This window comes from Talpa occidentalis, unplaced genomic scaffold, assembly GCF_014898055.3.
Source record: "Talpa occidentalis isolate TD23 unplaced genomic scaffold, MPIMG_talOcc4v2.1 talOcc4.2, whole genome shotgun sequence".
In the NCBI taxonomy this organism is placed as follows: Eukaryota; Metazoa; Chordata; class Mammalia; order Eulipotyphla; family Talpidae; genus Talpa; species Talpa occidentalis.
The window spans coordinates 86,061,504-86,133,592 of NW_023602073.1; the positions used below are offsets into that span (position 1 = coordinate 86,061,504).

General features: G+C 35.8%; 2 long non-coding RNA genes across 2 annotated transcripts; one reads left to right on the plus strand and one right to left on the minus strand.

The window, feature by feature from the left end:
- Nucleotides 1-4,532: 4,532 nt before the first annotated feature.
- On the minus strand, nucleotides 4,533-22,859 carry LOC119253367 (uncharacterized). The gene is made up of 6 exons (XR_005127055.2): nucleotides 22,800-22,859; nucleotides 7,519-7,572; nucleotides 7,293-7,328; nucleotides 6,360-6,454; nucleotides 5,647-5,720; nucleotides 4,533-4,768 (listed from the first exon to the last, which is right to left on the minus strand). It is a non-coding gene; the product is annotated as an uncharacterized LOC119253367 (long non-coding RNA).
- Nucleotides 22,860-22,938: 79 nt separating this feature from the next.
- Nucleotides 22,939-52,785, plus strand: LOC129146337 (uncharacterized). Its single transcript, XR_008552905.1, has 3 exons — nucleotides 22,939-23,024; nucleotides 23,996-24,161; nucleotides 52,421-52,785. It is a non-coding gene; the product is annotated as an uncharacterized LOC129146337 (long non-coding RNA).
- The last annotated feature ends 19,304 nt before the right edge of the window (nucleotides 52,786-72,089 follow it).

The following is a 72,089-nucleotide window of genomic DNA, read 5'->3' on the forward strand; positions in this document are numbered from 1 at the left end:
TTGTATAAATAAAAATAAATCTTTAAAAAAAATGCACTTTGACATCTGAGAAGCACTGGTCTAAGCTGCAGTGTTGTTATTCCTTTGTGCATAAGGTGTCTCATTTTTTGGGTTGAAGATGCTATGGGTCTTTTAAAACGTGAGAATCATGTTTTGTCTCCTAAGTGGAGAATCTCCTAAATGAGTGTGGAACCTCCTGGAATGATCTTCTGAGTCTTTATCTTTTCTATTTTCTATATTTTCATTATTTTTCTAGGAAATTAGTTATACTGTCATCTTCCAATAATATTATTGAACTTTGTGTACCTAATCTCATATTTACAATTTCAGTGAACTTTCTTTTTTCCTGATTGTTTCTTTTTTTTTTTTTTAAGATTTATTTATTTATTTGTTTGTTTGTTTGTTTATACAAGCACTGGGTACATTGAAGCGCAGAAGGGTGCGAGAATTCACCAGAGCCAGAGCGGGGACAGAACAGGTAGACTGACGAAATACACTGCTGAGGGGAGCAGCGGACATGGCAGGAGAGGTCTGCGCACCATGTGGGACCCTTGCCAGCGGCTGGGGATCGAACCGGTGCTGCAGAGGCTACCAGCAGCTTTGCAACCCAGCGCTCAACCGCTGTGCCACCAGGGATGCCCTCCTGATTGTTTCTTTACATCTCATTGTTTAGAGTCTAATCATAAGCACTCCTGAGAACTATATATTTTTTTCATTTTAGGAAGAAGTGTAGCCTGCTAAAATCACTAGTCTTTTACTAAAGAAAGGGAGAAAGTATGACATAGTTGGCATTTAGATGCTTTCCCATAAGTTCCAAACACTTACTTATTTCAGATGAAGTAATATTTGTTCTATTTATCTGTTTAGTTTATATCTATCTATAAACTTTCTGTCAAGAAGTAGAATAAATGATGAGTAATAAGCAGTGGAGAAAATTTATTTTAAATAGGTTAGTTTTTGAAAACAAAAACATCTAACCAAATACCATTGAAATTTTAAATTCAGAATAAAGTTTCAATTTAAAGTTAATAAACTCCATACCTCCTAAATATGTAAGATTTGTTAATATAATCAAATTACACGTATAACAAATTGCAGTCAGAGGGCTGATTCTTGTAGAGGTTATACAGAGTGTACCAGTTACTTTTATTCCACTGACATAAGTCTGACTTTATTACTGAAAGAATCATGCCATTTGACTGCTCAGATTTCAAAAGGACACACTTGCAGAGGTGAGGAAGGAAGGAAAAGCTGCGTAGTAAATTCTGTCAACCAAACCAACATCCTTCATGCATAAGGGGAAGGAAACCACAGTCCCTGCCCCCTCACTGTCTATGAAATTGTTCAGATTACAATTCTGTCCTTTCATTTGGTCACAACTGTTGACTAAACTAGCAGAAATTCTAGAATAATTTGTATTTGCATACAAAAATATTCCATGTGGCAGTAAAACAATCTTCTAACTCTAAAAATCAAAGTTTTGATAAAAGAGAATATATTAATAGAAGATGCAAACTTTGAAATCTCTCCTATTACTACTGAAAACAAACCTACATTCACTTTGCTATAGAATATTTTTAAATGTTTACAGAATTAGTTCATTCACATTGAATTAATACTGATATTTCTAGCTATAAAATATTTTAGAAAAAAGTTGTGGTTGGCAAATAAATAATAGACATAAAATAACTTTAAAATTAAAGAAACAGGAAATTGATTAGTGTGTTTTCATTAGTATGTTTATTTTTATCTCACTGTTATATTTGAAACTTTTATTTCTTTACAACAAAATGCATGTAAACTCCAAAAAGTATAGAGATTATATGCATAAAGTTTAGTTTTATTTAAACTTGTTGCATGATATACTTCACTTATATTTATAATATTTATGTGCAATAGACATTTTTTTAAAGATTAATTAATTAATTAATTAATTTATTTTTTAAATAATAAATTTTATTTTTATATTCCCCCATACAATTGCAAACGCCCCATTCTGACCCCAATCCTTCCCCTCCCGCCCCCCACCCCCAAAAAAGTGTCTCTGGTTCATAGTTTTTTGTTGATCTTGATTTTCACTTCCTTATATTCATTTTCCTGGTCCCTTATTTAAGTTTTCTAGATTCCTGCTATGAGTGAGACCATCCGGTATTTTTCTTTTTCTTTTTGGCTTATTTCACTGAGCATGATCCCTTCCAGCGCCATCCATGTTGCTGCAAATTGCATGTGTTTATCTTTTTTGAATGCTGAGTAATATTCCATGGTATATATGTACCACATCTTCTTGATCCAGTCATCTATTTTTGGGCATTTGGGTTGTTTCCAAAGCTTAGCTATTGTAAACAGTGCTGCTATAAACATAGGGGTGCAGGTGCTCTTTGGAATTGATGTTTCTGTGTCCTTTGGGTAAATACCTAGGAGTGGAATTGCTGGATCATATGGAAGCTCTATGTTTAGTAGGTCCAGAAATCTCCACACAGCTCTCCATAGTGGTTGGACCAGTTTGCACTCCCACCAACAGTGCAGAAGAGTTCCTTTTTCTCCACACCCTCGCCAACATTTGTTGTTGCTAGTTTTTTTAATATGTGCCATTCTCACTGGTCTGAGATGGTATCTCATGGTAGTTTTGATTTGCATTTCCCTGATTACAAGTGATGTTGAACATTTTTTCATATGTCTGTTGGCCATTTGCATTTCCTCTTCAGAGAAGTTTCTTTTTAGCTCTTCTGCCCATTTTTTGACTGGGTTATTTTCTTTGTTGTTGCTGAGTCTCATCAGCTCTTTGCAGATTTTTGTGATCAGTCCTTTATCATTAGTGTTGTGTGCAAAAATGTTCTCCCAGTTGGTGGGGTTTCTCTTTGTTTTTGTTATTGTCTCTTTTGCTGTGCAGAAGCTCTTTAATTTGATGTAGTCCCAGCTGTTTATCTTTGCCTTCACTATCACTGCTTTGGGTGATGTGTCTGTAAAGATATCTTTGATGTGCAAATCCTGTAGTGTTTCGCCTATATTTCCTTCTATGTATTTTATGGTTTCAGGTCTTATGTCTAGTTCTTTAATCCGTTTTGAGTTGATTTTTGTGTATGGTGTGAGGTAGTGGTCAAGCTTCATTGAAAGATTTATTAATTTATTTATGCAAGCACCGGGTACAGTCAGAAGCACAGGAGGGTGAGAGAATTCACCAGAGCAAGAGTGGGGAGAAGAACAGGCAGAAAGACCGAAGTACACTGCTGAGGGGAGCAGCGGGCGGCAGGAGAGGTCTGCACGCCCTGTGGGACCCTCGCTGGCGGCCAGGGATCGAACCAGCGCTGCAGAGGCTGTGGGCAGCTTCACAGCCCAGCGCTCAACCGCTGCGCCACCAGGGGAGGCCCTATGTGCAATAGATTTTTATTATATATTCTACCATCTATTTTTGTTACATATTAAATGATGCAAATATGAAAGCGACATTAACATATAGATCTTTGGCCCTGTTTCTTTTTAAGACAGAAAAACAGGGCCTCCCCGGTGGCGCAGCAGGTGAGCGCTGGGTTGCAAAGCTGCCCGCAGCCTCTGCAGCGCCGGTTCGATCCCCGGCTGCTCCCCGGCCACCAGAGGAGGGTCCCGCATGGCGTGCAGACCTCTCCTGCCGCCCGCTGCTCCCCTCAGCAGTGTACTTCAGTCCTTCTGCCTACTCTGCTCCCCGCTCTGGCTCTGGTGAATTCTCTCACCCTCCCGCGCTTCTGACTGTACCCAGTGCTTGTATAAATAATAAATAAAAATAAATCTTTAAAAAAAAAAAAAAAAAAAAAAAAAAAAAGACAAAAACAATTTAAAAACTAAGAGGAGCAGCAAAATTTACCCAGGTTCATCCATATTACTGGAAACTATTGCTTCTGGCATAGCAATTAAAAGTGATGTTGTGACTGCCAGAAATAATGAAGTTTTGGATTTATGATGAGGAAATGAGAATTATATTCCTATTTTATTTTTAAAGGTGGAAGATTTATAGTCGATGAGGCCTGAACTGATGTGGTGCTTTCATTCCAGAAATGTGGGAGTGAAAGAATGTTAATGCAAAAAATGCTGTTGTGTCCAGATGGAAGTGGTACAATAAAAAGGAAGCTGCTAACTGGACAATTCATTTTGAAGTGCTTTGCATAAAATGCATATAACACTTAACTCCTTGGTAATAAAATCAGAAAATTTAAGTTAGAGTTACATATTTATGTCATTATATTCCTCATCCTTATTTTCCCTACAAATAATAGATCTCATAACAAGATGTCCTCCTTCATTAATCTCTAAAATTTCTCATTTCCCTAGGGAAGCCAATTTACGTAAAATACATTGTTCAGAGGAAAAAAAAAATGGCTCCTTGTTCTCTGTTCTTTTTTTATCTGCCTTGTTCTCCTGCCACTCTTCTCCAAATATTTTATTTGCAGGACCATTTCTACCTTAACATATTGTGTCCCAAAAACCTTGTCTCCTCCTATGAGGAAAATAACCAAACAGACAGCTTTAATAGTTATTATTTAGTAATTTTTATTCACAACTTTCCAAACTTTTGCTTTTTGCTTCCTTTATATTAGGGCAAATGTATTTATCTTCCAATTTCCTAAAATATAATCAGGAACTAGTTTCTTCATCTGCCTCAGGTGCTGCCTGGGTCTCGTGAGAAGGTAACAATGACAGCTACTATGCATTTGGAGTCAAGGGACTAGAAAATGCAGCGTTTCTGGAGAAAAATGTTTCTTCTTTATTTTTACCTTTTCAATGTATCCAAATGATGCTAGAAAAAAATTCCTTTTTACATAGGTACAAGATTTATTTATTTAGGAAATACTAATACATTTACAAATGTTAACTTTTAAGACATAGACATATACATATAGATAATGAATTATTGGATAAAAATGTACTGAAAGCTGGCATTTTGATGTAAAAATTCAAAGAAATCCAAAACATTCCAATCATATTGAATAAGATATGTCATGTCATTATGTAATTATTAAAATTTTTCCTGCTACCTTTCATTTTAAAATTTACTTACTTTGTTATTCATAAATGAACTTTAAATTAATATGTAAAGTTAACATGTATGTAGGAAGGCAAAACATGTACACATATAAATATACTAATATGCTTTTCTTTGCACATTTTCTTATTTGTTAGATTTTCATTTTAACTACTTATATCCTTCCTAAAAAGAGTAAGCTGAGTTCCAGAGGAAAGATGAGGCAGATTGCAGATTAAAGGGGCACATACGGGTGCATCCCTCTGCACCAATGATTGGAAGCAACAGAGGACTAATGCTGATCTGTTGCAAGGAAATATTAGAACACCTTTGTAGGACAACCAGGACTCAAGATCTTCTGATGGCTTTGCCAAATTTTCTTTACATTGCACAAAAATCTAAGATCCCTCTACCCACTCTCTGCTGCCTTCCTAAATATGTAAATTTAGCAATATGTAAATATGACTTGGTATCATAATTGCATTTTAGTCTCATATCTTGCCCAGTCTTTTCTGTTTGCTCCCTGTTTCTTTTTACATAAACTTTTCCCCTGATATATATCTGCACATTTAATTAAGTCTTATTGTTTCCTTCTCAGAGGGACCAGAAAAATAAAGATGTCTACATGTATGCAAACACCAGCTGATCCATACCTTGATATTTCAATGAAACAGCTCTGTATGGTCCTAGAATATCAGGACAACACCATATACATTTGTAAAATCTCCTAGAACAATATACACAAAGAGAAAATTTTATTGTATGCAACTAAAAAAAATCATCAATCAGACCATTGTGGGTTCCAGGATGGACTACAGAATGTGATAAAACAATCTGACTGTGTCATAATGTATGGCATTACCGCATTAAAGCCAGTGGGAAAAAAAGGTTACTTTGCGTAAAGGTACTTTGACTGGAAATTAGAAATATAAAGACAAAAGGAGATGATAGATAGATAAGTAGATAGATAGATAGATAGATAGATAGATAGATAGATAGATAGATGTTATTCCCAATTGAACAAATTAGGGCTCCTTGGAGAAATAACTAAGTCTGAGTTCTAAGAGGGGCAGGAATATGCATGATGAGCCTCGATCATCTCATAGGATCTGAGAGTAAAGAAATTCTCAAAAAGCAAAATAATGGGGTCATGACATAGGGATGCAGAAGCTCAAAAGAGCTTACAGGGGACAAAGGTGGAGGAAATTAACCAACCATAATATTATATACTGTATCCCAAAGTATAAATAGATATCTATGATCCATGCTGATATAAGTAAATGATTAAGTAAATAAATAAGAGGGAGGGGAGAAGGGCAAAAGCTTTCTTTTGGAAAAATTGTAAATAATATAAGTATATACTCACTGCTCTTGGAGGTGTATTTCATCTCAAGTGTGTATTAGAATCATGATTCCCGTCCAAGTAATAAGTATAGGAAACTGAGCACCTCTTCTGGGTCACTACATGCAAAAGAATGAAACTAGACTACTACCTCACACAATGCACAAAAACCAACTCAAAACTACAATGAGATACCATCTTCCTTCTGTGGAAGGCACATATTAAAGGCACATATTAAAAAAACTAGCAACAAATGTTGGCTAGGATGTGGAGAAAAAGGAACTCTCCTGCACTGCTGGTGGGAGTGCAAACGGTCCAACCACTATGGAAAGCTGTGTGGAGATTCCTCAACCTACTAAAGATAGAGCTTCCATATGATCCAGCAATTCCACTCCTAGATATTTACCCAAAGGACACAGAAACATTAATTCAAAAGGGCACCTGCACTCCTATGTTTATAGCAGCACTATTTACAATAGCTAAACTTTGGAAACAACCCAAATGCCCAAAAATAGATGACTAGATCAAGAAGATGTGATACATACACACCATGGAATATTACTCAGCAATCAAAAAAGATAAACTCATGCAATTTGCAGCAACATGGATGGAGCTGGAAGGGATCATGCTCAGCGAAATAAGCCAGAAAGAAAAAGAAAAATACCGTATGGTCTCACTCATAGCAGGAATCTAGAAAACTTAAATAAGGGACCAGGAAAAAGAATAACTATAAGAAGAAAAAAATCAAAATCAACAAACAACTATGAACCAGAGGCACACTTTAGGGGAGGGCAGGGAAAGGAGGGATTGGGGTTAAAATCAGGGGGTTGCAATTGTATGGGGAATATAAAGATTAAAAAATAAATAAATAAATAAAAACAAAATTAAAAAAAACTTAAATGTTAAAAAAAAAAAAAAGAAAGAGAAATCAGGTGTGCTAAGACTCATCATAGATACCTCTGAGCCCCTGGAACAGCAGTAGTCATTGGATGCCTACAAATCAGAATGGGAGAAGCCAGCATTAAAAGGAAACAGCAACATTCAAAGTATAATAATGGGCCAAGATTTGTAAACACATATAAATCCAGTTTCACAAGAATATTGTGACTGGAGAAACATTCAGTTTTGATGGGAGTTCCAGGTCCCAGAAGGCTGGTGTCACACCATCCCGTTGTGCTCTTACCTCAGCGAAATGGTGAATCGAAGTTATGCTTTTCTCATGAATGGATATTTTCATCTGCATTAAAGAGACATCAAAGGAAACGCTATCTTCTTACAGATGCTTACAAAATTTTATTTGTGTTTTATGTGTCATCAAAATATTGATGATTAGGGTTAGAAAAGGAATCTGAAAACACCATCTTACTAACATAAAGTTACTTACTAATTGAACTTCAGAGAAAATAGCCTAACCTTAAAGTAAAATCAAGGATTCCCTAAATACCCATATTGAAAACTGACCAAGAAATCATAAAAGTAAGCTAAAAGGAAATTTGAAAATCCTGAAATCTTCAAATTCACAGGACTATGTGATTAGCAGACATGATTTTACCTATTTCAAAGATTTTGACTTGAAATAAATTTATTGACAAAAAATTAAATAATGCCTTTTTGTGTAGGAGAGGAGGGAAAGTGGTAGTGGTGTTAAACAGGCTTCTTTAAGTGGATAAAAAGGGATTCTGATGATCTATGTTTTCCTCCTTTCTCCCCTTTGTTTCTATTAATCAAACTGTGCTGTTAACAAAATCGGTTACAGAATTAATACTATTTTTGAAAGGTCATTACTTTTTCCTGCAGGAAGTTGCTCCAGACTTAATCCTTTTGTTTTCATTCTTTTGTATCTTTCAATATCTACCCATTATCTATATTAAGATATTGTAAATAAATAAACAAGCAAATTATTTAAATTTGCATATAATGTATATAGTAATTTTAGATATTCCTAGAGCAACTATATCTTATTCATTCATTTTCCCTTAAGAAATTAGGACAGTGTTAATTAGAATATACATAAAATACTAACCATGGAAAAAAGCATAGCTATTATTCTGTGTTGGAGCTTTCAGGATATTTTAAATTTCACTGGTCTGTTTTCATATACAACCTTGCTAATTCGAAATTGTTAGAAAAGGTAGTGTATCAACATAGGTTTAGTTATGCATTAACAACAAATAAGGCCCATATCTTACTGATTTAAACTTAGAGTGGTTTATTTCTCATTCATACCACAATATATACAAGTAGGTTTGTTTTCCTTGTTGCTTTTGTCCAAGCAGTAACTCAGGGATTCAGATTCCTTCCATGTTGACACACTGCTATCTTTTTTTTTTTTTTTTTTTTTTTTTTTTTTTAAAGGTTAATAAAAGGTTTATTTACAAGGGAAGGGGAAATGAGGAAATGTACAGCTCAGGGAGAAAAGTGGGAGACGAAGTTTTAAATGAGTCCTACCCTATCAGCCGATCTGGAATCCCAAATGGCACTCTGAGAGCTGGCGCGAGCCAGGAGCCGTGAAGCCAGGAGGCGAGCGATAGTGAGCCCCCCAAGGCCCACATGTTTGGTTTTTATACCCAACCTGGCTACTTAACTCCACCCTCAGGTCCCAGCCACCTTCCCTTTGGTGGTGATGGGATTTGTCTTTCCCAATGTCTTTTTTTTTTTTTTTTTTTTTTTTTTTTTAAATATTAAATTTTATTTTTATATTCCCCCATACAATTGCAAACGCCCCATTCTGACCCCAATCCTTCCCCTCCCGCCCCCACACCCCAAAAAGTGTCTCTGGTTCATAGTTTTTGTTGATTTTGATTTTCACTTTCTTATATTCATTTTCCTGGTCCCTTATTTAAGTTTTCTAGATTCCTGCTATGAGTGAGACCATCCGGTATTTTTCTTTTTCATTTTGGCTTATTTCGCTGAGCATGATCCCTTCCAGCGCCATCCATGTTGCTGCAAATTGCATGTGTTTATCTTTTTTGAATGCTGAGTAATATTCCATGGTATATATGTACCACATCTTCTTGATCCAGTCATCTATTTTGGGGCATTTGGGTTGTTTCCAAAGCTTAGCTATTGTAAACAGTGCTGCTATAAACATAGGAGTGCTAGCCAGAGCAATAAGACAAGAGAAAGACATCCAAGGAATCCAAATAGGAAAAGAAGAAGTCAAACTATCACTATTTGCAGATGATATGATAATATACATAGAGAACCCCAAAATCTCCACAGAAAAACTAATTCAACTCATCAATCAATTCAGTAAAGTGGCAGGATACAAAATCAACACGCAAAAGTCAGTAGCCTTCCTATACACAAACAATAAATCTGAAGAAGAAGAAATCAAAAAAACCACCCCTTTTATTATCGAAACAAAAAAAATCAAATATTTGGGAATAAATCTAACAAAAGAGGTAAAGGACCTATACAAAGAAAACTATAAAACACTGTTAAAAGAAATAGAAGAAGACACAAAGAAATGGAAACACACTGCTATCTTAAACAGTGACCTTAGTCAGTAAGTTTGCCTCGGAAGGAAAAGGATGGGTACATGAAAAAGGCTTATGACAAAGCCCAGGGATATACATCACTTCAACTTATCTCCTATTGGCAGAACTAAGTCAAGGAGGCTTGGAAACAGTCTTTTTCTGTCTCCAAAAGAAGCAAAATGAAATGGTATTTCATGGCTACGTAGTATTACCTCTGCCAATGAGCAGTCTTAGATTAGAACAAGATTTTTGTGTGATTATTGCAAAGTAGACTATCACTACTTGAAGAAGAAATGGAAAAGCAAGCAACATTTAAAATTACTGTTATCATAGCTTCCACCATTTACAAGTTTCTTTTTTTCATTTTTCTTTTTCTTTTTTTTTTTTTTGAGGGGTAAACATCAAATCATTTCTCAGTTACTCAGCAGTGGCATAAAGTTTCCAATTCCAAATAACTGTGTGGTTTTTTCCAATTGGTATATAATGTCAGGCATTATGAGTTTGAGTTATCCTTGCTTCAATCATCTCCATCTGTTTAAGTATATTTCTAAAGACTATATTTTTAAATCATGATTTCCATTTTGTGGAAATATATGAATCACTTGTTTCCTGTTTATTGCTATGCTTTTCCTAGAGTGTGACTGACTATACAAAGAAACTATTAAAAGTTACAGTGCTAGGGGCCTCCCCGGTGGTGCAATGGTTGAGCGCTGGGTTGCGAAGCTGCCCACAGCCTCTGCCTTGCCAGTTCGATCCCTGGCCCCCTGGTGAGGGTCCCACATGGTGTGCAGACCTCTCCTGCTTCCCGCTGCTCCCCTCAGCAGTGTACTTTGGTCCCTCTGCCTGTTTTTTTTTTTTTTTTTTTTTTTTTTAAGATTTATTTTTATACAAGAACCAGAGTACAGGCCAGATGAGTGGGAGGGTGAGAGGATTCACCAGAGACAGAGTGGGGAACAGAACAGGCAGACCGACTGAGGGAAGCATCGGGAGAAACAGGAGAGGTCTGCTGTGCCATATGGGATTCTTGCTGGCCGGCTGGGATCGAAACCATGCTGCAGAGGCTGCAGACAGCTTCACAGTGCGGCACTCAACCGCCTGTGCCACCAGGGAGGCCCTCCTTCTGCCTGTTCTGCTCCCTGTTCCGGCTCTGGTGAATTCTCTCACCCTCCCGCACTTCTGACTGTACCCAGTGCTTGTATAAATAAATAAATAAATCTTAAAAAAAAAAAGAGGTACAGTGTTAAGATGGAGTGTTTAAATGTTTATTCTTTTACCACAAAAGACTTCGAGGTTCAGCTAATGAAGAGACTCTCTTTATGGGCTTCCTATTTAAGAAAACCTCAAGTGATTGCGTGGGAGGCAACAAGATCATGATTACTCTCTTCTTAAAGACTTTCTTCTTACACTCACATTTTAACAGTCTACACATTTTTTTCAAGTTCACTAAAAGAAGTTCCATAAAATTTACATTGAAAACTTAATTTTTTCCAGAATTGAGGTGAAATCTAACTTATGATGTAGTAAACACAAAGAGCCCTAGCACAGTTTTTTCATATTTATAGTTTTTTCCTAAATTTTAAATATGCTCTGTGTCCCAGTATATTTTGTTGAATTGAATGCAGTTCCTTTGCCTTCATATGCCACATGCTTACATCTTTCACAGTGATTGTCACCTCATAGTACAATTGACTTTTGGTGAAATTTCCTCCAGTAGAATTATGGATATGGATCATGTCTTTCATGCTAGTCTCCAGCACCTTATTCACACTGTGCCTGGCTCATGAAGTTCATCTATAAATGTTTATGGATCTGAACAAATTAATAAACAACAAACTTCAAACTTCTTAATGATTGTTTTGTTGTGATGAATTTAGGATCTATTAATGAAAAGTAAATTGGAATTGGAATTGGAATTGAAAAGTTAATTGAATAAATTGGAATTTTATTTATTTCCAAATGACTTCCTACTTACTAGTGATGCTTTCCTAAGAATTTTCTCCTCTCCTTTCCTTTCTTCTCCTCTTTTGCTTCTCTTCATCTTCAGATATAAAACCAAGTTAGTATTACATGATTCCAATTCTAACACCATAATAGTAAGTGATTTAATCAACTTAGGACACATTTCCAGCAGGAAAATCAGATTTAAATATCACACCTACTTGAAGTAGATTTAGTCACCTCAATTTGAGGAAAGGAAATAATATTTTTTATTAATATATTTTATTTTGTATAATTCTTACATCATTTTTCATTTTTGCACAATGTATGCATTTTCATTTAGGTTATATTCCCCATATAGTTCCACCCCCCCTTATTTTGACCCTAATCCCTCCTCTCCTTCCCCCCTACCCCCTGTAGTGTGTCTCTGGTTTATAGTTGCTTGTTGGTTTTGATTTTTTTCTTTATTATAATTAGTCTTTTTCCTGGTCCTTATTTAGGTTTTCTAAATTCCTGCTATGAGTGAGACCATACGGTATTTTTCTTTTTCTTTCTGGCTTATTTCGCTGAGCATGATCCCTTCCAGTTCCATCCATGTTGCTGAAAATCGCATGAGTTTATCTTTTTTGATTGCTGAGTAATATTCCATTGTGTATATGTACCACATCTTGATCCAGTATCTATTTTTGGGCATTTGGGTTGTTTCCATAACGTAGCTATTGTAAATAGTGCTGCTATAAACATAGGAGTGCAGGTGCCCTTTTGAATTAATGTTTCTGTGTCCTTTGGGCAAATACCTAGGAGTGGAATTGCTGGATCATATGGAAGCTCTGTCTTCAGTAGGGTGAGGAATCTCCACACAGCTTTCCATAGTGGTTGGACCAGTTTGCACTCCCACCAACAGTGCAGGAGAGTTCCTTTCTCTCCACATGCTCACCAACATTTGTTGTTGCTAGTTTTTTTTAATATGTGCCATTCTCACTGGTGGAAGATGGTATCTTATTGTAGTTTTGATTGCGTTTCCCTGAGTACAAGTGATGCTGAATCTTTTTTTCATATGCCTGTTGGCCATTTGCATTCCCCCTTTGGAGAAGGTTCTTGTTAGCTCTTCTGCCCATTTTTTGACTGGATTATTTTCTTTGATTTTGTTGAGTCTCATCAGCTCTTTGTAGATTTTTATGATCAGTCCTTTATCATTAGTGTTGTATACAAAAATTTTCTCCCAGTTGGTGGGGTTTCTCTTTCTTTTTGTTATTGTCTCTTTTGCTGTGCAGAAGCTCTTTAATTTGATGTAGTCCCAGCTGTTTATCTTTGCCTTCACTATCACTGCTTTGGGTGATGTGTCTGTAAAGATGTTTTTGAGGTGCATGTTATGTAGTGTTATGCCTATATTTCCTTCTAGCTATTTTATGGTTTCAGGTCTTATGTCTAGTTCTTTAATCCATTTTGAGTTGGTTTTTGTGCATGGTGTGAAGTAGTAGTCAAGTTTCATTCTTTTGCATGTAGCTACCCAGTTTTCCCAGCACCATTAATTGAACAAACTTTCTTTGCTCCATTGCATATTCTTTGCTCCTTTGTCAAAGATTAGTTGACTGTAAATCTGTGGGTTTATTTCTGGAATTTCTATTCAGTTCCATTGGTCTCTGTGTCTGTTCTTGTTCCAGTACCATGAAGTTTTGATTATTATGGCTTTGTAGTATAGTTTGAAGTCTGGGACTGTGATGCCTCCATTTCATTCTTTTTTTTTTTTTTTTTTTTTTCAGGAGAGTTTTGGCTATTCGGAGGTTTTGGTGGCTCCATATGAATTTCATCAATATTTTTTTCTATTTCTTTGAAGAACGTCATTGAAATTTTAATTGGAATAGCGTTGAATCTGTAGATTTCTTTTGGTAGGATGGCCATTTTGATAATGTTAATTCTTCCAATCCATGATGAGGGGAGGTCTTTCCATTTCTTTGTGTCTTCTTCTATTTCTTTTAACAGTGTTTTATAATTTTATTTGTATAAGTCCTTTACCACTTTTGTTAGGTTTATTCCCAAGTATTTGAATTTTTTTGTTTCAATAATAAAAGGGATGGTTTTCTTGATTTCTTCTTCTTCTTCAGATTTATTGTTTGTGTATAGGAAGCCTGCTGATTTTTTGCATGTTGATTTTGTATCCTGCCACTTTACTAAACTGATTGATTAGTTGAATTAGTTTTTCTATGGAGTGTTTGGGGTTCCCTATGTATATTATCATATCATCAGTGAATAGTTGTAGTTTGACTTCTTCCTTGCCTATTTGGATTCCTTGTATGTTTTTCTCTTATCTTGTTGCTCTGACTAGGACTTCCAGTATTATATTGAAAAGCAGTGGTGAGAGTGGACATTTTTGTTCCAGATCTTAATAGAAATGCTTTCACCATTTCACCATTGAGAATGATACTGGCTATGGGCTTGTCATATATGGCCTTTATGATGTTGAGGTATATTCCTTGTATCCCGAGAATTTCAAGGGCCTTTATCATAAATGAGTGCTGTACTTTGTTGAATGCTTTCTCAGCATCTATGGATAGTATCATATATATAGATAGTATATATTTCTTTTTGTTGATGTGTTGGATTACATTGATTGATTTTTGGGTGTTTAACCACCCTTGTGTCCCTGAAATAAATCCTACTTGGTTGTGGTCAATTATCTTATGTTTACATTGTTGGATTCTGATAGCTAAAATTTTATTGAGGATTTTTGCATCAGTGTTCATTAAAAAGATTGGCCTATAGTTTTCTTTTTTTGTGTTGTCCATTTTCAGTTTTGGTATTTGTGTAACATTGGTGTCATAGAATGTGTTTGGTATTATCCCTTCCTTCTCTATTTTTTGAAAGAGTTTGTGAATGATAGGCACTAATTTATTTCTGGATGTTTGGTAGAATTCATCTGTAAATCCATCTGGTCCTGGGCTTTTTTTTGGGGGGAGGTTTTTGATTACCATTTCAATTTCACTGCTTGTAATTGGTCTGTTTAGGTGTTCTATTTCTTCTTTATCTAGCTTTGGGTGATTGTAGAGTTGTAGGAATTTGTCCATCTCTTCTAGATTGTTGAGCTTGTTTGCATATAACTATTCATAGGAGTTTCTGATTATTCTTTTGATTTCTGCTGTTTCTGTTGTGATTTCTCCATTTTCATTTGTGATCCTATTTATTTGTGCTTTCTCCCGTTTTTCCTTTGTGAGCCAGGCTAGAGGTTTGTCTTTTATTTATTTTTTCAAAGAACCAACTTTTGGTTCATTGCTCTTTTGGATTTTTTTTTTAGTTTTGATTTCATTTATTTCTGCTTTGATTTTTATTATTTCTTTTCTTCTACTGATTTTAGGGTTTTGTTATTCTTTTTCTAGTACTTTGTGCTTTGAGATTAGGTTGTTTCTTTGAGTGCTTTCTTGTTTCTTGATGTGAGCCTTTATTGCTATATATTTTCCTCTTATTACTGTTTTTGCTGCATCCCATACATTTAGGAAATTGGTGTTCTCCTTGTCATTCAACTCAAAGTACTTTTTAATTTCTTCTTTTATCTCCTCATTAGTCCAGTGGTCTTCCAGTAGTGTGGGTTTCAATATCCATGAGGTAGAGTTCCTTGCCTTCTTTTTATGGTTTATTTCTAGTTTGATGCCTTCATGGTTAGAGAAGATGGTTGGTATGACTTCAATCTTGGTGTATCTGTTGCTGTTTGTCTTGTGTCCCAGTATGCGATTGATCCTGAGAATGATCTGTGTGTGCTTGAAAAAAATTGTGTACTCAGATCTTTTTGGGTTTAGTGTTCCATAGATGTCTGTTAAGCCCATGAGCTCTAGATCCTTATTTAGAGCTTTAGTTTTGTTACTTATTTTTTGTCTCATTGATCTATCCATTGTTGATAGTGGTCTGTTGAAATCTCTTAATACATATGTGTTTTCTCTGATGTCTTTTTTCAGAGGTGATATATTTTGATATATTTTGGTGCTTCTTCATTTGGTGAGTATATGTTAATGAGTGTTACTTCTGTTTGAAGTATTGTCCCCTTGATCATAATGTAGTGACCATCTGAGTCTCTTTTTACCTTTTTGAGTTTGAAATCTGTTTTATCTGATATAAGCATAGCTGTTCCTGCCTTCTTTTTTGGTCAATTTGCTTGTAGGATTGTTTTCCATCCTTTTACTTTCAGTCCATTTTTATCTTTTGTAGTTACGTGAATTTCCTGGAGACAGCAAAACGTTGGGTTTTGTTTCTTAATCCAGCCTGTGACTCTGTGTCTTTTTATTGGAGAGTTTAGTCCGTTTACATGTAGACTTAATATTGATATGTTAGTGTCTGTATTTGCCATTTTGTTTGTCTTTTCTCTGGTTTCATTTGTTTATTTTTTTAATATTTTTTTGGTCTTTTTTCATTTTTATTCATCCCTCTGTTGCTTCTGGCTTTAGGACTCCTTGTAGTATTTTTTGGAGTGGGGTTTTAGTCTTGATGAAATGCCTGAGTTTCTGATTGTCTGGGAAGGTCCTTATTCTTCTTCATAGAGAAAAGAAAGCTTTGTGGAATAGAATATTCTTGATTGGCATTTGTTGTCATGGAATCTGTTGACTATGTCCCTCCACTCTCTCCTTGCCTGTAGTGTTTCTTCAGAGAAGTCTGATGTCAGCCTGATTGGTTTTCCTTTGTATGTTACCTGTTTCTTCCCTCTTGTCAGCTTCATTATTTTTTCCTTGTCTTGGATTCTTTGGAGCTTTACTATTATGTGTCTTACTGTATTTTCCCTTTCATCATGGAAGTCTGGTGTTCTTCTTGCTTCTTGTATGTCTATTTTCAGCTCTTTCTTCATGTTTGGGAAGTTCTCTACAATTATTTCCTTCTGTATTTTCTCTGTTCCTATGTCTCTATCCTCTCCTTCTGGAATTCCTATAACTCTTATAGTTCCTTTCCTCATATAGTCAGATAGTTCCCGAAGTCTGTCTTCATTCTTTTTCATTTGTACTTCTCTTTCCTTTTCTGTTTTGGTTCTTTTTATTTCTGTGTCTTTGAGAGTGCTTATTCATTCTTCCATTTCATCTATTCTGCTATCACTGCTTTTCCCAGAGTTCTTTAGCTCCTCCATTAATCCTTTGATCTCCTGCATTTCTTTCACTTCTCTCTTTAGGGACTCAATTTCATTCTTCTGGTCATTGATTATTTTTCCCTTATCATTATTTTCCTTTGTAACTTCTGTCAGTTTTTTAATCACGGCAATTTTAAATTCTCTTTCTGAAAGGTTCAAAAGTTCTTCCAAGTCACTGATGTTGCAATCCAATGGGTGATTTTCTTTTTGTGGTGTGTCTTTTCCCTGAGGACTTGCTTGGTTGCTTCTAGTTTTTCTTCTTCCTGCTGCTTGTTTTTTAATTTGTCCTATTTGTTGGGACACTGTGTCACTGGTACTGGCTGGCATCTTTTTGGTGTGCTATTTCTGGGATTTCGGAAACTGGTGGCCCAATCAAGTCAAATACTGTTATGCCAGAAGTCCAGTAAGGCAGTGGTACTGTGAATATGTTAGTGGTTGCTGTCACAGAATATCTCCTCTTTCTGTATTTGTTTGATTCCCAAGGTGTGTCTTGAGGTCCCACAGACTGCCTTTGAGGTGGGTCGCTGGATTGCTCGCTGGCTCCAAATCGCTGGATCCCTCTCTGGGCTTCAACTCCCTGCCAGGTGGGGCCTGGCTTGTGGGGGCCATCAGCTCACCTCTGGCTGTGGGGGCAGCCCTCTCCCAGTTCCAAGCAGTCTGGGTTGAAGCAAAGATCCCTATTCTAAAATGGCAAGTCTGAAGCACACTTTGCTGCCCCTGCGGTCTGCCCTGGTGGCCGACCTGATCCCCCTCTGGGCTCCTACAGTTGGTGGCCAGACAGGGTTTGGTGTGTGGGGGCTTCCCAGCTCATCTCTGGCTGCAGGAGCAGCCCTCTCCCAGTTCCAAGCAGTCTTGGTTGAAGGAACGATCCCTATTCTAAAATGGCGAGTCCAAAGCGCGCTCTACTGTGCCCATGGTCTGTCCCAGAAAGAATATTGTTATTCAAATTATAATAAGATACATATAATCAGTTGAACCAGTCCCCCAAAAAGATATATTGAAGTCTAACCCTGAGTACCAGTGAGACCTTATTTGGAAATAGGTCTTCACATGTGTAATCAGGTTTAAATGAAGTCACACTGGATTAAGTTGAGTCCTAGCACTAGTTAGTGTCCATATAAGGAGAAAAAGATGTGGAGATGCTCAGAGCCACACACAGGGAAGACAGTCAGTGAAGAATGAAGTAGAAATTGGGATGATGCAACTACAACCAAGGAATGCCAAGAATTGTGGGAAACCACCAGAAACCAGGACGAGACGAAGAAGGATTTATCCCTCAAGCTTTCTAAAAAAGTGTGGTTTTCCTGTCACCCTTGGACTTGTTCACTTTCAAAACCGTGAAACAAAAATGTTTGTTGTTTTAACCTTTGTTAAAAACAAAGTTTTGTTTTGGCAGACTTATGAATTAATAAAAACCCTGTTCATTGAATGCCTACTAGGTTGCAGACATTTTTTCAGCCATCTATTATACCCTACTTAATTTAACCCTAAGACCAAACAACACTTACATTCTGCAAAAGATACCACGGTCCATACAGGTTAAGTAACTCCTGAATGTTACACTGTTTTCAAAGATTTTTCAAAGTTTTTCAAAGATTTTTCAAAGATTTTTCAAAGATTTTAAAGTTTTAATATAGTCTACTGTACCTAAATGCCTTTTTAAGATTGCATAGCCAGAAAGCAAATTTGAAACCAGATTTTGAGATTCCAGATCTACTCCTTATTGATAAACAGAATATAATACATGTCACATATTTGAGTATTTGATATTATTCCATTTATGTCGCCATATATTTGAAATGTTCCATAGTAAATTTTAAGGTTTTAAAATTTCAAATGAATCCTGCTAACTTTTACCACATAACATTCCCAGGAACTCTGGAAGGGAACTTTTTTTAGAGATAGACTATAGTTGCAATTGATTCACATAATCCAGGTAATTTTCTATATAAGACTACTCTGGAAAAGAGTAGAAGAAAAAGAGAATTTTAAGTGACAGGTAACTTCTTACCACCTGTCCATACACAAGGACTGCTTCTTTACTGCTTTTCTCTTCTATCTAAAATCATGTCTTTATTGTCTGACCTTATTCCTCAATAAAAGAAGATAAATCTATGCCAAACGGTGAGATTTTCCCTCATATTCAGTTTAAAATGGTTTGAAACTTCCAAAGTCTGGAGGTTTTGGCATATCTCACTGTTAGAAGCCTTTAGAATCCTGTGCTTTAGATATTTTTTGCTGGGAAAGTAAAAAACCAGCATACACCTCCAGCAATTATTCTCCAACCTTCCAGATAATAAGAATCACTTGGGATTCCAATTAAAAATTCAGATTTGTCCCTTGTGTATGGCAAGGTTTAGGAAATAAAAATATAGGAGTACAATTATTTTTGTTTATCTGAAAAAATGGGTATATAAATATTCCTTATTTATATAAAATTCAAATTTAACTGGTATCCTGTATTTTATCTGACATCCCTACTGGAGTTATACTCAAGTAACATATTTGTAACTTGCACTATAGGTGGATGTGGATTTTGTTATAACGTCTTGAACAGTTTCCTTTTTAGCCAAGTTTACCAATCATCTTTCCAAGTGACCCTTGAAAATACTCAAATCAGCTGTCTGATGTCACAAATTGCACTGTTGATTACTATTTATGATTAAGTACAATGTCTTACAGCATAATTATGCAGATTGTTCTGTTAGGCAATTAAAGTGTGTGGGGGGGAGTATTTTAAGGAAAATAACAGCCAACTATATCCAGAACATACTTCCCAGGGAGAGCCAAGAAATGCCCAGAGTGAGAAGACAGACTCCCCCACCCCAACCTACAGGTAAGCTGATAAAGCCAGTAGAGAGCAAGAAGGGCCTAGATGGGGGAAGATAGACAACACCCAGGGAGCACCTGCGCAGCAAACCCCAGAAAATGATGAACAGGATTCTGCACCCCATTTAAGCCAGGAATTCCCAATCATTCCTTGCAGTTGTTCTCCAGTAGACTCTGCCCAGTGGGTTCCCCTCCCTCATCCCCTGTCCCTTTGCACTCCAGTGTTGTTTCACTATCTCTAATAAACTGCTTTTCTTTTGCTATAATGTGACATTGAATTCTTTCCTGATCTCAGTCAAGGACCCAGGACCAACTCACCCCACCCTAAACCTTGCAGCAGTGTGGCATGTGCTAGATGCATTCTGCCCTTTGTGGATTACAACACTAAACTCTTGACTTACAGTTGATCCTCACATTTTTTCCATTAATAATCAGGTACCAATTTCAAAAATTAGAAGAACAATTTCACTAGACATCTGAAATGTGTGAAAGTGAGTTTTTGGAGGTGAGATTTAATGCTTCTTTTTGACCTTGAATTTTTGACATCATTTGAATCAAGCTGATTAATTGTATAATGTGATGAACCTTGACTCACAGCTTTGTCCTCAGAAGATCTTCAACTCTGGAATGTGTTTCTTCTCTTAGTCCAATGAAACATGAGCTTCCTGGCTCCAAGGATACTTTAAGGGCCAATTGTTTACAAAAACATTTGCCTGAGAACTTGAAAGTAGGGGTCCAGATGATAGATGGCATTTTGAATGCATTTGTCATGAAGGAATCTCAGGAGGATTGGTAGTGGAAACATTTCAAAAAGTAATACCAGTAATTAGGCTTGTTGCTTTGTGAAAATTTCACCTCATGATCTTTGAAGGCTTGACATGTCAATGATTCCCAGATTTCTAAAGTCAAGGTGTGAGGAACTAATTGTCAGAATTATAGTGATGGATTTAATAAACATAACTTAGTCCAGCTTCAATAGTCCAGAAGCCCAAGAACATTTCAGGACTTGGTTTCTCAGAACTACCATGACCTTTGGGAGCTTTCCTTTAAAAAAAAATCAAGACTTGCATTAAGTAATTCCAGCTTTCAATGATAAATAAAAGGAATCCTCAATAAACATCAGAGATCTTTTAAAAATTTTATTATTAAAGGCTCAAATGTTCCATAAGGTATTAAAATTATTTTCACAGGTTGTGAGGTTTTGGCTTCTCAAATCTAATCCTCTCAGAACAGTGAAAGATATACTCTGAGACCTTCTCTCTTCCACAATCTCATGTTAAAAGAAAACCTGATGTAAGATTGAGATGCTTTTATCATTTTAGTCAGAATATTATAGAAACTCACTTAACATCATCAATAGGTTATAGGAAACTGCAACATTAAACAAAAAGACATATAACAGAGGCAGATCTTCCAATAATGTCATTTAGTTTGATATTGACTGGGGTTGATTTTCTCATCAATGCTATAATGAAATGATGTTGAATAAAACCAAGTCATTCGTGGACCTGTTGTATTTGCTCAGTAGATCGTTAGTGAATAATTAAAGGGAAAAAATGAGTGAATGAATGAGTATATCTCAAATGATGGAGTTGATATTTGATAATGGGTAAAGTCACTGATGCAAGCTTTTCCTATTAACATGGATGCAATCAGCATAAAGAATAATAATGCTGGAAGTTACATATTTTCCTAACTGCATCAGTTGCTGTGTAAAAGCAATAAACAATTTTTAAGAAAACCCTCTGAGCAAATAGTTTGGTTGTCCCAGAATGGGGAGGAATTGCCCACCCTTGTGTTTTAAAATGAGAATGATGACTGTCTTTTTCCATAGGGAGTATGCCAACTCTTCAAGGCCCGTGAATCCTATCATTGATTTTGTGCAATTTTGTTTTTGATTTTTTACTGTCATTATGTGTCCAGTACTACATAAATCAAAGGAGGGAAAAACCTAAACATTCCAGTAATAGATTCAAAACCATATGTAATTTTTAACCTACTTCAGATTTTGCAAAAATCTTAGTTTTCCTAAGACACTGATGTACTGCCAAATACTGCATGTCAGCTTACTTGCCACTATTTCAAGGCTTTTTCAAATGTGAGCTGACTTTTCCATGTTTGATATTAATTCAAGAAGCCTTAGTTAACACATGCAGTTATTTGCGATTGATTTTTACTACTAAATGGTGTCTCTTTTGAGAAGAGTGAACTTAAAATTTAGTCAAGCTGTCTGAAGTCTTAGTAATGTGCTTTACCTTAAAGCCCATTCCACTTATTTTACTCGTTTTATTAAGATAAAATTTATAGACAATGGAATTCACCAGTTTAAGTGTATAATTCTATGAATTTAGAAAACCGTATGCAACCAACGTGTGCACATTCTTTGTGCCGCTTTGTACTTAATCTCCTTCCCCCAACCCCAGCCCCTGGCAAACTCAGATTTGCTTTCAGTTACTAAGATCTTTTCTAATAATATTTTCTAAATGTCTGTATTGGGTTTCTTTTGCTTGTAGTGTAATGATTCTGAGACTTATTTATGTTATGTTTATCACTAGTTTGTTCCTTTTTATCAGTGAGTAATCTGTTATACAGATGTATCACAATTTGTTTACCTATTCACATGTTGATGGACACTTGGATACTATCAATGATTTGACTAGTATAAATTTATTTACAAATAAATTTGTAAATATATTTACAAATATATGTGTAGACATATGTTTTACACTCTCTTGGATAAATACATAAAATAATCTGGTTAAAGATTGCAAGATTATATGGTATGAATATGTGCAACTTTATAAAGAACCTCCAAACATTTCCTAAAGTTGCAAAACTTTTATTTTTCATTTCCACCAGCAACACACGAGAATTCTATAAATAAGAGTAAAAAGAAGTGACATTGTATAGTGTTCTCACAAGGTGAAAAATCTATCAATTAAAACAAAAAGCTTTCCATTTCAAGACCTCTTTCTATTGGTTGTTTTTGATTTCTAGTAATTTATATTTTGATGGTAAGCAATGCTAATTTCTCTTTGTTCCTTGCTGTATTTTTCTCTCTTTTATTTTGTAGTCTATTAAAATGGAAGTAATTAAGTTACTTGTAACCAGTCTTACCCTTTTGTGACTTGCTTTTAAGTGTTGTTCCAGGGAACCCAGAACAGTTTTTAGGCTTAGTTTCACTTAATTCTATCACCAAGACAGTGTTCTGGTGAAGGTTCAACCCAATGCTCCAGGTATTATGATGTCGTTCTTCTCTTGTTTGAGGGAACACAAACTATTTCCAGATCTATTTGGATTACTGATTTCCAGGGTTTTTCCAATCCTGAGTAATTTCCTCTGGTACGTGGCATAGATAAGACTCAGTCAAAGACCTGAGGTGCCCCCTACATAGATGTCTAGAGTCCATATTTTATGCAGTTCCTTCCTTTCTGTCTGGACAATTCTAGCTTTCTGACCCCCCCCCACCCCAATTTTCTTTTCTCCATTAGTTCCATTAATTTTTCTCTGTAATCATTCTTCTGCTACTTATCTTTAATTTATTTTTTCCTCTGGATCCTCCAGATATTTTCTTTAGAGTTGGTAGGTATGTGTTCTAACAAATACATTAATTGGCATGGCAAAAAGCTGTCTGGGCTGGCCCTCAAGAATGTTTTAGGTAGGTTTCCATTCTAAAATGGAGTAAGTGTTCTCAATACTTTATTAACTTTTCGTCACCATTTATGAAAGAAAAGATCAGCTCAATTGGGAGTTCTGCCTACTAGGAGATAGGAGTTTGAGTCTAAAATGTGTATCAAACCCAGTACAAGATAAGTAATATAGTTAGAAGTAGAAACTTGGAAATCTTAATTATCTCCTATAATGCATTAATTCATTAAAGTTCTTCAAATCTTAATTTCCTTTTATTTTCAGTCTATATGTCTACATTAAATGTCTAAACCATTGGTCAATGATAATTTTAAATGTGAATATTATCAATAACAATCATTTCATTGTAAAAAGTATTTCCAAATCTACACACCTGAATGACACAGCTATTTAAAATAACCTCGATATAAGTTGCTATAACTCAACTTCATTAGTCTATCTTTAAGTGGAATTTATTCCACCATTCTTTAATTTCATAAATCAAGTGTTTATACAAAATCAAATCAAATCAAATTTTAATCAGAACAGAGAAACCCATAAATTATGTGAGACAATTGACTACTCACATAGAAAATAATAAAATTAAAGTATTACCTCATAGTAGAGACAAAAATGAATTTCCAGGTTCACTAAACCAACACTGTAAAATATTTTTTTAATTGGAGACTGCCAATTTTGTGGATAGAGAAGAATGAAGAAAATAAAACTACACACAGACAGACACATGCAAATCATGGAGCATAGAGGAAAAAAGGTCAATAAACTTTACACTGAAATCAAGACTTCAGGACAATGGAATATAACTTGAACAAAGATGAGATTGGTTGCAAGGTAAGTGGAATTTTTCAGGAATTTATACATTATGGGACACCTACATGGGAGGAGTTCAGGCAATTTGAATGTGCAGTGAGTGTGAGAAATGGCATATAGATAATATATGTATGTGTGTGTATATAAGTCACATATATGTGTCATATATAAGCCAATATATGTAAGCTCATACTGAATAAATAAATGAATAAGTAAATGACTAAATGGGGGAGAAAGACAAATCTGTAGGGAAGAATTCCAAATTATTTAACCTACCCCTTTGATCATGGGCTGTACTAGGCATCTTCTTTCCAAAAAGTGCTGTGTGGCAGATCATGCTTACGGAATGAGGAGAGAGAGGGATAACTTTGTAATGGAAATATGTGACAAGCAAAATAATAAATGTTAACAGCATGAGTGATAAATCATGTGGAGAGCATGCACCCTTGACATGACAGGATGGAATGGCATTTTGCATGTGTGGTTGTCCTACCAAAAGCAAGCAATCCCAATCTAACCACAAGTTTATGGGCTAGTAGTCCCAAATTGAGGGACATTTTATGAAGTACCTGACTAATACTTCTCAAAGTTCTCTGATCATTAAAAGGAAGAATATCAGGTAAGAATATTCTGTCACAGTTAAGAAACTGTCACAGTTAAAAGGAGCACAGGGGGACAGGATGAATGAAAATGCAGTGTGGTGCCCTGGATGGCATCCTGGTGCAGAAAAAAGACATTATGTCAAAGTTAATGATGCAAAGAAAGTCTCAAGTTTAGTTTGTAATATGTCAATATTAGTTCATTAGTTGTGACAAATGTATCAAAGTAATATAAAATATTAATAATAAGGGAAATCTTCACATTTTTTTCTGTAAATCTAAAACTTCTATAGTGCCTCCACTGGTGGCTTGGGTGGTTGAGCGCAGCGCTGTGAAGCTGTCTGCAGCCTCTGCAGCGCTGGTTCGATCCTGGCCAGCCGGCAAGGGTCCCACATGGGGCGGGAAACCTCTCCTGCCTCGTCCGCTGCTCCCCTCAGCAGTGTATTTCATCAGTCTGCCTGTTCTGTTCCCTGCTCTGTCTCTGGTGAATTCTCTTACCCTCCTGTGCATCTTACCTGTACCCCAGCTCTTGTATGAATAAATAAATAAATCTTAAAAAAATCTTCTATAAAGTTATTAAAACTAGATAGTTTTATCTTTGTTCTCTTAGTCCAAATGAATATGTCTCCTTTATTTAGTGACATATGTCTTAAATTAAGAAGCAATTTACACTGTCATTAAATGTTTTGAGAACACAAAAATTCCCCAACATTCTCTTTTAAGGGGGAGAGTTAAGGAAAATTTACAAATTACAATCATCTGATAATAAGATGGCTACAGTTATCCGAACAGGAAACCAAGGAGACTCATGGTGTTGTAGAGCAACCATCACTTCCCCCTAACAATGGGAGCTACACCTGAGGGGAGAAATTAAATACTATACAAAAAATTAACAAAGATGTAAGAAAATAAATAAAAGAAAAAATCTAAATCCTGGGGTAAACATATATTAACAACTTTTGAATGGAAGAAGCAGAACCTACAGAATTTCTGTCTCTCTGTCCTCAGTAATAGCAGCTATCTTAATCATATTTTAAATATTCTAAACTGTTTTGAAGCAGCTAATGAATTACAGCAATAGATTGAGGAGGGTGGCAAGAAAGATTGAGTGAGATTAGGTAGTAATGCAAGATGACAATATCTATTTCAGTTAACAGGACATGACTGGGGAATTCAAATAAACTGAAAAGATGATTTGCTGCGGGGGGCCAGGGGAAAGTTATAAACAAAGAGCTAATGATGCAGCCAGGACAGTAAACATTGTGCTTATTCTGCAACATCTAAAAGAAGGACCTATGGGAAGTTGCGATTGGGGGAAACATCCCAGACATTGCTGAGTGGTGGGCTGTGAACTGTTGCTAACTCCCAGCAGAGCCAGTGGCTCTTGACTCCCTACTTCCACTGGAATTCTACTTTGCTTAGCTAAGTTTTCAGAACTGTGCTTCAATTTTAAGGACTGTAAAAGAGGAAAATCAGAACATGCACCAATAGCACTAAGTGAAATTAATAACGTTTCCCTAAACTATCTTGCTGATCTGCTTTACCTTGTACTGTCCCTTTTACTTTGTTAGCATCGTTCCATTTTATAAAAATCATCCAACTGAAAAAACAAATTAAATGTTTCTTATTGCATGACTTGATAAATGAATTTAATGCCTGGTGGTGATATTTTTGTAAGCCTTTAATTACATGCCTTGCCAAAGACAGAATTTATTGTGTTTTGTATGAAAACTAATGTTTTCATAATATGTTCTTCTTACGGTCAGTATAAATATTGAAAATTGTATGATATATCATTGTTCAAATTGAACCTTCCAGAACGGTTCATCTTCTTTTTAAGAGAGAGGGATAAAAATTTCATCTTTTTACACTGGCAATGTTTTGCCCTGGAAAGAGTCAAATGGTTTTATAACAATAAAAATGAGATACGGTGTAACTTTTCATGGAATGCTATGCATCTATGACTTTTTTTTTCCCCATTCTTTTTCTTTTTGGTAATTCAACTAAGGGCAAAAATCGAGTATAATGCAAACTTTCTGTTGAATTCTTAAAACATTGTTGAAGTATAACTGACATATAATAAACTAAACATTTAAAATGTGCAATTTGTCAAGTTTGCTTGTATGTATAATCTCATGAAACCATCACTACAAGTACGATAATGAATATATCACCTCTAAAATGTCCTTGTGCCGTAGTGTTAGCCTTCCCAACTCCCATGCTGCTATTTACAGGCAATTGCTTATCTTTCTTCTCTCACTTTAAATCAGTTTGCATTTTCTAATATTTTATATAAATGAAATCATAAAGTATGCATTTTTTCCTGATTGTTTTCACTCAGTATAAAATTATTTTGAGAATCCTTCAAATCCTTGTTACACATGTCAACCCTTCATTCCTTCTGTAGCTAAACGGTAATCCAGTGTCAGGGTCCCACAGTTTCTTCATCCTCTCACACACGGATGTATACTTAGATTGTATTCAGACAGAAAAGAGTGTTTCTATTACAAATAAAGTTTTCATGGAAACTTGTATCCACATATTTAGAATACCCTGGTCATCCTAAAAATTACACAGCATTGTAAATTAATATGACTTTGGTTTAAAAAAAATACATAAAATACATTACCCAATTAAGAAAATGAAAACACAAGACACTGACTGGAAGAAAATATTGGCAAGTCATCTATCAGTTAAATAATTGTACCTTAAGTATATAAAGAACTCTTAAAACTCAGTAATAAGAAAACAGACATCCCAATAAGAACCGTAGGCAATATCTTTTAACAAGATCTTCAACACAGAAAATATAAAATTAGGAAATAAACTTAGGAAAAGTTGCTCAGCATTTTTAATTATTAGTAACTGTAAATAAAAACCACAGTTAGGTACCAATAGACACCTATTGGAATGACCAACATTCCAAATGTTAACAAGGATCTGGAGGAACTGGAACTCTTGCATCCCTGAGGGCTATGTAAAATGACACAGTTACTTCAGAAAACAATTTTCAGTTCTTTAAAAGTTAAATATAAACCCATGTGATTCAGCCTGTCCACTCCTATATATTAACCCAAAAGAAAAGACAGAACATGACATTTCTGCCAAGTTTACACTCAACATTTGTTCTTCTGATCACCATTCAGTTTGACTCACATCTGTGCTTATCAATTTACCTACTTGTGTATTTAACTATATTAAGCTGTTGTATAGTTTGTATACAATGCTGACCCCAAAAAATCCAAACATTGCAAAAAAATTTACCACGTGCTTAATACCATGTGCCTAATATTATTTATACATAATATAAATCATATTATAAATGGTAGCATTTGATGAATTTTTCTACAATTGAAGTTAATATGTACTTTATGTATGTTGTTCAATTTTATAATTTGTTTAAAATAAATAAAAGTAAAATGGAATGGAATTCCCCAAAACATTATATATTCATTCTAGACTTTATCAATCACTGAGTTAAAATGTGATATAAAATTTTTAAAACCGTTTATATATATATTCAAGGACTACTTTCAATCTTATTTCTTTTCTTATTTTAAAGTTGTAGTAATTTCACTTCATTGTATTTCTTTTTGTTTATTTATACTTTATTCTTTTTTTTTTAAGTTCGTAATGTTTAGGAATTCTTAAGGAGCTACTCACAGTGTCCCCTCTCCATCTCATATGCCAGAATGATACACATCTTGTTTGAGTTCTCTGAGCAGGTATCCTGCACCAGCCATGAACTTCTAACTGACTGCAAGTCCCTGAAATTTGAAATCAACTACCTGCCAATTCAGAAAGCCCTGGGGTCAATTGGTGTCAGTCACTAAGGAGGTTTCAGGGACATTGCCATTGCAAATCACCATTGCTGACACCACACTCCATAGCATACAACATCAAATTTAAAAGGACACTGGGAAGCCTTCTTTTCCATAGTATTCAGATCTTTAAGCTATCCAAAACTGACAAGCATACTGTGGATACTGAAAAGATATTACAAAAAGCACAGATTTTGAAATCAGAGAAACAGTGTTCAAATCTTGGCTCCAACTCTTACTCATTGGGTGATCTTCGACAAATTTCTTTTTTTTTTCCCAGAAAAGCATTGAATATTTATTTATTTTTTTAAATTTAAATTTTATTTTTATATTCCCCATATAATTGCAACCCCCTTATTTTGACCCCTATAGTGTGTCTCTGGTTTCCCCAATCCCCACCCCCTATAGTGTGTCTCTGGTTCATAGTTGTTTGTTGATTTTGATTTTTACTTTCTTATAGTTATTCTTTTTCCTGGTCTCTTGTTTAAGTTTTCTAGATTCCTGCTATGAGTGAGACCATCCGGTATTTTTCTTTTTCTTTCTGGCTTATTTCGCTGAGCATGATCCCTTCCAGCACCATCCATGTTTCTTAACACAAGATTACCAGTTCAATTATCATAGGATTTTTGTGAAGCCTATAGGAGTTAAAACTTCTATTAAGTAAGTAAGGAAATGAATAGTTCGGTTCACTAAAATGTATACTTTAAAAGCATTCTATTTCTATTTTATTTTAACAGTTCTTTTGCACACAATCTTCATTTGGATGAGAATTTTCTTTTGCTAAAGTAGCTTATAGGTTACACTGTTTACTCAATAAACATTTATTGGGTGCTTACTACATGCCAGTCAGCACACAAATGGAATCATTTGAGATGTGTTTTAATTGTAAGCTTTGAAGTTACCTTTAAAAAATGACATCTAAAAGGATAAGCAGCTGTAAGTGGCATCTGAGAAGGTACAGATTCCTTGCGCTTTCAAGGGGAGAATGGAAACTCACTCCATCCTAATGGAAGGAAACCTCCAGCGAAATGTGTGCTCTTAGAGTGGGCATCCACTGCCCCGTCTCTGAAAGAAGCTCAGAATCTAGTGTGGAGGCCAGAGGTTTACAAGTCTGCGCATCCAGCATAAAATACAGAAGGTGATGGCTTTCACGTTTTGTTGGACGGGTGAAGGGGAAAGGATGGAGCATCATAAAACACAATACAATGCCAAGAGAAAAAGAGCAGAGCACAAAAGTACCTTGCTCTGCTTACAATAATGTTTATGTGTGGACAAATGAGAAAAGAATATGAAAATAGTCCATGCAAATTTTTCTCCTCATATCCTGTATTGTTGCTGTCCCATATATGCCACATACACAAAGCAGGCATGGACACTGTGAGCTGTCCAGATACCCCTTCAGGACTGCAGCCCCACCCCCCAGATGCTGGACGTGCCCTTTCCGGAAATCACCCTAGATCATGAGGAACTGCCATAACAGAAGGCTGTTATCACCTCCCTGCAGCTGACCTTTTTATCTCTTTCCTCAAATGAAGACAATTGCAAAGAGCCACCCCTGATCCAGGGAACCAGCTAAAGCCTCTGTGGTATCTGCATTGCAGTTCAACTTCCCCTTCTATCCATTCCCAATACCCCGCTGCTTCCTAGGAGTGCCCCAAGTTTACTGAGTCCTCACACAAACCTTCATCTCCTTGTCTGCTACCTGAGAACTCAACCTATGCTAATCCTGTCTTATGATCTAAGAGAAAATATAATATGGAAAAGAAAAATAATTTGTTCACATGCATACTTGGCTTCAAAAATATCTGCATCTGGCATTCTCTGTTTCCTCAAGTGAAAAAGAACATCAGTTTAGATGTTTTAATTCTTTTTTTTTTTTTTTCTTGTGGTGCTTTGGCCTGGGCACTCCTTTGTCAGGTATTATAACTATGCAAATCCAGCAAACACAGCTTTAGAAACTCCTTACCCATTATGTGTATGCCAAAACAAATATACCGCTATCTGTCAAGCAGAGCTAATGAGTAGCTGAGGCATTTAAAACACTGTTACGTGATGACAAAGAAAAACAAATCTTTAGTAAATCAGTAATACTTCCCTTTGCCCTATGTGCAGCATAAGCCAACATTTGGGATGAAAATACTATTATATCTGTTCATTTTTTCCAGTTAATTTCTCAAACACCCAACTATCCTTATTTGCAGGAAGTTCAGTATCTTGAGACTGAGCAGTGAGACTGAGCAGTTAAATCACATACTAAGTTTGCTCAGTCTAATATTTGAAGGGTATTTATATGTGCATTTGTATTAGTTTTGCAACAGGGTGGTCCCCAGGAAAGGGGGAGTTTCCCTGCCCCACCCAAGGGAGGGTGGAGCTAAGCAGGAAGAGGAGAAGCTGCAAAAGAAACTAAGGAAGGAAGCAGAATGAAGCAAGGAGACCTGGAGGAGGCGCATGGAGCCTAGAAACACGTAAAAAAACTGCGCTTGTCTTTTGGTCGTAGACTGGGTGACACAGATGTAAGTGAGACCCGTGGGGAGGTGACAATGACAGTTTTTATCTTGATGTTGATTTTGCTCTTTTTTTTCCGGGCTTGTCTAGTTGTTTGTGACCCTTTTCTGTGGGTCCCCACTGGAAGATGCTTTAGACTTGTAATAGACTTTGGGGCCTTGTTCTGGGCCAATCCCATTTGAATGGACTTTTACCCACGAGGGGACGGGTAACTCTAAATGCTTCATTTAAAAACTAGACTAAAAACTAAAAACTAGACTCTTTGCCTTACCTATATTGTTTCCTAGTTTTATTAAAGTTCCTTCCCATTAAAGTCTCCTATGTTTTGTGTTGATGCGGCGGATGGCAAAACCCATGTAAAATAGGCAGGTTTGCGGGGTTTGGGCTGCCCCTCTCCCTGTCCAATAACAGATTTAGTACTTTTTTATATTTATGAAGATTTTCTTAAAAGGAAGATGAATAGCCCTATAGTTAGTTGGATAAATAAAATCTTGACTCACTAGGCACCCAAAAATATACAGAAGAGACAATTTTATTTATCTCAAGTTGATTCATTTCAGAATCAGGTTAGTAGCACAAACTCCCATGAGCAGTGTTGCAAAGCCTTGGGCATTGTCAAGATAACACTATGCCATAGAGAGTGACAAGGTCCCCTCTCTCTGCCCTGGCAATGGGGATATATCTGTCCTGCCTTTATCCAACAAACCAAGTACTTCCTCTTAATCATCCAATTTGTGACTTCATGCAGGACTCGCAGTTATGAGAGTCTCCTGTTTGGAATAATTTGTAGATTGTCTATGTTTTCCCTCCTTATTCCCTCTTTCCCCCTCTCTCTCTCTTTTTTTTTTTTTTTAATGTGGCTTTGCGTTAGTCCTGAATTTCTTGTCAGGACCAAAGTTTTCCATGTTTTTATATACTGAGATTTCTTTAGAACTCTATTCAACAAGTTTAAAAGTGTACAAATATCCTAAAACATGTGAAAGAAAAGCAAACAAATCTTTATAAAGAGCAATAATCCAAACACTAAATGTAGCCCGTAGAAACATGCTTTCTTTGTCCAGAACTTAGAATTCTGGCATTTAATTTAACTGGAGTATACACTATATCTAAAGCCTGAACAAACTGAAAAATAAAGGGGAGGGGGATTGAAAAGTGTATAGATGATCCAGTTAACATATTAAATCACATACTAAGTTTGCTCAGAGGAATATTCCTCAGACCTGACCTCAAAAAATTCCCGAATTTTTTGCCTCATATTAATTTATTTTTATTATTTTATAATTTGGGGGTTACATTTTTATTCCTCCCTGTGTGCATATGTTGCACTCACCCTCCACAAAACCACCCACACCAACGCCCTTTCTACTTCCTCTCTTACCTTCTCCTTCCTCCCATTCCATCTGGTAACCAGTAATTTTTTCCACAAGTCAAGATTTGTTTTTGCTGTATTTTGCCAGTGTCAGTTCTTGTTGATTATTTATATTCCACAGACAAGTGGAGCCATCTGATACCTGTCTTTTACTTTCTTAGCATCATCACCTTGAGTTCCATCCATTTTTTTCTCTAAAAGGCACTGATTCATCTTTTTTTAGTAGGCTATGTAGTATTCCAGTGAGTATTTATTTTACAACTTCCTTTATCCATTTGACTATTTATGGGCATTTAGTTTGGCTCCAAGACTTTGCAATTATGAACAGTATTGCTATGGACATAGGGACACATAAGTTTTTTTTGCACCAGAGTTTTCATATTTTGTGCATAAATACCTAACTGAGATATAGCTGGATCACATGGGATTTCCATTTTTATTTTATTTTATTTTCCAAATTGGCTGCACCAATTTGCATTCCCACCCACAGTGGATGAGAGTTCTTTTTTCTCCACATTCTCAACAACATTTGTTTCCCTTCTTATTGATATGAGGTGAGGTGATATTTCATTGTGTTTTTGATTTACCTTATAAGAGAGTGATATTGAACAATTTTCTGTGTTTATAGGTCACAAGTTATAACTTTCTGCTATTTTTTAATTGGGTAATCTGCTTTTGTTGTTGTTGTTGGATTGTATTAGTACTTTATTGTATATTTTGGGAATTAGCCCCTTGCCACATGAGTGATATACAAATATTGCCTCCTACTCTGTACATTGCCGTTTTGTTTTTGTGATGGTTTCTTTTGAGGTACGAAAGCTTTTTAATTTGATGTAATCCCACTCATTTAGTTTTGCTTTTGTTTCCCTTGCCTTTGGAGCTGCATTCCCAAATACATCTTTGTGGTAGATAACTGTAGTGTAGCCCCTATGATTTCTTTTAAGTATTTCATGTTTTTGGTTCTTCTATACAGCTCTTTAATCCATTTTGAATTACTTTACATGTATGGAGTAAGGATCCAGCTTCGTTTTTTTTGCATGAGGCCGTGACTTTCCATTTCCCATTGTATGTTTGTGGCTCCTTTGTTAAAATTCAGATGATGATTAAAGAATCAAAGAAATCTCAAGTACTATACATCACAAATAATAAAATTAAAATATGTCCTTAAAACTGTATAAAAGATTTGGCTGCAGAGCAGTTCTTCCAATTCAAGTCTAAACATGCCACTTTTCTAGTTAGTTATTCTCCATAGTATCTGTTTCTATAACCATGGTTTCCAAATATGGGTGCTGTACCATAAGGGAGAAAAAGGCAATCCTTTGGTGTGTAAGAAGAAAATATTGAAATGTTTACACATATCATACTATGTTTCCTTTATTTAAAAAAATGTCATTTTGCTCTACTGATACATAAAATGCAGGTATTTCCTGGTGACCTCTTTTAGCTCCAATAATAAGTGGTCACATAAAGAATTCAGATGCAAGAATTGGGGTGCTTCAGGGAAGTTTGATAATAACACCTTCATTCTTTCATTTACTGCAGTGAAATATATATGAAATATATATACAATAATATATATACAATGAAATATAAGTATACACATTGCAGTATATATGTATGTACATATATATTATAGTATATATGTATGTGTATATATATCAGCAAATAAATTTATCATTTATATTACTTAGTCTTTATTAAATCTCAGAAAACCAGTAAGTTACTCTAAGAACAGTCCTCTGAAGACTCCTCTGCTTAAAGCCAGCACTAACAAAATAGATATAAAAGAACAATTTAGAAATTGTAGAGCTGAAATAGCTTCTTCCCAAAACACAGGCTTTCTCCCAGCCATGTCACAAAGCAATGAGCGGAAGACCTAGTAAAATATGAGAGAATTCTAGAAAAAATATTAGAAATTATCAAAAAAATTATTAGAAATACTGGTTTATATCTGCCACCATTATCGCTAAAACTCAAAAAGTATATATTTTACCTTGAGATATCATCCCTGACAATATAAAGTTATCCCCAATCAGCAAAGCCTTTAAAACTACATTTTAGGGCCTCCCTGGTGGCCTAAGGGTTAAGTGTCAGTGTTAACCACCACAACTTGGAACCCAAGCCAGGGAGCTAACCCACATGGTGCAGGAGACTCTCCTGTCTCTCCGCTGCTCCCCTCAGCAGTGTATTTCAGTAAATTTGCCTGTTCTACTCCCCACTCTGTCTCTGGTGAATCCTCTCACACACATACCCCCATTCTAGCTCCCGCACCTCTGGCCTATACCCCAGTTCTTCCACCCAGAAATAAATAAAATCTTAAAAAAAAAAAGCCCTACATTTTACTTCATCTTTAGCACATCCTCTTGAAATTTGTATTTTTATTTGTTTGGTAACATACATCATTTACTTAACAGTTATTTATTGACAGTCCTCTCTCTGCAAGATACTATTATGAACATGAGAGATATTAATAAATAAAACAGATTTTTAAAAACTACCCTTATGGAGTTTACATACAACTGTGTAAATAAATAAACAAGCACACATATATTGAAGGGGTATTTTTTTTAACTAATAGTACGTATTTAATCTAAAAAGTTTGGGTACCGTTGCCATCCAAAGGAATGACTTACATGTAAGTTTGGGTACCATTGGCATCCAAAGGAATGACTTACATGTAAGTGTGGATTTTATTCTTATCACTTCTTATAAATTTCACTCCTTTGTCATTGTGACATACTTTATCTCTTCAAACATTTTATTACACCCAATGTTTTGTGTCTCTGTTCCTTCTAACTGGGGTGTTTTGTTTACCTATCCCTTATTTCTTCTACTTTCTTACTTTTCACATCTTTTTTTTATCCTTCCACACCCAGCTCAATCCCCTGCTTCTGTGTGCTTGTATGGTTGTTTTCCAGAATGAATCTATTCCTTGTCTACGTCTCCCACCACTCTAGCCTGTATCCAAGTCCATCATTGCAATTACCACTCTGTTCTGATATCCTTTGTTGACATAACTATGCTCTCCTTCAGGGAGACATTGCATTTTATCCTCTGTTGTATCACCAGGCCCAGTACCATATCTGGTACACAGTGAGTTCTATAAACATTTTAAGGGAATTGTATTAAAATAGTTTCCAAGTAGTTTTCAGATAACTGAAGTTTCACTTTTTTTTTGTTTGTTTCATCAAATTAATTTCATTAAAGGACTAGCCTTGTTGCTTTTCCAGAGAATATTCATCTGGTCAACTTGAAGCCAATAGAAGTATTTGAGTCATGTGTTATTTTTACTATAATATCTAAAAATATTAACCTAGTTCTAACTTGGCAATGTTTGTTCCACAAGCAAAATGGTTGTAAATTCGTGAGGTAAACTAATATACTAACATTTTTAGGAACATGATAGCTAGACAGAAATTTCATAGAACTTTTCCACTTCCAGAAAACAAATTGAAATAGTGAGTCATATGCTCCCAGTGACATCTCACTTCCTTACTAAGATCATTGAAAAGTCACTTTGGAAAAGATGATTAAAGAATACATGCTTTACTTTGTATTGATTAGTCTTTTTCCTGGTCTCTTATTTAGGTTTTCTAAATTCCTGCTATGAGTGAGACCATCTGGTATTGTTCTTTTTCTTTCTGACTTATTTCGCTGAGCATGATCCCTTCTAGCTCCATCCATGGCAATGCAAAGGACACTAAAGTGGCCAAAAAAAAAAAAAAAATACATGCTTTATGGCTATGGATACTGATGATCTGTGTAGAATTGCAAGAACCCAAGTTGTGTCATTTACAACACCAAATAAATTTCAAGACTTTCATTTGGCATTTTGATTAGCTGTTTCTTGTCTCTGGATATATTGTCCATTTTCTCACCTTTGCTGTTGTAGACCATGTTGCACTGCCTGCCAACATGGATTTCCAAAGAGTCTGATGATGTATGCACCAAGGAAACAATGATTGTAAATGAATTATTGAGAGTTTAGAATGAACTTTACCTGGTAATCGCATTCAATCCCATGTCCACAAGTGAGAAAAAAGGAGAGGGAGAGAGAGAGAGATTAATGAGATTCAGCTGCAACCATACTTGCAATAAAATTATTCAGAAAACAATAGGAAATGCCCAACAAAAAATATATGCCAGGGCACAACTTTTGTTCTCATAACTTGAATAAATGGTAATATTTTCCAGAAATTTGGATGGATGTGATAAGCAACTATGTTTATAGTAATGTGATTACACTTGTTAAATTAGAAACAGCAGGAAATTCATGTTTTCTCTGCTATTTTGGGAAAAAATGAATAACTAAAGATACTGGAATCTATAGAAATTCTAAACTACCATTTGTCCCATTAATTCTAATTTTAGTTGAAATGAGGGAAAGATTATATTTTCTACAAGATCATCTTTTCTAAGTTATCTTATTCAATTATCCTCTCCCAAGTATTGAATTGATTCCAATGCCTCCTTAGAAATCTTCATGTGCTAAGGTTATTTTGTACTTTATTCACATCTATATATGAATCTTCTACTTATTACTTCAATGTTTGGCATCCTGGCTTACTCCAAAATATGGTATTTTAATCATTTTTTATTCACTATATAAACCTTACTAAGAGTTATTTCCTCTGAAAATGACCTTTTTTTGTGGCCCAAATAGAGTACTAAACTATTTTTTAATATGTAAAAACAAATTTTAAAATCCACAGTATAACTAATGACATAAATAAATCAACATGTGCTTTTGCAGAGTATTTTTTTGCTGAAGGAAAAAACACAGGGGGTAGTGCTCACACTAACTTAGATCAGTGACTTTTGTGTATTCTTTTCTTCAGTAGGATTTTATTAGATGAAATTTCATGTCAAAAACACTAAATACCCTTTGGAATTAATGTTTCTGTGTCCTTTGGGTAAATACCTAGAAGTGGAATTGCTGGATCATATGGAAGCTCTATCTTTAGTAAGTTGAGGAATCTCCACACAGCTTTCCATAGTGGTTGGACCAGTTTGCACTCCCACCAGCAGTGCAGGAGAGTTCCTTTTTCTCCACATCCGAGCCAACATTTGTTGCTGGTTTTTTTAATATGTGCCTTTCTCACTGGTGGAAGATGGTATCTCATGGTAGTTTTGATTTCCATTTCCCTGAGTACAAGTGATGCTGAACCTTTTTTTCATATACCTGTTGGCCATTTGCATTTCCTTTTTGGAGAAGTTTCTTGTTAGCTATTCTGCCCATTTTTTGACTGGATTATTTTCTTTGTTTTTGTTGAGTGTCATCACCTGCACCCCTATATTTATAGCAGCACTATTTACAATAGCTAAGCTTTGGAAACAACCCAAATGCCCAAAAATAGATGACTGGATCAAGAAGATGTAGTACATATACACCATGGAATATTACTCAGCATTCAAAAAAGATAAACACATGCAATTTTCAGCAACATGGATGGAGCTGGAGGGGATCATACTCAGCGAAATAAGCCAGAAAGAAAAAGAAAAATACTGGATGGTCTCACTCATAGCAGGAATCTAGAAAACCTAAATAAGAGACCAGGAAAAAGAATAACAATAAGAAAGAAAAAACCAAAATCAACAAACAACTATAAACCATAGACACACTATGGGGGGGCAGGGAAAGGAGGGATTGGGTAAAAATAAGGGGGGTGCAATTGTATGGGGAATATAAAAATAAATAAAAACACTAAATACAATAGACCACAATCCTCTGATGGAATCTAGCTCTCTGGATTGGAGGTCTTCTCCCAACCATGTTCCCTGAGGAGCCACCTCTGAGAGCTATGATCCTAGAAATTCAATGTAAAAATGACTTTTAAAATATATTTTTTCTTTCAGAAAATGGAAAACAACTTCATTTTTTCCCTGATTTTACTGACTGGATCTCTGTTTCCATGGCTATGTGATTTTGGATTTGGGATTGTAATTTCACACATCCATATGTGCATATGCTTCACTCAGCCTCCAGCAAAGCTCATTTAAGGGAATAAAACTAATACTTCTTGAAAACTTACTATGTGCCAAGTGTTTTACAAATATATTTTTATTTAATCTTAAGTCAACTCTTGTAGATGGGATATTTATACCCATATTACATCTAGTGAAGCTGAAATTCAGCATGATGCCATTTACCTGGGTTTGTGGCTCATGGATGGTATTACTGAATACAACAATAAAATATTAAGTACCACATCTGACTGTTACAAATACCCCTTCCTTTACTATATCTATTTTACTTCTTAGAAAAAATAAAAAGGAGAAAACAGATAGCAGATCTGTGATTAGACCCTCTTATATGATTCTGTGTTTACATATTGAGAAGGAAAAAAGTGTTGGCTCTTCTCGAGTTGAAGACACTATATTGGTAAGTGGGACTTGAGGTTGTTCTACTTGAATCTACAGAATAGTCACAGATATGCTTTATTTTTAACCACGTCCAGTCATGCCCAGAAGTGTATTGGCCTTGAGCACTGGTGTGGTGGTGTGGAATATTTTTTTTTCACTTCTGAACTGTGAGGGAAAGGAACAGTGCTTCTCCAGTCTGGTTGGGATTGCTAAATAAACTGATACCTTGGCCCCACTCAGGGATTCTGATGATTGGTGAAGGTGCGGACCTGGGCATTGGTGGTTTTAAATGTGACTTACATGGCAGTCAGAGTTGATTTCAGGAAAGAGCTCTGTTGGGGAAAGTTTAATGCTAGAGGTCTAGAATGTTATCTGGGTTGCCACAGAGAGGGGTTGGAAGTTGTGATTGTGGAGATGGAGTATCTGCCAAGCTTACCACAACTATTTCTTTGCTGACAGTTTAGAAAAATCATTAAAGAGGGCCTCCCCTGGTGGTGCAGCGGTTGAGCACTGGGCTGCAAAGCTGCCCGCAGCCTCTGCAGCGCTGGTTCGATCCCTGGCCACCGGCGAGGGTCCCACATGGCGCAATAGACTTCTCCTGCCGCTCCCACTGCTCCCCTCAACAGTGTATTTCGTCAGCCTGCCTGTTCTGTTTCTTGCTCTGATTCTGGTGAATTCTCTCACCCTCCCGCGCTTCTGACTGTACCCAGTGCTTGTATAAAAAAAAAGAAAAAGAAAAAGAAAAATCATTAGAGTTTTTGAATACCCTTTCCAAATGAAGTCTGTTTCTAAAATGTTGATAAACTCCTGAGTTATTACTAAAGTTTCTACCTTAAATGCCTATAAGTCAAAATTTTAAAAAATAATAAGAAAAATTAGTAAATTCACTGCAGATCAAAGCACTGGAGTTAAAAATTAAAATTATGGACTTTCATCCCAATTTCACTAGTGTTTTAGTTTTTCTAACATAAGAATGTTTTAAAACATATTTAAATACTTTTAAATCAAATTGTTTTTATTACAGAAAAATATGATGGTGGTGCAGGAGGTTGAGCCTCCCTGGTGGTGCAGGAGGTTGAGCGCCGCACTGTGAAGCTGTCTGCAGTCTCTGCAGGATGGTTTTGATCCCAGCCAGCAGGCGAGAATCCCACATGGCTAAGCACACCTCTCCTGTCTTACCTGCTGCTCCCCTCGGCAGTGTACTTCATCAGTCTGCCTGTTCTGTTCCCTGCTCTGTCTCCGGTGAATGCTCTCACCCTCCTGCACATCTGGCCTGTACCCTGGTTCTTATATAAAAATAAATAAATCTTTAAAAAAATAAAAAATAAAAATTAGGTCATTAACTACTCTGAACAGTATTAGTCTACATCATAAAAAGAAATTTTCAGATTTTTCATCCAATAATAATAATAGATGATATTAATATTTCTTTTCATGAGAAATGTCTAAACAGTCAAAGATTAATGAAGATAGTGAGTGACTAGTGAATTTTATACAAAACAGAACATTATCCCATCTAAGCAAAAAGTACCTGGATGGCTCTTTTTCAAACACAAACTATTTGGACACTTTAGAAGAATTTATGGAAATGTCTCCTGCTTAAGTAACTTCCTGAATCTGCTAGTTATTAGAATATAAAAATTATCATAGAATACAAATAAATAAGTGGCATAAGCTTTTGACCAAAAGCCTGAAGTTCTCCTTTGATAAAAAAGCATCTAAAGTCTGTGATCTAGGAAGGAATATTCCAGTTAGAATATACTTCTTGGTCAGGATTTTTCAGCCTATTAATGTTCACAGTAACATAAGACAGTAACTCCTAAGTTTCAAAATGTGTGTTCAAAATGTGTTTCTTAAATTTGAACTAACTTAAACAACTTAAAATTATAGTTACATGGAAAAAAAGCTCCTCCAATTTTTGCTTTCTGATGTGCTTGCTGTGTTACCTTGAATAAGTCACAACTTCTCTGAGCTTCATTTTCCTCACGAGTAAGATGAGTGTTAATATATAATTTGATTTTCCTACTGGAAAGCTTTATTAAAATAATAAAATGAAATTATTGCACACTTTCCTAACTTATCCCGAGAACACATGTGTTTTGTATTTGTAGTTAGATGTTAACTACATCATACTGGAACATTTATCTACTGTTTTGAAACTACATGCCATCTACTAACAAACTACTAAGGAACTACGAGCCATCTACTAACGTACTTCTAAGGAACTACTAAGGAACTACAAGCCACCTATTAAGGAATTACTAAGGAACTGTAAGCTACCTACCGAGAGTTACCTACTAAGGAGCTACTAAGAAATATGAGACATCACTAAGAAACTACAAAGGAACTACAAGCCACCCACGAAGGAACTATTAAGGAACTACGAGCCATCTATAGGGAGTCACCAGCTAAGGAACTATGAAGGAACTATGAGCCATCTACAAAGAAATTACTAAGGAAATATGAATCACCTACTAAGGAACTATGAGCTACCCACTAAGGAACTGCTAAGGAACCTTGAGCCACCAACTACGGAACTACTAAGGAACAATGACCTAACTACTGGGAGTCACCTACTAAGGAACTACTTAGGAAACTACTAAGGAACTACTAGGGAACTACTTAGCCACTTACTAAGGAACTACTAAGGAAATACTAAGGAAGTTAGGAAACTACTAAAGGCCTACTAAAGAACTACTAAGGAACTACAAGCCACCTACTAAGGAAACATCTAAGGAAACTACTTGGGAGCTACTAAGGAACTACTATGGAAACTACTAAGGAACTACTAAGGAACAGACTAAGGAACTACGAGCCACCTACTAAGGAAACTACTAAGGAACTACTAAGGAAACTACTAAAAAACTACCAAGGAACTATAAGGAACTACAAAGGAAACTCTGAAGGAACTACAAAGGAAACTACGAAGATAACTAGTAAGGAAACTACTAGGGAACTATGAGCCACCTACTAAGGAAACTACTAAGGAACTACTAAGGAAACTACTAAGGAACTACTAAGGAAACTAATAAGGAACTACTAAAGTAACTACTACAGAACTACTAAAAAACTACTAAGGAACTATAATAAACTACAAAGGAAACTGAAGGAACTACCAAGGAAACTACAAAGAAAACTAGTAAGGAAATTACTAGGGAACTACGAGCCACCTACTAAGGAAACTACTAAGGAAACTACTTAGGAACGTCTAAGGAACTATGAGCCACTAAGGAAACTACTAAGGAACTATTAAGGAAACTACTATGGTAACTACTACGGAACTACTAAAAAATTACTAAGGAACTACAAAGGAAACTATGCAGGAACTACAAAGGAAACTACAAAGACAATTAGTAAGGAAACTACTAGGGAACTACGAGACACCTACTAAGGAAACTTCTAAGGAAACTACTAAAGAACTACTGAGGAACTACTAAGGTAACTACTATGGAACTACTAAACAAACTACTAAGGAACTACAAAGGAAACCATGAAGGAACTACTAGAGAACTACTAAGGAACTACTAAGGTAACTACTATGGAATAACTAAAGGAAACTACTAAGGACCTACCAAGGAAACTACTAAGGAAAGTACTAAGGAACTATGAGCCACTTACTAGGGAAACTACTAAGGAACTACTAAGGAAACTAGTAAGGAACTACTAAGGTAAGTACTAAGGAACTATGAACCACCTACTGAGGAACCTACTAAGGAACTACTAATAAAACACTAAGGAACTAATAAGGAAACTAATAAGGAACTACAAAGGCACTACTAAGGAAACTACTAAGAAAAGGCTAAGGAAACCACTAAGAAACTACTAAGGAATGACTAAAGAAACTGTAAAGAATGATTTAGGAACTACTAAGGAACTACTAAGGAAACTGCTAAGGAAACTACCAAGGAACAACTAGGGAATTATGAGCCACCTACTGAGGAACCTACTAAGGAACTACTAATGAAATCACTAAGGAAACTACCAAGGAGCTACTAAGGAACTACTAAGGAACCTACTAGGGAATTACTAAGAAACTAGTAAGGAGACTACTAAGGAACTACTAAGGAAACCAAAAAGGAACTACTAAGGAAACTACTAAGAACTTACAAAGGAATAACTAAGGAAACCAGTAACAAATTAGGAACTAATAAGGTAACTAACTACTAAGGAAATATGAGCCACCTACTGAAAACTACTAAGGACCGACTAAGGAAACTACTTGGGAACTACTAAGGAAAAAGAGCCACATACAAAGGAAACTACTAAGGAATTATTAAAGAAGGACTAATAAATACTAACCAAAGCAGTAAGGAACTACTAAATGAGAATAAACAGAATTCTCCCCAAGGATTATCGTTTTTTGAATTGACCCATAAAAAGAGCAATTTTCTCACATCCATATGAAAATATATGCTTGCTACTATCAATATATCTATTACCTACCATTATCCTAATATGGTTTACAGTTAATTTGAAACTCTTTAGTAGTGCCTTAATAGTTTCCTTTGTAGTTCTATAGTAGTTCCTCCGTAGTTTCCTTCGTAGTTCCTTTGTAGTTCCTTAGTAGTTTACTGACTAGTTTGCGTCATATTTCCTTCGTAGATCCTTAGTAGTTCCTGCATAGTTTCCTTCGTAGTTCCTTCGTAGTTTGGTAGTAGTTTCCTTTGTAGTTCCTTAGTAGTTTACTACTAGTTTGCTTCGTAGGTCCTTCGTAGTTCGGTAGTAGTTTCCTTTGTAGTTCCTTAGTAGTTTACTACTAGTTTGCTTCGTAGGTCCTTCGTAGTTCCTTAGTAGTTCCTTTGTAGTTTCCTTTGTAGTTCCTTTGTAGTTCCTTAGTAGTTCCTCCATAGTTTCCTTCGTAGTTCCTTCATAGGTCCTTTGTAGTTCCTTAGTAGTTCCTCCGTAGTTTCCTTCTTAGGTCCTTAGTAGTTCCTCCATAGTTTCCTTCTTAGGTCCTTTGTAGTTTGGTAGTAGTTTCCTTTGTAGTTCCTTAGTAGTTTACGGACTAGTTTGCTTCATAGGTCCTTCGTAGTTCCTTAGTAGTTCCTCCGTAGTTTCCTTCATAGTTCCTTAGCAGTTTATGGACTGGTTTGCTTCGTAGGTCCTTCGTAGTTCCTTAGTAGTTCCTCCGTAGTTTCCTTTGTAGTTCTTTTGTAGTTCCTTAGTAGTTTACGGATTAGTTTGCTTCATAGGTCCTTTGTAGTTCCTTAGTTGTTCCTCCGTAGTTTCCTTCGTAGTTCCTTTATAGGTCCTTCGTAGTTCTTTAGTAGTTCCTCCAAAGTTTCCTTCGTAGGTCCTTAGTGGTTCCTGCATAGTTTCCTTTGTAGTTCCTTCATAGGTCCTTCGTAGTTCCTTAGTAGTTGCTCCGTAGTTTCCTTCGTAGGTCCTTAGTAGTTCCTGCATAGTTTCCTTCATAGTTCCTTTGTAGTTTGGTAGTAGTTTCCTTTGTAGTTCCTTAGTAGTTTACTACTAGTTTGCTTGGTAGGTCCTTCGTAGTTCCTTAGTAGTTCCTTTGTAGTTTCCTTTGTAGTTCCTTTGTAGTTCCTTAGTAGTTCCTCCATAGTTTCCTTCGTAGTTCCTTCATAGGTCCTTAGTAGTTCCTCCGTAGTTTCCTTCGTAGGTCCTTAGTAGTTCCTCCATAGTTTCCTTCATAGTTCCTTCATAGGTCCCTCATAGTTCCTTAGTAGGTCCTTAGTAGTTCCTGCATAGTTTCCTTCGTAGGTCCTTCGTAGTTTGGTAGTAGTTATCTTTGTAGTTCCTCAGTAGTTTACTACTAGTTTGCTTGGTAGGTCCTTCGTAGTTCCTTAGTAGTTCCTTAGTAGTTTCCTTTGTAGTTCCTTTGTAGTTCCTTAGTAGTTTACAGACTAGTTTGCTTTGTAGTTCCTTCATAGGTCCCTCGTAGTTCCTTAGTAGTTCTTCCGTAGTTTCCTTCGTAGTTCCTTAGTAGTTCCTGCATAGTTTCCTGCGTAGGTCCTTCGTAGTTCCTTAGTAGTTCCTCCGTAGTTTCCTTCGTAGTTCCTTAGTAGTTCCTGCATAGTTTCCTGCGTAGGTCCTTCGTAGTTTGGTAATAGTTTCCTTTGTAGTTCCTTAGTAGTTTACTACTAGTTTGCTTGGTAGGTCCTTCATAGTTCCTTAGTAGTTCCTTTGTAGTTACTTCGTAGTTCCTTAGTAGTTCCTCCATAGTTTCCTTCGTAGGTCCTTAGTAGTTCCTGCATAGTTTCCTGCGTAGGTCCTTCGTAGTTTGGTAGTAGTTTACTTGTAGTTCCTTAGTAGTTTACTACTAGTTTGCTTTGTAGGTCCTCCATAGTTACTTAGTAGTTTGCTTTGTAGTTCCTTAGTAGTTCCTCCATAGTTTCCTTCGTAGTTCCTTCATAGGTCCTTCGTATTTCCTTAATAGTTCCTCCGTAGTTTCCTTCGTAGGTCCTTAGTAGTTCCTGCATAGTTACCTTCGTAGTTCGTTCGTAGTTTGGTAGTAGTTTCCTTTGTAGTTCCTTAGTAGTTTTCTACTAGTTTGCTTCGTAGTTCTTAGTAGTTCCTTTGTAGTTCCTTAGTAGTTCCTCCATAGTTTCTTCGTAGTTCCTTCATAGGTCCCTCGTAGTTCCTTAGTAGTTCCTCCGTAGTTTCCTTTGTAGTTCCTTAATAGTTTACTGACTGGTTTGCTTCGTAGGTCCTTCATAGTTCTTTAGTAGTTCCTCTGTAGTTAACTTTGTAGTTCCTTTGTAGTTCCTTAGTAGTTTACGGACTAGTTTTTTCGTAGGTCCTTCATAGGTCCCCCCTAGTTCCTTAGTAGTTCCTCCGTAGTTTCCTTTGTAGTTCCTTAGTAGTTCCTCCATAGTTTCCTTCGTAGTTCCTTCATAGGTCCTTCGTAGTTCCTTAGTAGTTCCTCCGTAGTTTCCTTTGTGTTCCTTAGTAGTTCCTCCATAGTTTCCTTTGTAGTTCCTTAGTAGTTTACTGACTAGTTTGCTTCGTAGGTCCTTTGTAGTTCCTTAGTAGTTCCTCCATAGTTTCCTTCGTAGGTCCTTCGTAGTTTGGTAGTAGTTTCCTTTGTAGTTCCTCAGTAGTTTACTACTAGTTTGCTTCGTAGGTCCTTCATAGTTCCTTAGTAGCTCCTTTGTAGTTTCCTTTGTAGTTCCTTTGTAGTTCCTTAGTAGTTTACGGACTAGTTTTTTCGTAGGTCCTTCATAGGTCCCCCCTAGTTCCTTAGTAGTTCCTCCGTAGTTTCCTTCGTAGTTCCTTCATAGGTCCTTCGTAGTTCCTTAGTAGTTCCTCCGTAGTTTCCTTCTTAGGTCCTTAGTAGTTCCTCCATAGTTTCCTTCGTAGGTCCTTCGTAGTTTGGTAGTAGTTTCCTTTGTAGTTCCTTAGTAGTTTACTACTAGTTTGTTTCGTAGGCCCTTCGTAGTTCTTAGTAGTTCCTTTGTAGTTCCTTGGTAGTTCCTCCATAGTTTCCTTCGTAGTTCCTTCATAGGTCCCTCGTAGTTCCTTAGTAGTTCCTCCGTAGTTCCTTTGTGTTCCTTAGTAGTTCCTCCATAGTTTCCTTTGTAGTTCCTTAGTAGTTTACTGACTAGTTTGCTTCGTAGTTCCTTCATAGGTCCCTCGTAGTTCCTTAGTAGTTCCTCCGTAGTTTCCTTTGTAGTTCCTTAGTAGTTCCTCCATAGTTTCCTTCGTAGGTCCTTCGTAGTTTGGTAGTAGTTTCCTTTGTAGTTCCTTAGTAGTTCCTCCATAGTTTCCTTCGTAGGTCCTTCATAGTTTGGTAGTAGTTTCCTTTGTAGTTCCTTAGTAGTTTACTACTAGTTTGCTTCATAGGTCCTTCGTAGTTCCTTAGTAGTTCCTCCGTAGTTTCCTTTGTAGTTCCTTTGTAGTTCCTTAGTAGTTCCTCCATAGTTTCCTTCATAGTTCCTTCATAGGGCCCTCGTAGTTCCTTAGTAGTTCCTCCGTAGTTTCCTTTGTAGTTCCTTAGTAGTTCCCCCATAGTTTCCTTCGTAGTTCCTTCATAGGGCCCTCATAGTTCCTTAGTAGTTCCTCCATAGTTTCCTTCGTAGGTCCTTATTAGTTCCTGCATAGTTTCCTTCGTAGGTCCTTCGTAGTTTGGTAGTAGTTTCCTTTGTAGTTCCTTAGTAGTTTACTACTAGTTTGCTTTGTAGGTCCTTTATAGTTACTTAGTAGTTTCCTTTGTAGTTCCTTCGTAGTTCCTCCATAGTTTCCTTCGTAGTTCCTTCATAGGTCCTTTGTAGTTCCTTAGTAGTTCCTCCGTAGTTTCCTTCGTAGGTCCTTAGTAGTTCCTCCATAGTTTCCTTCGTAGGTCCTTCGTAGTTTGGTAGTAGTTTCCTTTGTAGTTCCTTAGTAGTTTACTACTAGTTTGCCTGGTAGGTCCTTCGTAGTTCCTTAGTAGTTCCTTTGTAGTTCCTTTGTAGTTCCTTCGTAGTTCCTCTATAGTTTCCTTCGTTGTTCCTTCATAGGTCCCTCGTAGTTCCTTAGTAGTTCCTCCGTAGTTTCCTTTGTAGTTCCTTAGTAGTTTACTAGTAATTTGCTTCGTAGGACCTTCATAGTTCCTTAGTAGTTCCTTTGTAGTTTCCTTTGTAGTTCCTTTGTAGTTTCTTCGTAGTTCCTCGTAGTTTCCTTCGTAGTTCCTTCATAGGTCCTTTGTAGTTCCTTCGTAGTTCCTGCATAGTTTCCTTCATAGTTCCTTCATAGGTCCTTTGTAGTTCCTTCGTAGTTCCTACACAGTTTCCTTTGTAGTTTCTTCGTAGTTCCTCCGTAGTTTCCTTCGTAGTTCCTTCATAGGTCCTTTGTAGTTCCTTCGTAGTTCCTCCATAGTTTCCTTCATAGTTCCTTCATAGGTCCTTTGTAGTTCCTTCGTAGTTCCTCCATAGTTTCCTTTGTAGTTTCTTAGTAGTTCCTCCGTAGTTTCCTTCGTAGGCCCTTCTTAGTTTGGTAGTAGTTTACTTTGTAGTTCCTTAGTAGTTTACTGACTAGTTTGCTTTGTAGTTCTTTAGTAGTTCCTCAGTTTCCTTCGTAGTTCCTTAGTAGTTTGGTAGTTTCCATCATAGTTCCTTTGTAGTTCCTTAGTAGTTTGGCAGTAGTTTCCTTAGTAGTCCCTTCCTAGTTCCTTAGTAGTTTGGTAGTAGTTTCCTTCGTAGTTCCTTCATAGTTCCTTACTAGTTTGGCAGTAGTTTCCTTCGTAGTTCCTTAGTAGTTTGCTCATATTTCCTTAGTAGTTCCTTAGTAGTTTCCTTCATAATTCCTTAGTAGTTTTTAGTAGTTTACTGACTAGTTTGCTTCATATTTCCTTAGTAGTGTGGTGGTATTTTCCTTCATAGTTCCTTAGTAGTTCCTTAGTGTCTTCCTTCGTAGTTCCTTAGTAGTTCCTTAGTAGTTTACTGACCAGTTAGCTTCATAGTTCCTTAGTAGTTTGGTGGTAGTTTCCTTTGTAGTTCGTTTTTACTTCCTTAGTAGTTCCCTAGTAGTTCCTTAGTTGTTCCTCATAGTTCATGAGTAGTTCTGTAGTAGTTTCCTTTCTAGTTTCCTTAATAGTTCCTTCACAGTTCCTTAGTAGTTCCTTCCTAGTTCCTTAGTATTTTACTTGTAGTTTCTTAGTAGTTTCCTTTCTTGTTTCCTTGGTAGTTCCTTTGTAGTTCCTTAGTAGTTTCTTAGTACTTTCCTTAGTAGTTTCATTTCTAGTTTCCTTAGTAGTTCCTTTTTTGTTTCCAGTAGTAGCTCATAGTTTTTTAGTAGTTGTTTAGTAGGTGACTCCCAGTAGATGGCTCATAGTTCCTTTATAGTTCCTTAGCAGGTGGCCTGTAGTTCATTAGCAGTTGTTTACTAGTTCCTCAGCAAGGGACTCATAGTTCCTTAGTAGTTCCTTAGAGATGACTCTGGTAGATGACTCCTAGTTCCTTAGTAGTTCCTTAGTAGGTGGCTCATAGTTCCTATGTAGTTTCTTAATAGATAGTTGGTAGTTTCGTATTACTTTCTCAGTAGGTGACTCCCAGTAGATGATGCATAGGACCTTAATAGTTCCTTAGTAGTTCCTTAGTAGTGCTTTGTAGTTTCTTACTATTTCCTTAGTATGTGACTCGTAGGAGATGGCTTGTAGTTCCTTAGTAATTCCTTCATAGTTCCTTAGTAGTTCTTTAGTAGGTGGCTCGTAGTTTCTTAGTGGGTGTCTTGTAGTTCCTTAGTAGGTAACTCCTATTAGATGGCTCATACTTCCTTAGTATTTCCTTAGTAGTTGGCTTGTTGTTCCTTAGTAGTTTTTTAGTAGTATGTTAGTAGGTGGTTCATAGTTTCTTATTAGTTCCTTAGCAGGTGACTCCAGTAGATGACTCGTAGTTCCTTAGCAGTTCCTTAGAGTTCACTAGTAGGTGGCTCATAGTTCCTTAGTAGGTGGCTCATAATTCCTTAGTAAGTTACTCCCAGTAGGTGGCTCGTAAAACCTTAGTGTCCTTAGTAGGTGCCTCATAGTTCTTTAGTAGTCCATTAGTACTTTCTCAGTAGTTCTTTAGTATATGGCTTGTAGTTCCTTAGTAGTTCCTTAGTAGTGGCTGTGGTCTTTAGTAGCTCCTTAGTAGGTAGCTCATAGTTATTTAGTATTTCTTAGTATGTGGGTAGTATTTCATCAGTAGTTTCTTAGTAGTTCCTTAGTAAGTCATTAGTAGGTGGATGGTAGTTGTTGGTAGTTTGTTCCTAGTTCCTTAGTAGGTGGGTAATAGTTACTGTTCAGGTGAATAGTAGATCATTAGTATTCATTAGTAGGTTGTTGGTAGGTTGTTAGTAGGTTTTTAGTAGTTCTTCAGTAGGTGGATAGGAATTCCTTAGTAGGTGGATTGGTATGTAGTAGGTTTTGGTAGGTTGTTCATAGTTCCTTAGTTGGAATACGCCATTAGTAGATAGATCATAGGTCATAAGTAGGTTGTTAGTAGGCTGTTAGTAGTTCCTTAGAAGGTGGGTAGTAGTTCCTTCACAGGTGCATAGTAGATCATTAGTAGCTCATTAGTAGGTTGTTGGTAGTTCCTTAGTAATTCTTTAGTAGGTGGGTAGTAGTTCCTTAGGTAGATAGGAGTTCTTTAGTAGGTCATTAGTAGGTTTTATGGTCATTCATTAGTAGGTCCTTAGGTTAGTAGGCATGAATCAGTAGTTTGTTAGTAGTCCTTCATAGATTGTTAGTAGGTCTTTAGTAGTTCCTTTGTAGGTCATTAGTAGATCCTTATTAGGATGGTAGGTTGTTAGTAGTTCCTCAGTAGTTCCTTAGTAGGTAGATAGTAGGTCATTTGTAGGTCTTCAGTAGGTTTGATTGTAGGTCATTGGTAGGTTTAGTAGGTGCATAGTTTGTTAGTAGTTCCTTATTAGGTTTTTAGGAGGTCATTAGTAGATGGATAGTAGTTGGTGATAGTAGATCTTTAGTAGGTCATTAGTAGGCTGTTGGTAGGTTGTTAATAGTTGCTTATTAGGGTATTACTAGGTGGATAGTAGGTCATTAGTAGATGGATAGAATGTTTTTTACTACATTATTAGTAGGTTTTTAGTATATCATTAATAGGTCCTTAGCAGGTGGATAGTAGTTCATCAGTAGTTTCTTAGTAATTCTTATAATTAAAGGGGAAGAAATACTCTGGGTTGTAGAATAGCAATATTATCCAAAGATCATCAAAGAAGTCATAAGTTCTTTAATGAAAATGTTTATTTGGTTGATCATACAAAATTACTGTCTTGATTTTGTTTATATTATAATTAATAGTATTTGGGAAAGAATATATATGGCTTATTTTATAATTTTTTTGAAATGCCTAAATAATTTATATAGAAGCATCTGCTGTCAAATAAGGACAAAACTGAATCACAGAATGAGATCATCCTCACTATGGCTATATAATTATTATCATGAAGACATGGGCTGAAAACACTTTTGTGTACTTATAAATCTGTTTTGTCTTAGACAGAATAACTCCAACCATGATTTGTCGCTTTGAATAATAGTGACAGAAGAGTTTAAATAGGATGGCATTCCCTGGAAATTTTACCCTCCTTTATTGTTAAAACAGTGTCAGGTTGTTCTCTGTTCCATTCTATTGAGTCATGAGCTTTTTAGTAAAACACCAAAGGAAGGGAAAAAGGAGGAAAATTGAGTTAGCAAAAGGAATCCATGAGTTCTTTCTCTTAAAGATTTCTGTCAACTTTTTGGCTCAGCTAAACTCAGATCCATTTTATTTTAAGGCAAGGAAGAATTATTTAGTAATTAATATGGTCACATTCATTCTGCCTAAACAGAGTTCAATATTTCAAATTGCCCTAGAATAAACATTAAACCTGCCAAAAATAGTAGAATCAAAATGTACTGTTCCTCAATTACTCACTGAAATACCCCATAGCTTGACTTTATTGATTTTCACAAGTACTCTGACCTGCAGATCAGACCTATCATCTCGGTAGAGATGTGGAGATTTAGTACTACATGCAATTGCTTGGTCCAGTTTCAGTTTTAAGTCTCCTGAGCAAAGCATAGTTGTTCATTCCAGTTTTTTTTCTTCACTCTTCTAAAAATTTTCCTTAAATTTACTACAAGAAAAGATCATTTCACATCAATTTTGTTTAACCATGGGCATTCAGTGCTATAAAATTCTTAATCACTTTATTTTTCACCAAAGATTATATACTATTCAGATAATCAAGAAAAAATGGCCAAACAGCTTTCTGGGGAAGGAGGGATTTGTGACCTTTCTCCCCACTGAATGTTAGAACACAGCTACTTTGGGTTGAGTATGGAAAGACTGAAAGTATGCTAACCTTTGGTTTCTACTTACATTCCTGTTTCTCAGTGGAAAATTCTTTTTGATGCTTCACGTCACACAGCATATGACAGTTCTTATACTACATGTTATATTTAATGATATTCAGAGTCAATATCTCATCTTTGTTCTCACCTTCTTATATTATTATTATTATTTGAGTGATAGATTTACAACCTTGACTTTTCCAATATACATGAGAGCACACCAGAACACATTTTCCTCATGCATGTGATTAACCACAGGGTCATATTTTTCTTTAAGGGTAATTTCTTGAAAAAGACTTGGATATATAAATGTAAATTCACTTTAACTAGAACTATTGACAATATATTATGTTGACACTAGAAGAAACCAGGTAAACAAAAATACAATGTACACCTTGATCTTTAATGGTATAGGAATAAGATATCAACACAATTAATTATAATGTAAAGCAGAATGAGCATTGGGTTCAATCAGGGGAATATGTTTTTATGTGATAATTTACTTTAACTTTTCCCAAGTGCTTTTTCTTTATATTATTATAATGTATGCTGTGGCCTTTAACATTTATGTATGTATGCTTGAAGCAACCTAGGTTGTTATTTCTTCAAAGAAAATTGTTTGCTATTGCATTCCAATAGTTTGGCATTTCAAGTGTTGAATTTTCTCTACTGGGGGAAAAAAACAAACAAAGGGAAAGTGCTTTTAGGACACTGCCATCATTTCTCAGCTTTATAAAAACAGAGTCCTTTGCCTCTGTTAGAAAGTAGAAGGTGAAATGTTTGTAGAGAATGATAATTAGTATGATGGCTTTGATTTTATTTTATTTTTGCTATATGACCTTTTTCTCTAATAGTTTCTTTTCAGCCTGGCACCATGACCTTCCTAAATTTCTGAAAAATTTTCTCCAAGATTGCTTCATCTTAGAACTGAAGTTCTTTTAGCACTTGTTTCCATCTGGAAATGAATCATCCAGTGATCCACATGCACCATACCAACTGAAGTCAACCTAGGGCCTGTCTCCACAGACACTGCCAGACCCAAGCATATTCCAAGGCATGAGCTATTGGCATTCCTATTTGATTAATGAGGACAATATTTCAATTTGGTATCATGTTGAAGTCAACAATGAAAACAAAAAGCCTTCATTTTATCCTATCCTGAATGAAATGGGATGTAAATATAAAGGTTGATTAAAGTTGAAACCTGCTGCATTTTAGAAAGTGGATTTTTTGAGTTTAATTTTCTCCCTCTTCCTGATAGCAAGGACTTTCATTTGTTAAATTTATTTTTCATTTATTTTTCTGATGGTAAGTAATTTCATTTATTAGATTACTAAATTTATTTTTTTTCTTTTATGATGTGAATTTCTCTATTATTCTTTATAACAAATTTTAAAAATCATTTGGCACATCAAAATAATCTAAATGCCACCATATTTTAACAAATATATCAACCAAAGAGCATAATGAGTTTAAGAAAATGGGAGGATTTTTAGATCACACACACATACCAATTCTATTATCAACAGTATTGGTGATTACAATTCTAATTGACCACACAATTACCTTTTGCTTATAAAATTTAGACTTTGTTTTCAAAATATCACTATCACTGATGATCTTACTAATTAAAACCTAAAATTCTGGGCCACCCTGGAGGCACAGTGGGTTGAGCGCAGCACTGTGAAGCTGACCACATCCTCTGCAGTGCAGGTTCGATTCCTGGCTGGCCAGGGAGATTCCCACATGGTGCAGCAGACCTCTCCTGTCTTGCCCACTGCTCTCCCTTGCAGTGTATTTCGGTCCTTCTGCCTGTTTAGCTCCCAGTTCTCTCTTTGGTGAATTCTCCCACTCTCCCACGCCTCTGGCTTGTACTTCAGTGCTTGTATAAATAAATAAATCTTTAAAAAAAAAAGTTGGAATTCTACTTATAACTCAAACTCATAAACCTTGGAATAAAGCACCCTGTGAACTTTCATTAAATAGAGAAAAAATTATCTTCTCCATTCTTTCTTTCTTTATCAGATATAAAATGTGGACTTTGTACCAGATATGATTCCTTAAAGTCAGTTTACTAAGTTCAAAGGAAAGAAAGCACAGGCTTTATTGTCTGCATTATATTTCGTAGACAACATACAACATAAATTATACACATACTCATGTTATATCATTCTATATATCATTCCTCAGCTTAGTTTATATGGAAACCAGAACTCTAGACAAAAGTTTGCATGTAGGCAGCTCATTTGAGAAGTGATTCCAGGGTACAGAAGTGCAAGATTTGAGAGTGAAAGAAGGCAGGAAGGAGAGAGTCCATACAGAATGTGTTACTAGCAGCTCACCACTATGCATGAGTAGGTACTGACTTCTACAAGGACCTTCATGGGAGAATATAGAACATATCCCAGAATTATCTGTACAAGTGGGAAAAAAAGAAGTGGTATATGTCAACCACATCCTCTCTGGGTTGAGAATTGTCCCTTGGGTAATAGCTACTATGTGCGTCAAGGTTGCACATGTGTAGTTCCAAACTGGGCTCCTGTAAGCGACCCACCCTTTGCATCAATAAAGAAGCAAGGCAGAAAATAAGAGAAAACAATACCTTATTGAGATTAGACTTTGTGCACAAAGCCTGTTTAAGGTTTTGTAGACAAGATACTGTATCCATGGCTATGGAACAGTTAAAATCTAGAATATCTAAGATGCTCAATAGAATCTATTATATTTTTCAAGTTTCTGACCTGTATATAATTGTTGAGTCAATTCAATAATAATCCCTTCAGAGAAGCAATATGGAAAAAATGGAATTCTTAGAATATTTAAATTATTTTAAGATTTTTAACCTACTTCCCAAATATATTCGAGTAAATATGAGAAATTATTAAATGAAATGGAGTAGGTTTCTATACTGAATACTTTTCTGTATATTCAATGTATTGATGAACTTGTGGATGAGAATTTTCAAATTAAATTATTATTTTATTTTATTTTATTTTTTAAGATTTATTTATTTATTTATACAAGCACTGGGTACAGTCAGAAGCACGGGAGGGTGAGAGAATTCACCAGAGCCAGAGCGGGGAGCAGAGCAGGCAGAAGGACCGAAGTACACTGCTGAGGGGAGCAGCGGGCGGCAGGAGAGGTCTGCGCGCCATGTGGGACCCTCCTCCGGTGGCCGGGGAGCAGCCGGGGATCGAACCGGCACCACAGAGGCCGCGGGCAGCTTCGCAACCCAGCGCTCAACCGCTGCGCCACTGGGGAGGCCCCTATTATTTTATTTTTAACATGCACTTTTCCTTCATGAAATACTTCTAAAGACCTGAGTTCTATAAAATAAAACCTTTTTAAAGTACTACCTAATTTGTATTGAGCTTATGTTATGTTCAGGGCACTCTATCAAAAACTCTATGTTTATTAATGTATTTAACCTTTACAATATTGTAAAACTAAGGATATTATTTTCTCCACTTTACAAAGGTAGAATCTGAGGCACAAAGTAAAAGTGTTGGATATTTGCCCTAGAGTTTTAAATGGCCCATAACAAGATATAATTATTTTTTCAGTTAGTGACTTATATGGGTTTAAAGATGAATTAACATATTTATTTTCCAATTGTGTTCAACGTTTGGCATATCAAGAAGCTCCAGTCGTTCATATGCATCTTTTATTTTCAAATGTATTTTATTTAATGTTATTTTTAGTTTTATTTTTCTGTACATTAAGTATCTATGAGATATTTAATAAATATCTACATATTTAAATATAAATATTTAAATAAATAACTGTGAGATTTAATGTCACATAAATATCTATGAGATATAGAGATATCTCTCTCTGAATATCTTTAGGGTCTTTCTGAAAGCCTAATTCTAGAACTAACTTTTTTAATGCTTATTTTCAAAAAATTTTTTATTTTAATAACTAACATCTTGGTTACTTTTTGAGTTGGAATATAGTTATGTTAGTAAATTATGTCAAGGTTGAACCCATGAATTTCTCAAGCATGTTAATTTTATAAAAATAATGATAATTTAGAAATTTTAATGAACCAAATTCTCCAATCTAAGAAAGACTGAATTAATGTTTCAGATTGTATGGAAAAATAATCTCATCCTAAAATGATGTCACTTTAGAGGTTTTAAATTGTTAAAATGTCACTTTATGTCACTTTCTTCCAAGTTGTGTTGTCTTGGCTTTGCTATTTTGTTCCCAAGATAATGTCATTCATCCTATGTCTTCACTAATAACGTCTTCAGATAATTATGCATAATATTAGAGTAAATGTTTTATAAATATAGAATGAATTAATTACATCTAAGATGTTTGTCTTGTTGTAATGTGTGTTCTAAATTCTGTCCATCCAGGGGTCTCCCTGGTGGCGCAAGAGGTTAAGACACAGCACTATCAAGCTATCCACAGCCACTGCAGCACAGGTTCAATCCCCGGCCAGGGAGCAACCTATACCATGCAGCAGACCTCTTCTGTCTTGCCCACTGCTCCCCTCAGCAATGTATTTCAGTAAATCTACCTGTTCTGCTCCCCAATCTGCCCCTAGTGAATCCTCTTACCCACCCCAACACACACACCACTGGCCTGTACCCCAGTTCTTGTATTCATGGATAGATAAATCTTTAAAAAATGATAATAAATAAATAAATTCTGTCCATCCAATTCATTTTTCATGCACACACCAAACATATATTTAACACCCCTTTCCAGACACAATGTGCTAGAATTACATATTGAATCCCAGCTTCCCCACCTATAAAATGGGAATATTGGTATATTCATCACCTGGAAGCCTAAAGAAAAGGAGAGACAATTTTTATAGAGTATCAGTAACAATAAGCACATATGAGTTATTGTTTAAAATCTGAGTAAGCAAATTACAGTCCATGGGGAAAGTCAGGCTCATCTGGTTTTACAAATAAAGTTTTACTGAAACAAGACCATGGCTATTTGCTATTTATTTTCTGTGACTATCATAATGGCAGTAGAACTGAATTGTGTGACAAAGACTATGACTTACGAAGACAATAATGCTTCCTATGTGGTCCTTTACAGAAAAAGTTTGCCAACTTTTCCCAAATTGCCCAGACCTTAATAAGTGTTATATATAGAAGTTTTTGCTATATAGAGAAATTCCTCCTCATGAATTCTAATTAAAGAGATTTAAGTTAAAGCAGGTATTCTATTTTCAACATGCTAACCCAGTTACCATGCAGCTTATGCGGAAGTCATTAAGAAGTAAATTTGGAAAACTTCCCTAAGGAATGTCAGTTTGAGGTTAAAATTCAAGATTTTGGGGCACCTTAACAAAGAAGAAATTTTTCAGAGAAAAGAAAAATTCACTTAATCTGAATTGTCACTATAATAACCCCGAGCAGAACTAGAAAGAATAAGAATTTTCTAAAATGAAAATTCCAATTCCTGGGCAAAAATTTCTGAGAGGAAGATTTAACATTAAGTGAGGAATATCTCAATACCAGATCATGAAGAAATGACTCAAATAATAAAATGCCGAACAATGGGGAGACCAGACAGATTGCATTAAGAAGAAAAAGGACCTGTGTCAAATTGTGACAGAGTTGAGAGCAGCTTAAATTCAGTGAGAAGGGCTTTCTCAAGGATGTGAGTGCTAGTAATCAGGCAGAGGAGTTAACAAAGAAGTGGAATAAGTAGAACATACTTCTAAATGTGCAATCTTGCCACCTTACGGCGCGTATTCCCAGCCAATGCAGCTAGTTCCTTTGCTAAACAGAAATAAAATAAATCCAAGTATTGATAGTCATGAAGACACTTTGAAGGGCAGTGGCAAGAAAGTTCAAACCCACTTTTTCATTTTTCTACATAGGCACATAGAGATACTATCACATCACTTGTTCTCTATGTAGTGAGAAATAATTGGACCTCATATGTTAGTGATTGTTTGGGCGAGAAATTTCCATGAAACTAAGTCAAGACAGCTGCTTGGGTTGTTAGCTGTCCTTACCCCAGACAGGGCCGAGAGAACATTTCTAGGAAGATGCCTGATAACAGCAAACTTTCCTTTCAGCAACTCTGTGAGCCTTATGTCATGAGAGAAAGCCTAGGTACACTGGGCTTGAGCACAAGCTCCATCTTGACTACAGCTCTCCCCTTGCGTTGTTTGGGAAACAAATCACTTGTGAGCATCTTCATTCCAGCCACTCATGTACTAACAAACAATGACAGAAAGGCCTTGACAACTTTCTTCATACTTAACGTTTCTTCTCTAACTTCCTTGGACCTATGAAAACCAGCTTAGTAAACTTTCAGTTCTTTTTCAGTTACATAAAACCTAATTCAACCTGGAAGAAGTAAGTTTGTCTCCTCAGATGCTATGTATGAGCCTTGTGGAATCTGTGTGGAAAACCTGTGAAATTTTATTTCTAATGAGGAAAGAATTTTGTGGCAATAGAATTCACTGAACCACACCCTTCTTTATAGGCAATGCCTAATCATGGAGTAGATTTATTTATTTTGTATTTAAAAATTTAACATCTACCAAAGATCTGCCTTCAAGTTTTAAAGGGGCCATATAGTTCTCTTTGAATATTTTCAAAACATTTAAAATAGAAAATTATGTTAAGTAAAAATGTAGTTTTTATTTCTCAAGAAAATATAATTACAATACATGTAAGCTTACCCCTGAGACCCTCTTTTAAAAATAACAACTCCATATAAATTTGTAGATTTAAATATTCAGTTCTTTGTCATCCTTTGCATCTGTCTTTTGGCCAAGGTACATAAGTAACCTAGTATGTTTTTCTGATTGTTTATATCAGTAGATTTGGTTCAAGTGATACGATGTGACTTTTGAGGCCTGGTCATCAAAGCAGATGCAATGTCTACCTGAGAACATTATTAGTTTTACTTCCTGAGAGCAGAGAATGAGTAATTTAGGAATGGAGGGGAGATTTTAATTTCACTACTTTCTCAGCTAACTTGTAATCAATTTTTTTCCTTACAAATTCCCTGGGCATCACTGTTGTCCTGACTCTCCCAATGCTTAGTTCTCCCTAAACCTTGTCTGTTGGGTTTCTGCTCTGCCACTCATTTCCCAAGATCAAACTTCCCATAGGTGCCCACTCTATTTTCTGCAGTCTTCAAACATTCCACTCTGGTGCCCCATGGCTTCTTTCTGAAGGGAACCCTACATAGACCATTCTCACTGTGCTCCCCAACTGCTTTCTGTACACATTCCCGTTCTCTGAATACAACACGATTTATATCCCTAGCAAAAAAATCTATCCAATTAAACAATTTTTTCTAATATCCCATATATTTTCCACAGTATCTATGTTTATTTAAGTTATGATTTAAGTATGTGTTTGTATACATTTATGAATCATGGAATTTTTTTTTTTTAATTTTTTTTTTTTTAATAGAGGCATGCTTTTATTTATTTGTTTGTTTGTTTGCTTGTTTTATACATGCACTGGGTACAGTCAGAAGCGCGGGAGGGTGAGAGAATTCACCAGAGCCAGAGCGGGGAGCAGAGCAGGCAGAAGGACCAACGCACACTGCTGAGGGGAGCAGCGGGCGGCAGGAGAGGTCTGCGCGCCATGTGGGACCCTCCTCTGGTGGCCGGGGAGCAGCCGGGGATCGAACCGGCGCAGCAAAGGCCGCGGGCAGCTTGGCAACCCAGCGCTCAACCGCTGCGCCACCGGGGAGGCCCTGAATCATGGAATTTTAAGCAATGTTTTATACTTTAGGTAGTATTTCCAGACTTTAAAGAGGAAACATTGTGAAATAGTGAACTAGAACTCTTCAGGCCTACTGATTGTGCCTTGAAGACTGTCCAGTGTGAGTTTCCTAAAATTCTTTCAATTTTTCAAAGCTTGATTTCATCTAAATTTAATAACCTTCAAATTTTCTAGAAGTTTTAAATTTTTTTCCTATAGAATCACTTATGCGAGCAATATGAAGAACTGAATAGAAATTTAAAAAGCAGTGGAGTTGGGTAGGAAAAAGAAGGAAGAGGTTATAGTGGCTTATTTTAAAAACAGATACAATCATTCTCCCAAACAATATAATAAAATTTCTGATCACCTTCACATAACATTTCTGGAACATGACACAGAGATAATTGCAGTCTGTTGAAATTATGGGAGATTTTCTACTAATGCATACATTCATTATGATTTAAACATATGTAAGTGTTCCTTTCCTTTATTATTGCTTACATAGTGATATAACCTGAAATATAAAGATCTCCATAAAATTAAAAAGTCAAATTTTAGTGCTGTTTCTTCTTTTAAGAAGTGGTTTCTGCTTCTTATAAATATTGGTCATTGTATCATACTACAACATTTTACATAAAGTTTTAAAAGCATAATTCATGTTTACAAATAATAAATCCCTAAAAAAACATTGAAAGATGTTTGCATTAAGTAAATTATAAATTTTAGAAAAATCACCATATGATGAATTTTAAAGTTGTAAACTATAAAATTACGAGGGATCTAAAAACATTCATATAGACTTTATAATTTGTACCAGAGAGCTAATGTATATTGGCAAAGTGAAAAATTATTTACCAAATATTTATCAAATACCAACTATACATAGTATTTGGTTACAACAAATACATACTCATTTCATTTGATTTCATTTCATTTTTAAGTCAAAAGGAAATATCTTTTAAAGTATTTCATTGTTCACCTTCTAATTTTGTTCTCTCATTTCTTACCAAGAAGATCTGTGTCTGCTAATGTTTCCATCTCTTAGATTTTCGGATCATACATGAAATTATTCTTTATAATACAGGGCTTTACATATTGACCTATACCATGAACAAAATGAAATTCAAATGCTTCCAACTTTGATATAATTAAAACAGACATAAAGTGAACCATCTCTTTTTATGAATTAATGTCCTCGTAACTGGCAGAGCTATATCTTCGATAAATTGAGATAGTTCTCCACAGGTAATGATGAGTCTTAGTGAGCCTCAGTGAACTTTTCCATCTCTAGACATCTGTTTAGAGAGCAGTATGTACCTAACACCTACTCTTTCATCCTAAATATCCCACAGATAAACTAGAGTGTTAAGGACAGAATGTCCTGAACCAAAAACTCTGTTCCTTCTTGCCTTCCAGCTGACCATGTCATTCCCAGCATGTACACTTATGTTCTGCCAGATTCTGAATTAAGGGATCTTGATTTCTTGGCAATTTCTGAGTAAATCTAGTCATTCTGTTCTCAGTGGAATAGAAACAGCCTAGACTTTGGAATTGAGGAAGCATCAATTTAAATCCAGATTCTGACACTTACTAGTAGATTACACAATCTCATTTTAGCTTTTATGAGATCATCTATAAAATATGAGTGAATAAAATATCTTACAGGGGTGTCATGAATAAAATGTTTAGCACCATGCCTGGCTCACAATGGAGATCTGATAAATCAATAGCATCAGTAGCAGGAGGTAGTAGTAGTAGTAGTAGTAGTAGTAGTAGTAACGATAGTGGCAGGATAGTAGGTAGTACTTGTATAGGAAATATAAGTTGAAAAGGAGGTGAAGCACTGTAATGGCAGGAAGGACACAGAGCAGGTTCTCTATGATCCGAGCAGACAGGGTAAACAGGAGTCCTGGAGCCCTCGGTGGCTTTTCAGGCTTTTATTAGGATTTACCAGGTACACAGCAGGCAGGGGTGCTGGGGGGCTGCGGAGCTGCCAACCTCCCAGCCCCCAGCAAGTCTTCACTCTGTCTGGGCTCTCCGGGGTTCTCTCCCATTCTCCCTGCTTCTCTGCTCTTCCATTCATTCTGCTCCTGCTGGCATCCCCGTGACAACGCCCTTATAAGCCCACTCTTAGCCCAGGGGAATCCCATCTACATATGCCCACATCCTACTCCAGGTGCCCACATCAGGCATGCATTCAGGACCTCAAGGATCCATCATTAATCTTAATGGCGGGAGGGCAGAAAAGCCTAATACTTTACTTACCCTACAAGCACAGTTGTCTATTTTCTGTGTTGGAGCACAAGATGAGTCTCTAAGGTGAGGCTGCATTAAAAGGAATGACTCTTTTTTAAAAAAGATTTATTTATTTATATAAGCACTGGGATACAGGTCAGAGGTGTGGGAGGGTGAGAGAATTATAAAAGGAATGACTCAAAAAGCTCTCAGAGTTATTATGGTCAGTGTCGTAGGAAAATATAATATTAAAAGTAAATTGGTGTCAGAGATTTGAGAAGAAATTGTTGAGAAATTTTGGTTATAAAAAAGAGTGTTCAGAAAAGTATCAGATGATCAGGTTGTACAACATACTCTAAGTTCACTATTTACCTGGGAATTATCTTTAATTGCAGACATCAGCAATAATACCTAGATTTTGGCAAATTTGATCTTCTAGGATTCATGCCTATCCTGATGACATTTTAATATACCTTAGGCTGATGAGTAAAGGGACATAGTAGACCTTCAACAGGCAGTAATGTATATTCAAAGAACACTTCAGGTGAGATAAATTGAGGAATTTTTAAGGGCTGAACCAACCTTGATTTACATTGAGAACCCTAAATTTACAATAAAGTAAAACATCAACTTCCGTCCCTTAAAAAATCCATTAGGCTAACACAGCGTGATGGTCCATGTTAAAATGACCAGAAGCAGAAAGTGTTGGCAAAGGTATGGAGAAAAAGGAACATTTGTACACTATTGGTGGGAATTTATTCTGATCCAGTCTCTATGGAAAATATTGGGAGGTTACTCAAAATATTAAAAATAGATATAACATACTGTAGGGTATATGAAGATTGCTCAGACTTTTGTGCTGTTGGCCTCTGTGGCCATCACCTGTGGCCTTGAATGCAAGAGGTGCTTGGGAGTGTGGGCTTGGGGTGCGCGTGCCTGATGGTGTACACCTGAGGTATGGTGTGGGCGTGCTTAAGTGGGCACACCTGAGCCTAGAGACTGAGCCTATAAGGGCAATGTCACAGAGGACTGGGCAGCAGAGGATCATGTGGTGGAGTGCCTCCCAGCACCCCTGTCACCCCAGCTCCCCCTGCCTGCCCTGCACCTGGTTGCTTCACTGCAAATGGTGTAGAAGGATCTTTAAAAGCCTGAAAAAGCCACTGAGGGCTCTTGGACCCTCCTTTGACTGCTTCTGCCCTGTGCCTGCCTGCACTATGCATATGATTCAGCAATTCCACTCCCAGATATGTACCTGAAGAATACTCTGTGTGTGTGTGTCTAATGTATATATACATATATATGTATGTGTATATGTATACTGTGTATGTGTATATATATATATATATATATATATATATATATATATCAAACAGATAATAAACAACCTCATGCCCAAGGGCTAATGAGTGGATAAAAAAATGTGGTATACATACAAATGGAATACTGCTTAACTATTTAAAAAAAAAACAACACTTGCTATTGGCAACAACATGGATGGAACTGGACGGCATTGTGCTAAGCAAAATAAGAAAGAGAAAGAATTATACCTAATGATTTCACTCATATGTGGAAAACAAAGAAGGCAAAGGAACAGTCAAAATTAAACCAAACTTAACCATAGAAATCTGATTGTAAAATTGAGTTTACCGGAGAAGGAGTCTGGGTGGCTAGGAGAAAAAGGGGAGGGGTCCCAGTGGACAATAGTGGAGAAATACAGGTATAAATCTTATAAGGTGTTGCAAACCAATACTCACTCAGTTAAACACAATGGTGGCAGACCACTGGTGTCTTCATGGTGGGTGTGGTGTGGTAACATACATTCTAAGAGGTGTGATTCTATACCTCTGTAAGTCAATGTGACCTCAATTAAAAAAAAAGCAACAACTAAATGAGGCAAAACATTTTTAAGACAAAAGATAATAAGCAAACCATCAGACAAATGCTAGATCTTGCTGCTTTTTCTTTGGCTCATTCATGAATACAGAAAGTTTAAAAAACTCAACTGAATATGACTGAGTTTAAGGCACTTGCAGAAACAGACTTATATAAAGTGTATGTGATTGTAAATTGTTTCCTAGGAGTTGGTGTGGAAAATTCAGAAGGACTGTATTGGTTAATTTAATATATTGCAAATATTGCTACATATCCCTCTATAAATATATTTCCCTTACTCATTTTCCTTTTTACTGAGTCTCTGTTTGAATAATATTTTAGTAGTAAATTAAGATGATTTCTTTGCATTTTAATATTTGCATATAGTATTAGATAATATAATTTCAGGCTCTTATTTTTTATTACCATTCTCTTTATTCTAACATAGAGAGGAAACAGGACATAATTTTGTAAAATTTGTAGTCTTTACTCTTTCTTTTACCCCGCCCAACTTAGGTTTTCAAACTTTCTCTACCTTGACAGTTTCATATTTACTGTTTCAATCCAAATAAATATTCATGCATATATACACACAGACTCCCCTACATTTGCTTGTCTTCATTCCCATCTCTATCTGTTCCTGGTATCCTCATTTTTCATGTATTCTTTGTCTTATAGTTGAAATTATATAATACATAGCTTCACTTTCATTTTATATATAAACTCACTTCAATCTAATTTTGACTATACTTTTTCTCTGCATCTACTCATACTGAAGTCACCATAGAATGAATAATCATTCATTCATTCATTCATTCCATACATTGAATAAATTAATTCCACATTCGATCATGCTACTTCTATACTGTAGATTCTATGGACATAAGATTGAATAGATACTATCTTTAACTTCTTTGAATTTGTGGTATAGTAATTATAATTACTTCCTCTTAGGCACTATTTTTGACTTCTTGTCCATCAATCATATCTCAGTTCTGTCCTTGACCTTTAAAATTCTATTTCATTCAGTAGACATATATTAAGAGTCTATTATTACTATAAACAAAATAAAAAAATGGACAGATGCCATCCATACAGCTAATATTCTACTCCTCATATATTTGCTCCTAGTCCAGGCTGTCTTCCTACTTTTTATTCCTTACCATTTGTGTTTTTCTGAACAGATTACTCAGAGCATAACTGAGGTTGTCTGATATTTCTTTTATGACTCCTGAGGAACATATTTTGTAGACTTGCCAAGGACATGATGGCTTCTGTTGACAAGTAAACAAATATGCAACAAATTAAAAAGCAGGTGGGAGGGTTGTTGTTCTATGTATTAGCCTTGGGACACAAATAACCCCAAAGTCAAGCAGAAGTTTTTGTTATAAATAATGTGTGCAGTCTCAACATGCCACCAATTTGGTAACAGTAGAATAGAGGAGCTAGAAGAATTTTAAAACATTGCTGAATTTATAAAATAATTGAAAGTAAGTTGGACAGATTAAAAAATGATTAGTAATTGTCTTTTCTATTTCTAGATCATAAAATTTAAAACAGTACAGTAAAATTATTCCTGACATTGTAATTATATTATAAATTCCATAAAGGTTGGTGCCAGGTTACTACTCTGTACTTTTTGAAGACTTGCTATGTCCATATTAATCAAGTGACTGCAGCAGAAATGTAGGAAGATAGTGAATAGCAGTAACAAATATTTTTTCTCTTGCAGGTTAATATAACCACATAGTCTTACTTTAAAAACTGAAGGACTTTTTATATAAGAATTTTAGAGCGGGGCCTCCCCTGGTGGCGCAGCAGTTGAGCGCTGGGCTGCAAAGCTGCCCGCAGCCTCTGCAGCGCTGGCTCGATCCCTGGCCACCAGCAAGGGTCCCACATGGGTGCAGACCTCTCCTCCTGCACCCGCTGTTCCCCTCAGCAGTGTACTTCATCAGTCTGTCTGTTCTGTTCCCCGCTCTGGCTCTGGTGAATTCTCTCACCCTCCCGCGCTTCTGACTGTACCCAGTGCTTGTATAAAAAAAAAAAAAAAAAAAAAAAAAAAAACTTGCTTAAAAAAAAAGAATTTTAGAGCATAATTACCCTAGGTTAAGTTCCTCTATCCCTAACCCAACAAAATATCAGTTCTAGGACCTAAGCTTTAAGTAGTTTACACCTTTCCTGCAAATGATTCAGTAAACAATGGATTCAAATGTGGTGGGAAAAAAGGTATCTAGATTGGAAAGGTAAGAATAAAACTGTCACTATATGCAAATGACATTATATAGAAAACCTTAAAGACGCCTCAAAAAAAACTGTTAGAAATAATAAAAAATATATAATAAGGTTATAGACTAAAAAATCAATATACAATAATTTTTCATGTTTCTATACAAAAGCAATGAATGAGCAGAAAAGGAAACGATAAAAACAATACCATTTATGATGAAATGTAATTCAATGTAATTTTAACATTTACACATGAAATAGAATAAAATACCTAGAAATAAGTTTAACCAAGGAAGTGAAGAACCTGTATACTAAAATCTATGACACTATTGAAAAAATTTGAAGAAGACACAATAATTAAAAGATATTCTGGGTTTATAGGTTGGAAAAATCAATATTGTCAAAATGGCCATGTCGCCCAAAGCAATATACAGATTCAATACAATTCTTATTAATATCCCAATAGCATGCTTCCCAGAAATAGATACAAGAATTCTAAATTTTTTTGGCTTCAAAGGGCCAAATAATTCTTTAAAAAGGGAATGAAAATAAATATGTCATGATCCCTGACTTCAAACTATTCTGTAAAGCAATAGTAATCAAAATAGCATGGTATTAAAATGATATCAGTGGAAAAGAACTTAGCACTGAGAAATAAAATCACAAATATATGGACAAGTAATTTATGAGAAAGGAGTCAAAAGCATACATTAAAGCTAAGAAATTCTCCTTAATAAATAGGGGGGATAAAACTGGACAGCCACATGGAAAAAGAATAGTTATTTTACAGCATATACTAAGACTAATTCAAAATGTACTTGAAAATAAGATCTGAAACCACAAAAGTATATAGAATAAAACATAGTTATAAATTATTTCACATCAGTCTTAGAGGTAACTTTGTGCATACATTTCTAGGAGCAAGAGAATATAAACAAATGAGAATATATCAAATTAAAAAGCTTTTGCGTAGTGAAAGAAGCCATCTATAAAATAAAAGGCAACCTACTAAATAAGAGAAGATATTTATTTGCACATCACATGTAAGAAAAAAGATTAATGTACAAATTATATAAACCATTCATACAACCAAAATAAAAGATAAATCTAATGAGGAACTCTGAAATGGAGAAGCCACAGCAAAATAGTTTTATGTTTTATTTCAGATTAGTACAAGACTAAACTATTGTTGAAATTATTGTGACATAAGAGAATGCAAATTTAAAAATAAAGCAAAATCAAAGAGTAACACGTGTAGGGGAAATTGGGGAAACTTAAATGGGGTATTTCCTCATTATTTTAGCCGAGTAGTCCACTGATTTTATTATTGAAATATATAACATAAAAGGTCTTTACTGACTTTTCCTTAGTTGAATTTAAAAAGTCAATATTTTTATTAAAACAAAGAGTATCTTGTGATTCTGTTTTCCCTAAAATACATATTATATTTTACATGGTTAATTATTTCTTATATATGTATGTGTGTTTTGTGTGTGCATATGTGTGTATATATGTATATATACATGTCTGTGTAGCTGTGATTCTAATTTTTTTTATTTATTTCTTATATATTTATCACAAACATAATTGTCATAAAACAATAAAATTATTAATCTAAATATATAAAATACATGAGAATAATTTTTCTGAAGATATTAGTGGTTCAAATTTTGTAGGCAATCAGATCAAATATATTTTTTAAAAGCCAAATTATTTATACTTAGTAAAATAATTCCACAAGAATTTTCACTAATTTAATGACATAATATTTCTAAAAACACTGCCTAATTGTTTGGAAATATGCATCAATGTTCACACAGTCATCTTTACCATCTATATTTTTGGTTCTATGAAATAGTAACATGACCATAATCAATAAAATTTTAATCTAAAAGTTGTCCCTTCCAAAATAAATTCAATTCGATTATTTCCCCCATTAATTATTTCCTATGAGCCTCTAGCAAAAGGAGAGAATTTTTCATCTATTGAAAGATTATTGACAGAAGAAAACTGATAGAGATGGAACATTATGTTTCATTTATTTGGCTTTCATTATAAAATGCACCACTAATTTTGAAAAGAGGAATGTATTATCAAATGTCATTTTCAACAATGATACAAATTCAGTTGATTAAGTAATGTCTTAAAAAATGAATGTAGAAAGTTATAATGAGAAATAGGTTACACTTTTTCTACTCTGCATTCCATTGATAAGGGAACATTTTGTTCCTGCTATGCATTTAAAAATCCCTTTGGCAAACATTCTTTCATGGGCAATCTACCAATATTCAAACACTTTATGATCTTCAATACTCTCCAAAAGAAACAGACTCCTTTCAAACGTTATGTTCTTCGAAAGGGGTTAGCCAATCCACAGTGCTCTGCTTGGCTCTGGAAGCAATTAAAACAAGATAAAGAGAATTTAGAATCATCTGACACATTTATTAAATCCAGCCAGATGATCCCCTGCTTGCTCTCTAGCTCATGTGACTCCTCACTGGATTACTTTACTCTTCTGCCTCAAAACCTTCCTATTGCTTCTCGTCATTTTTAGAACAAAGCCAATCTCTTACCAGAGCCCACAGAGTCGGCCCAGCCAACTCCTACCTGCTTTTGACATCATCGCTTACAGCTTGTTTCACTAGAACCTCTGTTTAGTCTTCTTCAAATGCCCAAATTTGTTCCTGTCCTAGCTGTTAACACTTGAGGTCCCTCTGCTCAGAGTAGTTTCCCTCATATTTTTGTTAGAATGTGGGGGATATTATGGTGGGAGGTTGTAAAGTCTGAACCAGTGAATGATGTTCTGAAGGGATTCTACCCCAATCTCCATGCAGAAAAGATCTCAGGTACCAGAGATTACAACTCCCAGCATGCCATGAATCTGACTTCTTGGATGGGGGCACCTGGGAGCTACCAGCAGAGGTAAGTGACTTAAAACTGAACACGATAATGCTTTTGCTCTCTTCTTCATCTGAACTGCTGCAGATAGCAGCTGCCTCTCTGTCCAAGTCTTTGTCCTCCCCAAAGTGGGAAGAACACCCCCCACCACCACCACTTCAGTAGCAGCAGACCTCTGCCACACCTTGCCAGCTCCCATAGCTGCAGCTCCACGTCGCGTCATCCGTGGGTAACTGGACCTTCTCCCTGTGCTCTGGGATTTCTCCTTCTATGTCTTATTGTTTAGAATAAATTGACTTTTTTCTCTTTTGCTACACCCCTGCAATTTTTTTTTTTTTTTTTTTTTTTTTTTTTGGCGTTTGTAGCATCAGGTTGCTGGACCCAAACCAGTGAGAGAGGTTTTGATCCTATGACAATTTTTGCCTGGTGACATTTTTACATGCCTAACTGCTTTGCATATGTCAGTTTGGGAACAGATTGACTTCTTCAAAGATAACTTTTCTACCACTATAACTAAAATACTGCATTTTCCAGTCAATCTCTCTCTCTATTCCACTACTCACCTTTATTTTCTTTGTAGCCCTGAAGGTCTTATAGGTTAAAATTATGGGTTAAAAATTATAATTTTAATCTTTGATTATTTAATTCCATGCTGCCTTCCCTAGCAGAAAAGTAACTCCATGAAAAGGACCTTGCTTATATTGTTCACTTACCACCTACATACTCAAAAAATAAAGTGAATGGAAAAAAAAAAACAAACAGAAAAATCAATTTCTCTGCCAATCCCAACCTGAAAATATTTTCAGAATGTCTGAGAAGTGTACATCTTGAAGTGTTGTACAATGCTGGCTTTTAATTAATTTTATGAAATATATCTTTCCTAAAATATCTACTATTATTTATATTTAGTGCCATTTAATTGCCATAAAAATTTTACTGCTCCCAGATTTAGATGTAAGGCTTGAAATCATGAAATACATGGAAGTAACACAGGCACGACACTTCATGACATGGACTTCAGTGATGTTTTTGGGGATTCAACTACAATAGCAAAGCTATTAAACATAAAAAGATGGAACTACGTCAAATTAAAAAGCTTCTTCTGCATAGTAAAAGAAACTATCAATAAAACAAAAAAATACTTTACTGAATAGGAGAAAATATTTATACATTATATACATCAAGAGGCTAATATACAAGAATCTTTTTTTAAGATTTATTTATTTTGCCTGCGGTGCAGGCCAGAGTTGTGGGGTTTAGAGGATTCACCAGAGAGAGAGTGGGGAGCAGAACAGGCAATTCTACTGACATACACTGCTAAGGGGAGCAGCAGGAGAAACAGGAGAGGTCTGCTGCACTATGTGGGTTAGCTCAATGGCAGGGGATCAAACTCAGGTCAGGGTGGGCCATCATGATGGTAATGCTGAGACTTAACACCTAAGCCACCAGGGAGGCCCCTAAATCTACAAGATTCTGTAAACAATTCACACAATTCAACAACAAAATAACCCAATCAAAAAATGGGCAAAAGAGCCAAATAAACACTTCTGAATGAAGACTTACAGGTGACCATTAGGCATGTGAAAAAATATTGATTGTCACTTATCAGGGATATATAAGTCAAAACCACAGTGAGATAGTACTCAAACCAATTCATAAGAATGACTCAGATAAAAACAAATAGCAGGAACAACAAGCATTCATAAGGAAATGGAGAAAAAGAAATCCTGTACACTTTGGTTGGAATGTAGACTGGTCCAGCTCCTATGGAAAACAGTACAGAGATTCCTCAAAATATTAAAAATTGATACAGCATATGATTTAGCAATTCCACTCCCAGGTATCTACCTGAAGAATTCAAAATCACTAATGTGATACATACACATACACTCATGTTCTTTGCAGTACTCTTTACAATAGCCAAGTTATGGAAACAACCTAAGTGCCCAAGGACAGATGAGTGGAATACAAAGATGTGTGTATACACTATTGAATACTACTTGGCTATAAGAGAAAAAGGTGAAATCTTCCCTTATGTGGCAACAGAGATGGAACTAGAAGGGGTTATGTTAGGCAAAACATGTCAGAAGGAAAAAGACTACTGCTAGATAATTCATTTATGTGTGCAATATAAAGAAATAGAACCAAGGATCAGACAAACCCAAATTAAAACAAACCCTAGAAATCTGACTGCATAACTGAGGCTACCAGAGGGCAGGTGAAAAGCTGGATAGCAAAGAGGAGGCTCAAGGAGCAATAATGGAGGATTATTGGTACTTTGTTTGTGGGTGTGGTGTGATAACATACATTTGAAGAGATGTGAACCAAGACCCCTTAAAGCTTATACAGTGCTGTAAATCAATTTTACCTCATTAAAAATAATTTAATTGAAAAAATTTTATTATTACATATCTCTTCTTTGTTTTTTTAAAGATTTATTTATTTATGCATACAAGATCTGGGGTACAGGCCAGAGGTGTGGGGGGTGAGAGGATTCACCAGAGACAGAGTGGGGAACAGAACAAACAGACCAACTGAAATACACTGCTGAGGGGAGCAGTGGGCGAGCCAGGAGAGGTCTGCTGTGCCATGTGTGTTGCTCCCTGGCCTACCAGGGATCGAACTCGTTCTGCAGAGACTGCCGATTGCTTCATAGTGCGGTGCTTAACCCCTTGCACCACCAGGAAGGCCCCATATCTCTTATTTGTTAAACCTGTTATAGATACACAATTTATACAATTATTTAATATACAATGACATTAAAGAGAATATAAACACTGTCCCAATGCACATTGGAGATTAAGAATGGATATGATTAGAAAGAGTGTTTGAAATGGAGACTACAAGAGAAAAGGAATGCACGCAGTAATGTTTCTATTTTATTTCACTGTGTTTACATTTTCACATAAATACACATGTCTATGTAATAGACATATGTTTTATATACATATAGAGAGAGATATGAAGAGTATATCAAAGCATCATCAAGTAGAATCAATGATTTTAAAATAACACTTTTGATATCTAGTCGAGGTTTTAAAATGTTTGTCTTTATAAAATTATAGCCAATTTTAAAGACCAATTTTTCTCTTTGTAGAAGAAAGAAAACAAATCATCTCCATTTCTTACATCAAGAGACTTTGCATATCAATTACAAAAGGCATTATCAAATATCTTTTAAAGTTGAGTTAGTACAATATAGTTGTTATTCCTTTGTTATTAATAATTCAAACCTAAATGAAGAAATAAACATTAATTCTGACTTTCATTATAGTCATCAATGGACAATAAAGGATTGTGACTTAATTTTTCCTCCATCTCTAGTATCTTGAGGAACTCAGACTATTAAGACACCAGGGAAGCAAAACAAAAGGGGTGGGAATTTTACAGGAACGATCACCAAGATGAAAATGCATACATTGTACAAAAATGAAAAATGATGTAAAAATATATAAAATAAACTTTAAAAAACCCTGAGATCAAAGATAGTCTCTGTTAGGAATTCTAAGAAAAGCAAACTAGGTCCCTTCAGGGCTAGTCCTTTGGTTTTCTAATCCTTTTAAATAAGAACAAAGACATTTCACAT